At 43.7% G+C, this 71,203-nt stretch overlaps 2 protein-coding genes and 2 non-coding genes across 5 annotated transcripts in view; 3 read left to right on the forward strand and 1 right to left on the reverse strand.

Moving 5' to 3' along the window:
- Nucleotides 1-4,051, forward strand: part of ZBTB1 (zinc finger and BTB domain containing 1) — an 11,322-nt gene extending 7,271 nt beyond the window's left edge. For both annotated transcript variants that reach the window (XM_049770364.1, XM_049770366.1), the window contains exon 2: nucleotides 3,704-4,051. In XM_049770364.1, coding sequence (XP_049626321.1) covers nucleotides 3,704-3,709 — 6 coding nt within the window. In that variant the 3' untranslated portion in view covers nucleotides 3,710-4,051. The remainder of the gene's footprint in view (nucleotides 1-3,703) is intronic.
- A 2,061-nt stretch (nucleotides 4,052-6,112) lies between these two features.
- LOC126005345 (small nucleolar RNA SNORD2) lies at nucleotides 6,113-6,182 on the reverse strand. Its single transcript, XR_007494473.1, has one exon. It is a non-coding gene; the product is annotated as a small nucleolar RNA SNORD2 (small nucleolar RNA).
- A 7,510-nt stretch (nucleotides 6,183-13,692) lies between these two features.
- On the forward strand, nucleotides 13,693-42,520 carry PPP1R36 (protein phosphatase 1 regulatory subunit 36). Its single transcript, XM_049770269.1, has 14 exons — nucleotides 13,693-13,924; nucleotides 14,153-14,240; nucleotides 14,677-14,742; nucleotides 22,554-23,170; nucleotides 29,955-30,024; nucleotides 31,277-31,363; nucleotides 32,115-32,209; nucleotides 32,294-32,360; nucleotides 33,346-33,444; nucleotides 36,384-36,518; nucleotides 40,263-40,305; nucleotides 40,633-40,811; nucleotides 41,484-41,669; nucleotides 42,334-42,520. The coding sequence occupies exons 1-14, from the start codon at nucleotides 13,693-13,695 to the stop codon at nucleotides 42,518-42,520; spliced, it is 2,151 nt and encodes a 716-aa protein (XP_049626226.1).
- LOC126005546 (U6 spliceosomal RNA) lies at nucleotides 30,185-30,291 on the forward strand. Its single transcript, XR_007494596.1, has one exon. It is a non-coding gene; the product is annotated as a U6 spliceosomal RNA (small nuclear RNA).
- Nucleotides 42,521-71,203: the final 28,683 nt, after the last annotated feature.

Genomic DNA, 71,203 nt, shown 5'->3' on the forward strand with positions numbered 1-71,203 from the left:
TTTAGATTTTTGTTTTTGGGTTTGTTTGTTTGTTTGTATTGATGGGGTCATACCTGGTGGTACCTAAGTGCTACTTTGGCCCTTTGGTTGCTTGACGGTTATTCCTGGAAATGCTCCCAGGATTATCTGGCATGGGGATTGAACCCCAGCCTCCTGCATGCAAAGCATGTCACCTTTGAGCCATCTCTTTACTCTGCTCCAACTTAATTTGAATTTGTTTTAAATTTCCATCTCCATGATAATTTTTGTTCTTCCTTTTCTTTTTGACTTGTTCTTGTTTTAGTTTTTGACCTACCTGGTGGTGCTCGTGGACCACTCCTGGTTCAGTGCTCAAGGACTGAGCATAGAGTGTGAGGAACTGAATCCAAGCCTTCTGCATGAAATACATGTACTCTAGCCCAGTGAATAAGCTGACTCTTTGTTTTCCATTCTCATGATCTCCCACCAATTGCTTTTTATTTTTAACATTTATGAGACTATTCCCAAGAAAAGTGAGGACCCAAGAAAAATAAGTTGTTTGTTGTTGGGGGCTATACTTGCTGATTCTGGCTATTACTCCCTGCACTGCTCAGGGGGGCCATGTCATACTGGCCATGTCATACAACCCTTGAGCTATTTCTTGGGCCCCACATTTTCTTTTTGCCTTAACAGATGTAGGTAAGAAAAATTTATTTGAGCCAGAGAGATACCATAGTGGGTAAGACACTTGCCTTGTTGACTTGGGTAGGATCCCCAGAACCCCATATGGTTTGCAGAACTCTAGGATTGATCCCTGAGTGGAGAACCAGAAGTAAGCTCTAGACACAGCCAGATGTAGTAGAAAAAAGGGGAGGGAGGGATTTAATTTCCTCGACCAACAAAACAACAAAATTCCTAATTTCATAATATATTGTGGTTAACTTAAATTTAAACTTAAAAGTTACCCGAGTTTGCCAAAAAAACAAGTGATGGTTATTCTGACCATTTGTATTAATTTGCCAAAAATATATATGAATTTCTTGTTATAGAGGGTTTTAAAAATAAATGGGAGATACTTTTAGGGGAAAATGCATTTCTACACTTTCCTATCATCAGACTCCCAGTAGTGCTTGGGAATTGCTCTGGCACTCAACTGCTTGTGAAGCCCTAGAATGCTGGAGATTGAATCCGAGCCACCTGTATGTGAAGCATGCTTTCCAGGCACTCACACATTAAGCTGTTTCCCTGACCCCATCGCAACAAACTTAGAAAAAAATTATTTAATGGTTTAAGTTAAACAACCCACTTCTCAATGAAATCTGATCTTTTGTTTGTTTTTGGGCCATACCCGGCAGCGCTCAGGGGTTACTGCTCAGAAATAGCTCCTGGCAGGCATGGGGGACCATGTGGGACGCCGGGATTCGAACCAACCACCTTAGGTCCTAGATCGGCTGCTTGCAAGACAAGCTGCTGTGCTATCTCTCTGGTCCCTGAAATCTCATCTTAACTTTATACACCTATTGCCCAAGTTGTAAAACCCTCATGATAGGCTTTATAACTATGTTAAATTTACTGTGTAATGATTATTGTTTTCCAAATGTTATTTTTTGAATAAGAATAGAAGGATAGTGAAGTTTTGATGTATAATGGTCATCAGTAGTCAAGAGGTGGTCCACCTACATTGCCTTCTTTCAAACTCAAGGTTAGTTATAATAATGTAGGGCAACTTAAGTCTCATTATTGCTAGATGAAATTTAACAACTTGTAATTTTATATGCTGCCAAGAGGCAAAAAGCAACATTTAGAATGGCAATTGGTAAATATCAATATTAACTAAGTTACATATACTAATTTTGAACCAAGTTAATAGTGATTTCTGTACTAAAATGTTTAAATCTGGGGCCAGAGAGAGAGCACAGTGGTAAGGTGTTTGCCTTGCATGCAGAAGGACGTTGGTTTGAATCCCGGCATCCCATATGGTCCCCCGAGCCTGCTGGGGTCAATTTCTGAGCATAGAGCCAGGAGTAACCCCTGAGCGCTGCTGGGTGTGACCCAAAAACCAAAAAAAAAAGTTTAAATCCTATTTTAGATACTGTTATATTTCAGAAAAATCAAATCACTGAGGTTCATCCAAGTAGAATTGTTCATCTTGTCTATCAAAGATGAATACTTCACAGATAACTGAGGGCAGAAAGCCATTATAATTTCTCATCTTTGCTGTCAAAAACAATGGTATAAAGTGGCATGTGGCCAACCTGGGTTCAATCCCCAGCACTTGTATATGGTATCCCAAGAACCACCAGGAGTAGTTCCTGAGTGCAGAGTCAGGAGTAACCCTGAGAATTGTTGGGTGTGACAACCCCCCCCCCCCAAATCACAGGAAACTCGAGGGTTAAAGGACATGTAAAAGAGCTGGGAATCTTTCTCAGTGATAGAACATACACTGTGCGTGTCAGGTCCTAGTTCCATCCCTGATACTGGAGGTATTACCAAAGAAGAAGAAAAAAGTAAAATCCATGATTGCATTCAGAGTCAGGATATTCTTACTTGTTTTATTTTGCTTTGTTTTGGAGCACACCCAGCGGTGCTCAGGGATCACTCGGTGTTGGGGGATCATTTGGGCTGCCAGGAATATAATCCTGGTTGGTTGCATTCACGGCAAGCACCCTACTCACTGTACTATCCGTGCTGCAAGTTTAATACTAAAGGAAAATTATAAAACATTTGAGAAAAAAATAGGGGCAGGAGTGGTGGTGCAATCGGTAGGGCATTTGCCTTGCATGAACTAACTTAGTACAGACCACAGTTCGATCCTCCAGCGTCCCATTTGGTCCCCCAAGCCAGGAGTGATTTCTGAGCACATAGCCAGGAGTAACCCCTGAGCATCAGTGGGTGTGGCCCCCGCAAAAAAAAATTGAGAAAAAAATATAATGGGTAGGCACTCCATATCTAAATTACTATGTTTTTATTCTTATACCATTGTTCATGCCAGTCAGAATCAACAGATCTCATTTTTAAAATAATTCCAAGCATTCACATTTAAGTTATATTTTCTTCTAAATTCATGTGTTACCCCTCCCAAGGGGAAATATTTTAAAAAGTAAATATGGTAAACACTGGCTATAAAAATAAAATTGACTGGGGCTAGTTAGGAGAGTTATGAACTTAGAAATATGAAGGGGAATTCTTCGTCTGCATGAATATGTACTTTATTTCTATTGGCAGAGTATGCAACAGTTAGTGCCTAAATAAAACAATATTAGCTTAAGTGCTAACGGCATTCAAAGAGCCCATAATCAAAATTTTTTAGATGTTTTAGCTTTTTGCCATTAATTTTAAGATGTTGAAGTATACCGTGAGAGTCTCTTATTCGAAGGAAATACTTAACTGCTTCCTTCCTCCCTTCTTTCCTCTTCCCAAATGACCTATATATATTTTTTATTACATATTCCTATGCCTTCTCATTCTAGCTTAGATCATACAAGTTAAAAAAGGGGGGTATCCCAAAGGCTGAATAATTAACTTAGTAATGAGTATCTTATATTTGAAGAGCCCAATAAGTAGATGGGAAAACATTAGATTAATTTAAGCTCTAGGAACTGTGCCTTTGTTCCCATTCCGCATATTCTCATAACTGCAGGCCTAGTGCCAAAAGCCATGCTAACCTAAGATTTATGTTTGATCTTGTAGAACAGTCGTCTTATAATACTATTTTTCTTGAGCTTTGTTTTTTTCTGTGTGGCAGTGGTGAAATAGGGCCTTCTAAACCTCTGAAGAAGTGAGATCTGAATTTGGAGAGGACCAGGGGAAGAATCAACAACAGATTATCTTTAAGTCCAGACGCAGAAAAATCAGATCTGACGTGGCACCATCTTGTCTGTCTTCCTGACAAACCTCAGCAACCCCAAAGGTTCCAGTTACAAGGATCCAAGAAAACTCAGTAATGATCATTTTGGAATCACTTTGCGTGACAAAACTGATTTATGGTGACTCTTCTAATATTTATGGAAAATCAGCTAAAGAAAAGAAACTCAAATATTCAGATAACACCATAAGGTTTAAGCTACACTAAAGTAATACTGCATATGCTGATTATCTTTCAGTCCCTTCTAAAATAAAAGGACTTGCTAGACTACTAAAATATGAAGAAAGATAAGCTTATCTGTTTAAATACATATATAATTCTAAGTTTAAAACTACTGAATTTAGTTGACGTATTATTAAACGTAGTAAGACAAAAATAGATATGCCAAAATTTTATAGGTTAGAATATAAAATGAATACAAAGAAAAAAATCTTGAAAGCCGGTATCTTAACAAAAAGTAGTATTACTTACAAATATTTGTCCTTATTTTTTCATTGTGTTTGTGACACCAATCATAAGTTTACTTATTTATCAATGAACCTCCCTTTTAAATCTGTTCATTTGAAGGGTAAACAAAAGTTACGTTACTTCAGTAGTAGATATTTCATAAATCACAGGCAACCAAAAATAATGTGTATAAAATAGTTTTATTCTGAGCTTAGCAATATAACATATAAGATAGAATGAGTTTTTATTAAAAATTATTATTGGTATTAAATAAAATACCATGCTGCTTAGCTTTCAGATTTCAAGATAACAAAAGCCTAAGTATTGACTGAAAAATGGTTAACATGGTTAGCACGTTTTAAAAAAATATTTCATGGAGAAACGTTTGGTTGAATTTTAACTTGACTACAAATACTTTGTTTTGAAGATATATATGTACACACATACATAAATAAATATGCACATTTTTTACTATGTGACTCCTTCTAGGCGTATTTCCTGATTGTGAATATATATGCAGTTTTATTTTTAGTTAACTGTATGCAAGTCTTCATTATTGTATCTTGTGTAATATTAGATGTTCTATGTCTTCAGAAATGCTTATTTTGTTTTTATGCCTATTCATAACTATTGTAATAAAGTGTAGCACAGAATTTAACTTAGAACAAACATAATAGTATAGGAAGAAGTTATAACCTCTTGCTAAAATTAGGATGATAACTTGAATATTTATTCTAACAACTAGACTAACGAAAAATCAGAGACACTTCATTGCAGTGGAATAGTGGGTAGCTGGTAGAGAAAGGAGAAGAGACATTCATTAAAGATTTCATATGAATAGAACTGATTTAAGATAAGTGAAACAAATTTAGGAACATGTTGCCTAAAGTAACAAGGTAATCTTTTATTGGGAACAAGAGGAAATATATAGAACTCAGACTTTGATTAACAAATAGGGAAAAAGCATTATCAGTAATTTAAAGGTACTGTATCAATACAGTAGAGACTCAATGAGCAATTTTTCATTGGTGGAATTAGCTTTACAAAAGAAATATGCCTTAAATTTTGATTGTACAAAAACTACAAATGTAATGATTACAATAATTACAAATGAATGAATGCATTCTACAATGTGATTATTTTCTGTAAATTAGTAAAAGATGCAGTTAGTTTTTGGGTCACAGAATTTTTGTTATATTTTTTTAACCCATTGCTTTTATGTAATAAAATCTTCTCCTCTATGTTCAGAAGTAAACTGTCTGTATATTACTTCTATTTATACAGAATTTTTTCAACCCAGTTCTTTTAAGCAACTGTCTGAAAAGTAACAACTTCCATTTTCTATTACCAAAATAATAAAGTTTACATTACTAATACAACTAATTATGGCCTTCCTGAAAATTTTAAGAAGTACACAGAGCATTGACTAAAATTCTGATTGCCAAACCCTGGTTTTTCAATATAGAAAAGTACTATCTCATGGTAAGCATAAATGACAACAAATTAGATTGCCTCATATTAAAAAAAAATCCACTGACATAGAATTGAGCATTTTCAAGGAGTTATTTTTTCTCAAAGTTCAAATACAATTTATTTAAAGAAGTAACTTTTATGTTTTTCTCTTTGGGGGGAGGAGGGCCCGCACCTGAAGACGTTCAGTGGCTGCTTCTGGCTGAAAATTGCTAGTGCAATGGATCAGAACATGTAGTATTATGGCTTGAACCCAGACCTGTTGCATGTAAAGCAAGTGTTCCAGTCCTTAATTATCTCCTCAACCCCAAACAACTTTCTTACCAGTATAATTCATTTATTTTTAAGTTCAAAATTTAATATTCCCTTGCTGTGAGAATTAGCAGTGAGTATTCTTTTCATTTCAGGTTAGTACCAAAAGATGATTGCCCAAATTTCACACAATTTATTTAATATTATCAATAATGGTATATTGAGGTTGGTTTTTCTTTTTTTTTTTTTTGGTTTTTGGGCCACACCCGGCACTGCTCAGGGGTTACTCCTGGCTGTCTGCTCAGAAATAGCTCCTGGCAGGCACGGGGAACCATATGGGACACCGGGATTCGAACCAACCACCTTTGGTCCTGGATCAGCTGCTTGCAAGGCAAACACCGCTGTGCTATCTCTCCGGGCCCAAGGTTGGTTTTTCTTAAATAAGCCAAGAGATTCCCTTTTATATATTTCAGACTATTCCATTATCATCTAGTCTTGAAGTTAGCACACTAGAAAAACAAAAGTAGATACCATCTATCTCCTCTTATTACAGATTCAGTTTACTCTCCTGGAGAAGCCGCTCTTCTAGATCTCTGCCTCAGTTTCCTGGCAGTGGCTCAAAGTTTATTGAATGGCTTTATTTTGGTTCTGGGTCACATCTATGGTTTCTTAAGGTTTACTCCTGGCTCTCCACTTAGGAATCACTCCTGTTACACACGTGGGGGACCATGTGTAGTGCAAGGGATTGAACCCAGGTTAGGTCAGTTGTATTATCTATCTGCTGTACTATCTCTCAGGCCACAACATCAACTAGTTTGATCTTATACTTTCTCTTTTAAAGACAGTTTTTTTTAAGACTCAAAAAAAAATGATAAAATATTTTGGGATCAGTTACTTCCTATAAAATGGCAGTATATTTATAGAAATCTTTTTTTTTGGGGGGGGGGTCACACCCAGCCGTGCTGAGGGATTACTCCTGGCTCTGCGCTCAGAAGTCGCTCCTGGCAGGCACGGGGGACCATATAGGATGTCGAGATTCAAACCACTATCCATCCTGGATCTGCTGCATGCAAGGCAAATGCCCTACCGCTGTGCTATCTCTTGGGCCCTATATTTATAGATATCTTAAGTATAACAACAATTTGGTTCCAGTTTACTCATAGGTTCTCAAGTTTATTAACTGCTACTTAGTCCACTTCAATTTTTACATTTTGCTGGGCTTTGGCTTTGTGTCACACCTGGCTGTGCTAAGGGCTTATTCCTGGTCCTAAGCTCTGGGATCACTCTTAGCAATATTTAGGGGGCCATGTGTAGTGCCAGGAATCCACAAACCAGATTAGCCTTATTCAGGGCAAATATTTTCCCTGCTGTGCTATCTCTCTGGTCTCTTATTGCAGCTTCTTAGCAAGCCAGCAATACCTCCTAAAACCAATCCAAGACTTATGAAGGTTATGCCTACACTGGGACTTGAGATGGTTCCAGAAAATTCATAAATTTTGTTTTCTAGTAATTAAGGGAAAGATACTCTGGCTACTCATACATACAGGTTTTAAGTACATTTGTCTTTATATCCCTAATAAAAATATTTCAGATATGAATCAGATTTGGGTAGGTGCGATATTTTTTTAATATTGAAATATATGAGGTATGTGGAGAATCTTCTTATACAGAAAAATAAAGTAATTATTTCCAGTCTTTTGGTTTAATAATGTGCCTCAGGTCACTTACTAAACACTAAATTAGGAAATCATGACTATATGCCTGATATTTTTCCAGTGGTAGGGATTAGAGTGTTTGTTTGGGGGCCAGACTCTGTGATGTTCAGGGCACTGCTACTCAGGGAACTAACTATATGTAGGTGTTGGGGATTAAATCCTGGTCAACTGGCCACTTGCAAGCCACTGTTATATCTCCAACCCCTAAATCTCTCATTTTAATCAGCTGCAGTATAATCAGTACTGCTCTACCAATTTATATCAGCTTCCTGCTCTCTCTAGCTGACAGGGCAGTGAGATAGGAGAACCCAGACTTGCTAATTTCTTATGTAAAACGAGGCCCTTACTTACCCTTTGTACTGTCTCTCAAGATCCTAGAGTTTGGGGCCCGGAGAGATAGCACAGCAGCGTTTGCCTTGCAAGCAGCCGATCCAGGACCAAAGGTGGTTGGTTCGAATCCCGGTGTCCCATAGGGTCCCCCGTGCCTGCCAGGAGCTATTTCTGAGCAGACAGCCAGGAGTAACCCCTGAGCATCGCCGGGTGTGGCCCAAAAACCAAAAAAAAAAAAAAAAAAAGAGAGAGAGAAAAAAAAAAAGATCCTAGAGTTTGATTTTTAGTTTTCCAGACTATAGAACCAGTTGTTGATGTTCTTATTGTTGTTGTTAATTAAGCAAGGCAGTTTATTGAGACTTAGAAAGATGTGAGGGGAGGGAGACAGAGAAGTACATATTCAAGAGAATATTCTCCAGAGTGCAAATAAAGAAGCAAAGAAAATAGAGACAAGCAAATAAGATAGGTATTCTAGAGCATCCATAGGCCTGGAGAGCAAGCCCAAACTTTGCATTTAGAAACGGTTTTAGGGAGATGTTAAGAAAGACTGAACTAAGTATCCAAGCCACACAGCCAACAACAATGAAATCATGGGATCGAAACTTTAAAAGCCAAATTTAAAAAAGATGCTTGTTATGATGATGGCTGAGGCAGGACGTATGGGAATACTCTAGGAACACTGAAGGAGGGAAGTTGACACTAGTGGTGGGATTGGTACTAAAACACTAAAACACTATGGATAGCTTTGTAAATCACAATGCCTTAAATAAATGAGAAGAAATAGTTTTAGAGCTGGAGAGACTATCAAAAGTATGTAGCTGATACCATTAGAATAGCAGCACCACATATGGTTCCTTCAGCACCATCAGAATTAATGAGCACAGAGCCAGAAATTGTTCCTGAGATCTGCTAGGTATGACTCCAAAAGCAAATGTCAAAATGCAGGTTTTTATTTTTTTGTGGGGGGAGTGGGTCCTTTTGGCAGTGCTCAGGGATTATTCCTGACTCTGCATTCATTCAGGGTATTCCTGGAAGGGCTTGGAGAACCGTAATAGAATGCCAAGGATTAAACCTGGGTCAGAAACATGCAAACCAAATACTCTAGTCTACACGCTGTACTATCACTCTGCCTCCCCCAAAATAAATAGTTTTAAACACCCTCATTTATAAGTTCATTTCTTTTCACCAAGTGAAAATCAACACAAAATCTCAATGTAGGTAATCTAATCATCAAACTTTGTTTCAATTAAATGTTAATAATCAAATCTTAAAATTATAAGTTGTAAATTGTAAAATTATAAGGTGGCCAAAAAGGAACAATTCTACCATCTGATAAATTCTGGTATGTTTTTCATAAAATTATCCTGTATACAAAATTGTAAGATACAAAACTCTTGTATTTTTCCACTTGATTACTTTAATAGTATTTTCCTGTGTCATTAAAGACGGTAAATATTTTTGGACTACATAATGATCATCATATGATATACTATCCTTATTGTCTAGTTTTTATAAATTGTTTTTTTACTTTTTAAAAAATTCTACTTCCATACTATATATACATACATATATGTATAAAACCTTAGGATTAATCCCACAAAGAGATACTAAGTAAAGGGCCTGGTGAGATTTAAGATAAAAAATATTGTCATGGGCCCGGAGAGATAGCACAGCAGCGTTTGCCTTGCAAGCAGCCAATCCAGAACCAAAGGTGGTTGGTTCGAACCCCGGTGTCCCATAGGGTCCCCCGTGCCTGCCAGGAGCTATTTCTGAGCAGACAGCCAGGAGTAACCCCTGAGCACCGCCGGGTGTGGCCCAAAAACCAAAAAAAAAAAAATTGTCATGTGACTGGAGAGATGTACAATGGGTAGGATGCTTGCTTTGGATGCAGCCAACCTACATTCAATACTTTGTACCCCACGTGATTCCCCCTGAGCCCTTCAGGGATCATCATTCCCTGAGCACAGAGCCAGGAGTTAGCCCTAAACATACCTCAATGTGACCCCAAAACAAAAAACAATTTGCATCCCCATCAGCAGGGGATTTTGCTGCCTTATTATTGGTCTTAAGTAATTTAATTTCATCATGAAGTTCAAAAGAGTGCTAGGGATAGAGTCTGGGTCAGTAATATGTGACGCAAGCACCCTTCCTGCTGTACCCCTTCAGGATGTCTTTAGTTAGCTAGTTAGTTATAGTTAGTTGTTTGTTTGGGGGCCACATCCCACTTTTGCATTGGGGTAACTCCTGGCTCTGCCTCAGGATTCACTCCTGGCAAAAGTGAGAGACCATCTGGGAAGCCGGGGAGTGAACCTGGGTAGGCCACTTGCAAGGCTAACACACTACCAGCTGCACAATCACTCTGCCCTCCACCCCAGGATGTCTTTCAAAATATGGGACATAAACTTATTAGATGAAAAGTTTAGTCAGAAAAAGTATGGCTTCATGAAAAATAGAATTGATTCTATGGTTTTAGAAAGATGTCATGATTTGTTTGAGAGGGATAGGTTGAGGGCACTCTGGTGGAGAGTTCGGCATTGGAACATTGTATACATGAATTTCTATCTTTAATAGTGTGAATTCATCCCAGTGCCTAAAATGAAAAAAAATTCAAACATTAAAAGAGGAAGATTTGTTTTCAAAACTGTGCAAGGGATAGTATGGTACTAACACAAATGAACCTCTCCATTCCAAAGCTCTTTTGGGGGAGAGCATTGGGATGGTGCTCAGGTGCCATTCCTGGCTTGGTGTTGGGGAACCCTATGAGGTGTGAGGATCGAACCAGTTTGCTGCAGAGAAGGCAAGCCTTTACCTCTGAACTCTCTCCTTTACTGTGGAACTCTAATTTTAGTATTCATGTGTGAGAAAAGTCTTGCTTGCCGTTTTGCCATCTTTCTTTGCTTGAGGTGGGTAAGAGAGAACACAAGAGATCTAGTGGGTTCGGGTTTGTCAAGGTTTTGAGGCTCTCGTTGTAGCCGGGACACTAGAAATCACATTATCTTAAAAATGTTCTAAAGTATGTATTGCTTTCTAACCCACAAATTCCCTCCTTAAACAACCGAAACAAAGGAACTCTACAGGAATATTCAATAACCAAGAAGTGTGTACTCCCGTCGATAGAAGAAATGTTCTTTTTCTTTGTTTGCCTTAACATTTCTGTACATGGTTTTCCAATATAATTCCCCCCCCCCCTCTCATGGGAAAGGAGATAATTGTGGTTTAAAATGGTCCAGTAAATAAGGTTTTTAAAATGTGAAATTGCGGGCTGGAGAGATAGCATAGGTAAGGCGTTTGCCTTGTGTGCAGAAGGACGATGGTTCGAATCCTGGCATCCCAGATGGTCCCCGAGCCTGCCAGGAGCGATTTCTGAGCGGAGAGCCAGGAGGAACCCCAGAGCACTGCCGGGTGTGACCCCAAAAGCCAAAGAAAATAAAATGCGAAATTGCATTGAACTTGAAATAAAAGAAACTCCAGGATCCCTTGATTAACTATAGGGCACTGTCAACTTTCTTGGTCACAGATACTTTTGTCAACTCTTTCTCAAAAACTTTGCAACGTGGCTTTGAAATGATTAGTCCACATCAAAGGACCCCTTTTCTTCCATGCCCCTTCCCCTAGCTTCAGGGGAAAGGATCGGGGTACATCAGCTTTTATTTTTTATTATTTTAAAAGTGTGCTGTCTATCTGTCGAGATGAATTCCCTGCTTAGATCTCTTTCCCTTGGAGCCACACTATTCTGGATGCATCTTACTTTTGCCCAGATTGTTCTCATTCGCACCCAAGCTGCAGCCTTGTGCATGAAATTTCCTTTCCTCCCTCCTCAACAATCTAACAAGGCCATTTCATTTTGTTGGTAGTGATTGATTTTGGGGGGGCCCACCCAGAGAATGATGCTCAGGGAGTGACTCCTGGCGGTCCTGGGGGGCCATAATGGAGATTGAACCAGGGTCGGTTGCATGCAAGGCATGCAACTTTCTCCTCAGCAGCCCCCCCACCCCAATTCGTCCTTTTAATCTCTCCTAAAGGGACCCCCCCAAAGCTCCTCGAGCAAGAGTTGCAGTTCTGGGCCCGGAGAGATAGCACACCGGCGTTCGCCTTGCAAGCAGCCGATCCAGGACCAAAGGTGGTTGGTTCGAATCCCGGTGTCCCATATGGTCCCCCGTGCCTGCCAGGAGCTATTTCTGAGCAGACAGCCAGGAGTAACCCCTGAGCAACGCCGGGTGTGGCCCAAAAACCAAACACCAAAAAAAAAAAAAAAAAAAAAAAAAAGGAGTTGCAGTTCTAGTCACACATGAAGCCCAGTCCCAGGGCTGAGGCACCCATCCTGGCGTGGGGCCTCCCTTTCTTTTCCTCAGTTTGCACAGAGCAGACTCAGGGGAGCAAAAATAAATAAATAAATAAATAAATAAATAAATAAATAAATAAATAAATAAATAAATAAATAAATAAAACTCTCAACGGGTGTGGAGAGCTGCTTCTATTGCGCGCAGCCAAGCCCCAGCCTCTCCTCCCGCCCCTTCAGGGGAATTCGCGCAGCTTATTGGCTCTCGGCCTGCCAATCAAAAGTCCGGCAGCCAATCCTCCTTCAGAAAAGAAAAAAAAAGTTCGAGGGCGGATACACACAAACACATGCACTGACGCCGCCACCCCGCGGCTCTGAGGTTCCCGATGCTCCTCCTTGGCGGGAATTGGAGAAAGTTCATTTGCATAAAGACTGCCCACTCAGGGAAATTCGCACAGCTCATTGGCTTTCGACCTGCCAATCAAAATCCCGGGAGCCAATCCTCCTTCAAAAAAGAAAAAGCGTTGGAGAAGCGCGGCTACAGTATAAACCCACACACGTGGTCCACGTGGCTCGAAACTAGTGCCGCTCCGGATGCTCAGAGCGAGCCTCTGGAGGCGGGGCTTGGGCGGGGCCTTATTTGCATGACGACCTCCTCCAGCTCCTCCCCGAGGGAAGTCGCACAGCTCATTGGCTGTCGGCCTGCCAATCAAAATCCCAGGAGCCAATCCTCCTCCGGAAAAGAAAAGAACGTTCGAGAAGCACGGATATACACACAACCACACGCGCACACGCACACGGGGGTCCCGCGGCCTCAGAGAGACGTCCGAGCGCCTCTGGAGGCGGGGCTCCAGCGGGGCCTCATTTGCATAACAACCACCCGCAGCTCCTCCTAGACGGAATTCTTGCAGCTCATTGGCTCTCAACCTGCCAATCAAAATCCCAGGAGCCAATGCTCTTTTAGAAAAGGAGAAAACTTGATTGGCAGGTCGAAAGCCAATGAGCTGTGCAAATTCCCCTGAGTGGGCGGGAGGGGCGGTCTTTATGCAAATGAACCTTTTCCAAGACCCCTCCCAGGAATGGGCGGGGTCCTGCAGGTAAGGTCAAGTTACCTAGGGAGAATGGGGGGATGAGGCTTCAATAACCAATTAAGCATTCAGCCATTCTTAGCTAGCCCTGCGTCTTAACTCCTTTCAGCCATCTTCCCTCTGACCTCCATGCTGGCAGAAGACCAAAAGGCCTCATCCCCTCTGGTCAAAGCCTTATCTACCCTTTCCAAGACCCCTCCCAGGAAATGGGCGGGGTCTTGCAGGTAAGGTCAAGTTACCTGGGAAGAATGGGGGGGATGAGGCTTCACTGGCGGTGGCACCTTGGACATGTCGGTGCTCACCATCCAGGACAGCGCCTTGGAGGTGAAGGCCACAACCCGGCCGGTGCGCGTGCGGGTGCGGGTGTTCGAGGGCAAGCGCGTCCTGACGCGCCAACCGCCTGCTGGCGCGCCGCAGATCGAGGTCGAGGTCGCCTTCGACATGGACGCCTACGGCATCCTAGGCCTGGGCCGGAAGGACGTGGAGCGCATGGTGCGCAGGCGAGCGCTGCCACGGCCCCGTTCTTTCCTGCCCCTGCCCTCTTTGGCTGATTGTTTCTTGGGGTCGTGCCGGGTGGAGAGATGGACGGGATCACTAGTGGGATGGAGTACTGGGGAGTCGGAGGGGCTCTGGAAAGGAAAGGGGCCGCCACGACTTAGTTTCCTAAGAAGAGGTTAGTTCTAAACCGTTATTTGAGGTTTTCCTTGTTTTGCTGGTTGTGTCTGATGACTTCAGTCTTTCTGCTAAGGTGTGTGCACGGACATTCGAGGGTTGAGATTGGAGATGAGGGACCTTCGGTTGGCAGACCTGGCTGGGAGCCGGATGACCAACAATAGGTAGGACATGTAGAGACTTTGCGTGGCTTGGTTTCGCAGGGGTCCTCAAACTTTTTAAACAGGGGGCCAGTTCACTGTCCTTCAGACTGTTGGAGGGCCAGATTATAGTAAAAACAAAAATTATGAACACATTTCTATGCACACTGCATATATCTTATTTAGAAGTGAAGAAACAAAATGGGAATAAATACAATATGTGGCCCGCGGGCCGTAGTTTGAGGACCATTGGTTTACGGTATGTATTACTAGGAGGATGTTACGGGCAGGGCTGGTTTTGGCAAGCAAGCGCGAGTGCGTACCTTCAAAATTAAAGCTGAAATGGATCTCGAAGTTCCTCTTGGAGTCTTCAGTTTTCCTCTCTTTATTTATGTTGGTCTTTAAACAAGCTGTTAGTACCCTGAGCGGTTTCTCCGACTCGGTCTTGTCTGATTCTCAGACGGGGTTCCTGCTTTGAGTTCCCAGCAGCTTCAGGGAAGAAGATCTGGGTGAACTTCCCCAACCCGTAATACAGTACAGAAACTGAAAACCCAAATTCCAAGTGAAAATACACCTGAATATTCCACAAAATAGAGACTCTATTCTGGGTTAAGTAGAAAGTGGCATTTCTCTAAATGTGAAGAAATGCATACACACAGCACAGAAAACTGGGGTCAGAATTGACACACACACACACACACACACACACACACACACACACACGTCACAAAAAACTGGGATCGCAGTTGTCCCCTGAAAGTTTAAGGTATTATGGAACAGTCTGCTTTCTGTGTCAAGTCCCAGATACAATAGCCTGCAGGCAAATATTTAAGCCACTTAATATGCAGATTACAATAGTAAACTCCTTTTTTTTTTTCCTTTTTCTTTTTCTTTTCTTTTTTTTTTCTTTTAAATTTTCTTCTTTAAACACCAGCCCTTGGATTTATAGCAGATTCTTTCTCTAAAGGATGGCTCCAGCAATTCTAACCAGCTGGGAGGTAAAGATCAACTACACCTCCTTCCCTATTTGAGGATCAAAATACTTTTATGCCATTCCTGCTTTGTAACGACATTTATTTTTTTTAAATAATTTGCAAAATAGTCTTGTATTTTGCCAATACGTAGCTTTTTTATTTTCCCATTTATCTGATTTGGAATTGTAACAGGAATACTGTGACCCTTTTGGAATCCATTACCTTGGGTTTAAACTTTTAACCCACTTCTTTTTTGGGAGAAAGCTGCTTATTTTTAGTGGAATGATTGCTTTATTATAATTGCTTTAAGGAGATCTTAGAAGAAATTTAGTAACTGAAGTAACAATGGGAAATGCATACTTATTGCAAACAAATTTCTGTATCTTTTTCCAAGTGATACAAACTTGTTTGCAAGATAATAGTAAATTATAGAAAATACATTTTATTTACTAGTGGATCCTTCTGTATTTCTGTTACAGAAAGACTTTTTTTATTTTTTTTAATTTTTGGGTCACACCTGGCAGCACTCGGGTTACTTCTGGCAGGCTCGGGGGACCATATGGGATGCAGTGATTCAAACCACCGTTTTCTGCATGCAGGGTAAACACCTTATCTCCATGCTATCTCTCCGGCCCCACAGAGAGACTTTTGTTCTCCAAATACTCAGGGTTTACTCCTGGTGCTGGTGCTTAAGGGTCTGGGGTAAACTGGTGCTGGACCAGAGATTTGAAACAAGGTCTGCAACATGTCAGAAACTAATTTTTGAAATGAGTAATCTAAAAACTATTGCGCTAACAACTAAAAATTATTGAGCTAATGTGCCTGAAATTATTGGGCTTTAGGAATTAGTGACCTTCTCACACAAGAATTTGTTTAGATATATATAATTTTTCTTTTCTTTTCTTTTCTTTTTTTGTTTGTTTTTGGGCCACATCCGGTGACGCTCAGGAGTTACTCCTGGCTCTGCACTCAGAAATTGCTCCTGTCTTGGGGGGCAATATGGGACGCCAGGGAATGGAACCTCGGTCCATCCTAGGTCAGCCGCATGCAAGGCAAATGCCCTACCGATGTGCCACGACCCCTCACACATGTTATTTAAAAAAAAAATAATATGCATTACAAAGTTACAGAGTGATTCATGATTGGGTTTTGGGTGTACAATGTTTCACCACCAATCCCCTCACCATTGTTCACTTCCTTTCACTAATGTGCCCAACCTGTCTCTATGGCGGGCATTTTTTTCCTAATCATGCATTTTAAACTTTTTTGGTTTTTGGGTCACATCCGGCAGTGCTCACGGGTTACTCCTGGCTCTATGCTCAGAAATCGCTTCTGGCAGGTTTGTGGGACCATGTGGGATAACGGGATTCAAACCATCACCCTTCTGCATACAAGGCAAATACTACCTCCATGCTATCTCTCCAGCCGCTTAACTTTATTTTTTGGTCAAATCCAGGTTGGTGGCATACACCCTATGAGCTGTAGTATCTCTCTGCACTCATGCAATTTTTAAAAATGGGAACATTTCTATTTTTGGTTGTTTAAGGTTATTATTGTTTTCATCATCATCATCATCATCATCATCATCATTATTACTGGATTTTTGGGCCACACCCAGTGATGCTCAGGAGCTACTCCTGGCTATGCGCTCAAAATCACTCCTAGCTTTGGGGGGAACCATCTGGGATGCTGAGGGATCGAACTGCATTCTGTTCTGGATCAGCCGCATGCAAGGCAAACGCCCTCCTGCTGAGCTATTGCTCTGGCCCCTGTTTAAGGTTATTTTTAAGAACTTTATTTGGTGAAAATATAACCTAAGAAATAAGTGTGTCACTTAAATAATTATGTAGGGCCAGAGAGACAGTAAGGTGCTTGCTTTGCATGTGATCAACCTGGGTTCAATCCTCAGCCCTTATATGGTTCTTTGCGCACTGCCAGGGGGATCCCTGGGCACTGCTGGATCTGACCTAAAAACAAAACTCCCCCAAACTCTTCCCCCTTATATTGTTAGGGTGTATATCAGCAGTAGAAATGGGTCTGCTGGTAGTGGGGCAGGGGAAGAGTTACAGTATGGCAAATAGAGCTCTTGCCTTGCATGGGACCAATCTGGGTTTGATCCCTGGTACCCTTACGTTCCCGAAAGTCCTGCCAGAAGTAAGCCCGAGTACTGCTGGCTGTGGGCCCCAAACAAAACCAAACAAAAAAGGATCTTCTTGGGTCTGGCACAGAGTCAAACTGGGCTCTATCCCTGGCATCCCATAGGTGGTCTCCTGAGTGCTGTCAGGAGTAATTTCTGAGTGCAGAGTAATATAACTCAAATACCTTCTTCTCCCTACCCCCCAAAGAAGCCTTATTGATGGGGCCCAAGACATAGTCCATGGGCAGGGTGCTGGCCTTGCATGTGGCTGACCTGGATTTGATCCCTGGCAACCCATATGGTCCCTTGAGTACCACCAAAGTAATGATGAGGTGGCATAAAATATGTTTAGTATTTTGTTTTGTTGTTTTGGCTTTTGAACCATACTTGGCAGTAATGAAGGCTGGCTTCTAGCTCTGCTCAGGCGTTACTCCTGGTCAACTATTATTTCTGGTGGTTTTTTGTGAACCAGGGATCAAATCCAGGTCGGCTGCCAACCCACTGTACTCTATCTCCAGCCCCAGATCTTTGGTTTTCTATTAGCATTTCTTTAAAAATTAAGGTAATTTGAAGAGGCTGAAAGGTGGTTTCCTGGGAATTATTACGATGTGAAAAGATTCCATTTTTGGTCTTTCGCAGGCCTTTCTAGAGCTCTGGACATTTTTGTTCCCTGTCCTCACCACTTCAGGTTATATTGGTTTCTTGGTAAAAAGCTCTTGGTGTAATATGGATAGTTTTGTTATTTTTCTTTTTTCTTTTTTCTTTTTTTTTTTTTTTTTGGTTTTTGGGCCACACCCGATAATGCTCAGGGGTTACTCCTGGCTATGTGCTCAGAAGTTGCTCCTGGCTTGGGGGACCATATGGGACACCGGGGGATCGAACCGCGGTCCGTCCAAGGTTAGCGCAGGCAAGGCAGGCACCTTACCTTTAGCGCCACCGCCCGGCCCGTTTTGTTATTTTTCAAGCAAGTCATCTGTAAAATATCAGTTTAAGGCAATAGCCTCAAACCAACATTACCAAGTGTATAGGTATGGAATACCTATAGCTGAATTATAAAGCTTATTTATCAATGTACTTGTGGGGACCATGAATCTATATACATTATAACAGGATTGTTATTTTGAGTAGTTAAGAGTGGGAGGCTGGGGCCAGAGAGATAGCATGGAGGTAAGGCGTCTGCCTTTCATGCAGGAGGTCATCGGTTCGAATCCCGGCGCCCCATATGGTCCCCCGTGCCTGCTAGGAGCAATTTCTGAGCCTGGAGCCAGGAATAACCCCTGAGCACTGCCAGGTGTGACCCAAAAACCAAAAACCAAAAAAAAAAAAAAAAAAAAAAGAGTGGGAGGCTGGGGGCTGGAATGATAGTATAGAAGTAGGGCATTTGTCTACATGTGGCTGATCCAGGACCGACCCGGGTTTGATCCCCAGAACCCCATATGGTCCCCCGAGTCTGCCAGGAGCCATTTCTGAATGCAGAGCCAGGAGTAACTCCTGAATTCTGCAGTATGTGGCCCAAAAACAAAAATAAAAAGAGTCAGAGGGTGGGCAAATGTGAAGTAATGAATTCTCTGTTGCCACTTTTTTTTTTATTTTTGTGGCTCGAAAATAAAAAGATTTATTTATTTTCTTAAGAGAAAGATTGAGCAGAGCTCTGGAAACTTGCACCTTTGCTGTAGAAAGATGTATATTGGTAATGTGCGTACACACAAGAAGACTTCGGTTCCTGAATCCAGCATATATCAACTTCTTGGAAGTGAATCGGGTTCATCTGAGGAAGGTTACCACTTCTTTCCTCAGTTGATCTACTTGGACAGACTGATGCTGACTGCCCTTCCCTACATCCTTCAAGATCTCTGTCTTCCTTCTACCTCAGTGGTCATCTGCACCAATTGTTTGGTGTCCTGCAATCTCAGTTGGATTCACTGAGTGTACCTTCATGTAATTTTTCTAATATAGATGTCACATGTTGTCCCAGAGCTCTCAGCTCTCCCACATAACACGACTGAATCTGAGTGACAACAATTCATTCCAGGAAGGTAATTACCCATTCCGGATTCTGCTGCAGAGGGCCTCAAGAACTCTTGAAGCCAAAGTTTGTAGAATCATATATGCAATGTTCTATTGTTTAATAAAAGCATTCTTAAATAAAAAAAAAAAGTCAGAAGTCCCCAAACTTCCTTAGCTTACCACCGTTTGTTTATTTATTTATTTATTATTTTTGGGCCACACCGGTGACAGGCGTTACTCCTGGCTATGCATACTCAGAGCTCCTGGCTCGGGGAACCATATGGGATGCTGCGGATCGAACCCAGGTCTGTCCTGGGTCAGCCGTATGCAAGTCAAAAGCACCCTATTGCTGTGCTATCGCTCCAGCCCCATTACCACCACCCCCTTTTTTTGATTTTTGGGTCACACCCAGCAATGCTCAGGGGTTACTCCTGGCTCTGCATTCAGAACTTGCTCCTGGCAAGCAAGGGGGACCATATGGGATGCCGGGAATCGAACCACCATCCTTCCTGAATCGGCCACGTGCAAGGCAAATGCCCTATCATTGTGCTATCTCTCTGCCCACTCCCTCCATTACTATTCCTTTTTAGGACAAAAATTACTCAGTATCCCTTGGGATTATAAGATGTTACTCCACCCTGGATTTACGTGTAGCGACCTGAGACCCACCCATTTCTGGGAGGGGTCTTGGGAACCGGATATTAGGTGTGACCTTACCTGCAAGACCCGGCCCATTCCTGGGAGGGGTCTTGGAATAGGTAGATAAACCCGGAAGCCAGGGGATTAAGGGTCTTTGCCTTTTCGGCCCTGCTGAGCTCGCTGGCTTCAGGGTTTCTGTTTCTGGTCTTGGACCAGCATGGAGCCCAAAGGAAAGATGGCTGAAAGAGGTTTAGATGCAGGGCCAACAATAACTAGTGCTTAAAAGGTTATGAGATAGGCCACACACATGTGGTGAATAGGGCATGAATAAAGCTAATGGTTCCTGATGCCTGCCTGTGAGTGAGTCTTGATTACACCGATCACCTGGGCCTGGGACCCGCCAGCTGAATGGGGGATGAACCCACGTGGCTGGGGCCTAAGCACAAAGGCCTCCATCCTTCATCATCCAGCTCAATCCTTAATTATTTCATGCAACATAAGAGACTAGAAAATGCTGGAGTGGTGGTGCAAGCAGTAAGGTATCTGCTTTGCCCGAACTAGCCTAGAGCAGACGGCAGTTCGATCCCCCAGCGTCCCATATGGTCCCCTAAACCAGGAACAATTTCTGAGTGCATAGCCAGGAGCAACCCCTTAGTATCCCTGGGTGTGGCTCCAAAACAAAAATGTGTATTAGACACAAAATAGTGGCAAGGAATTATGTGGTGGTGAGGATTATATGGTGAAATATGGTAAATGTAAATACTGTTTGCTGGGAAGCAAGTACTCCAGGAAGGAAAGGCCTTGCTCTCAGATGATGGGGGTTGAACCCTTGTACTTCAGAATCCTGGTCCTGATCTCCAACCACTACAAGGAGTGATTCCTCACCATAGAGCCAGAAATTAGCTGAGTAATACAATGTATGGACCAACCCCCAAACCAAACAGAACAAACCAACTGAAGTTCTGTTGAATGCATCCTGGTAACCATAAAGCAAGTTTTTTGATCTCTGAGCAAAATACACTGACTGTGTATTTAGTAAGAGTGGTGTTATCTCTACACACACACACATCACACATATTCCCTTTCTCATCTCCTTCATACCCAATAAACTCTTAAAAATAGGAAAGCCCTGGATTTGTGTGTTTGCAAAAGCAAGATGAGTGTTGACAGAACTTTCACAGCTACTTACGCAGCAGAACCAAGTTTTATCTCTGTGATCCCCAACCTAGGGCAAAGCCAATGCTGAATTTTAACATTACCTAGTGAAATGCGTTGGAGCAAATCAACCATCCCCATGGACTCATGGAACTGAATGTAGGCATGAAAATTAAAACCCATAGATGAGTGAGACTATTCTGCATCTATCTCTCTCCCTCTGACTTATTTCACTCAGCATAATAGATTCCATGTACATCCATGTATAGGAAAATGTCATGACTTCATCTCTCCTGACGGCTGCATAGTATTCCATTGTGTATATGCACCACAGTTTCTTTAGCCATTCCTCTGTTGAAGTCTCATCTATGGGATTTAAGAAAAATAAAATACATTTTTACAATAATTCCCAGAGACAAAGGAGTTGAGGGCTGGAAGATCCAGCACATGACATGAAGCTCACCACAATGAGTAATGAGTGCAGTTAGAGAAATAACTACATTGAGAACCATCATAACAATGCGAATGAATGAGGGAAGTAGAAAGCCTGTCTAGAGTACAGGCGGGGTGGGGTGGGGAGGAGGGAGATTTGGGACATTGGTGATGGGAATGTTGCACTGGTAAAGGGGGGTGTTCTTTACATGACTGAAACCCAACTACAATCATAATTGTAATCAAGGTGTTTAAAAATATTTAAAAAACTTGAAAAAATTAAAACAAAAAGTGGACTCGGGGTTGAAGGAGTATATATGTAAATATATATGTATGATGCATATGTATACACAAATATCTATCCATCCATCCATCCATCCATCCATCCATCCATCCATCCATCCATCCTTCCTTCCTTCCTTCCTTCCATCCTTCCTTCCATCCTTCCTTCCATCCATCCATCCATCCATCCATCCATCCATCCATCCATCCATCCATCCTTCCTTCCTTCCTTCCATCCTTCCTTCCATCCTTCCTTCCTTCCATCCATCCATCCATCCATCCATCCATCCATCCATCCATCCATCCATCCTTCCTTCCTTCCTTACATCCTTCCTTCCATCCTTCCTTCCATCCATCCATCCATCCATCCATCCATCCATCCATCCATCCATCCATCCATCCATCCATCCATCCACCCACCCACCCACCCACCCATTCATCCATAGATCCACCGGTCCATCCAAAAAACCCGACCATTCAAGAATTAAACCCTGGGAAGGTTATAAGTAAACGTTTGTTTTGGGCTTCCCGACTAGTGGACCAAGATGGGGTGCCGGTGGGGGTGGCCAAGCTGACCACGAGTCGAGGATGCAAAGCTGCCAGAGCACCAGGTGCGGCGTCTCCAGACTCGGGTTTGTCGAGTGTCAGGTGCCCGGGACCCAGGAGCTGTCCCCCAGCCCCTCCCTGGGTCCATCTATGGGCGCCCCAAAGTGCTAAAAAGTGGCAGAAGGTGGGCTCGGGACCCTGGACCTGCTACCCGAAAGCCCGCCCCTGGGTCGGTCCCCCATTCCTGGCGGGTTTCCGTTGTGGGGCGGTTGCCTCGGGGATTGCCTACGTCGGTCGGGCCAGCCAAGTTTCGGGTCCCCGAGCTTTCCCCGGCGCCGAAGAGGGCACAGAGCATGCAGCCCCCCGTCTCCCGGTCGCCGTGAGTGCCGGCCGCGGGCGTCCCCACCCCTCTGGTCCCGGGGTCCCCTCTGGGGTCCCCCTGTGTGGTCCCCGCCGTCCAAGCCCCGGGAGCGAGCCGTCCCCGAGCAACGGGCTGACGGTCCCGGGCGGCCGCGCAGATGCTGAGGCCCGAGCCCAGCTCCGCGGCCCTCCGGCCGGCCGCCGGCGACGGGGGCCCCGGCCGCGGCCTCGCTCGGGTGGCGTCGCAGAGCCCGTCGGAGGCCGGGCGAGGCCGGGGCCGGACCAGGTCAGCCTGCCTGCTGCAGACGCGCTGCGACGCGCGGACCCAGCTCCAGGCCCAGGCCCAGGCCCAGGCCCAGGCCCAGGCGGCCGCCGGCTCCTGCGCCAAGACTCCGACCGTGGGGCCCAGGGTCAGTTCCGACGTAAGTCTTCACTCTTTACTTCTTTTGTCTTTCCGTTTCTTCTCCCCTCCACTCCGCTCTCCTCCCCTCCCTTCCCCTTCCCCTTCCGCTTCCCCTTCCCCTTCCCTTCCCTTCCCTTCCCTTCTTCCCTTCCCTTCTCCCTTCCCTTCCCTTTCCCCTTCCCTCCCCTTTTCCCTTCCCTTCCCTTTCCTTCCCTTCCCTTCTCTTTTCCCTTCCCCTTCCCTTCCCTTCTTCCCTTCCCTTCTCCCTTCCCTTCCCCTTTCCCTTCCCTTTTCTCTTCCCTTTCCCCTTCCCTCCCCCTTTCCCTTCCCTTTCCTTTCCTTCCCTTCCCTTCTCTTTTCCCTTCCCCTTCCCTTCCCTTCTTCCCTTCCCTTCTCCCTTCCCTTTCCTTCCCCTTTCCCTTCTCTTTTCTCTTCCCTTTCCCCTTCCCTCCCCTTTTCCCTTCCCTTTCCTTTCCTTCCCTTCCCTTCTCTTTTCCCTTCCCCTTCCCTTCCCTTCCCTTCTTCCCTTCCCTTCTCCCTTCCCTTCCCTTCCCTTCCCCTTTCCCTTCCCTTTTCTCTTCCCTTTCCCCTTCCCTCCCCTTTTCCCTTTCCTTTCCTTTCCTTCCCTTCCCTTCTCTTTTCCCTTCCCTTCTCCCTTCCCTTCCCTTCCCTTTTCCCTTCCCTTTCCCCTTCCCTCCCCTTTTCCCTTCCCTTTCCTTCCCTTCCCTTCCCTTCCCTTCCCTTCCCTTCCCTTCTCTTTTCCCTTCCCCTTCCCTTCCCTTCCCTTCTTCCCTTCCCTTCTCCCTTCCCTTCCCTTCCCTTTTCTCTTCCCTTTCCCCTTCCCTCCCCTTTTCCCTTCCCTTTCCTTTCCTTCCCTTCCCTTCTCTTTTCCCTTCCCTTCTCCCTTCCCTTCCCTTCCCTTTTCCCTTCCCTTTCCCCTTCCCTCCCCTTTTCCCTTCCCTTTCCTTTCCTTCCCTTCCCTTCCCTTCTCTTTTCCCTTCCCCTTCCCCTCCCTTCCCTTCTTCCCTTCCCTTCTCCCTTCCCTTCCCTTCCCCTTTCCCTTCCCTTTTCTCTTCCCTTTCCCCTTCCCTCCCCTTTTCCCTTCCCTTTCCTTTCCTTCCCTTCCCTTCTCTTTTCCCTTCCCTTCTCCCTTCCCTTCCCTTCCCTTTTCCCTTCCCTTTCCCCTTCCCTCCCCTTTTCCCTTCCCTTCCCTTTCCTTCCCTTCCCTTCTCTTTTCCCTTCCCCTTCCCTTCCCTTCCCTTCTTCCCTTCCCTTCTCCCTTCCCTTCCCTTTTCCCTTCCCTTTTCTCTTCCCTTTCCCCTTCCCTCCCCTTTTCCCTTCCCTTTCCTTTCCTTCCCTTCCCTTCTCTTTTCCCTTCCCCTTCCCTTCCCTTCTTCCCTTCCCTTCTCCCTTCCCTTCCCTTCCCCTTTCCCTTTCCTTTTCTCTTCCCTTTCCCCTTCCCTCCCCTTTTCCCTTCCCTTTCCTTTCCTTCCCTTCCCTTCTCTTTTCCCTTCCCTTCTCCCTTCCCTCCCCTTTTCCCTTCCCTTCCCTTCCCTTTCCTTCCCTTACCTTCTCTTTTCCCTTCCCTTCTCCCTTCCCTTCCCTTTTTTCTTCCCTTTCCTTCCCTTCCCTTTCCCTTTCCCTTTCATTTTCCCTTCCCTTCCCTTCCCTTCCCTTTTCCTTTCCCTTTCCCTTCCCTTTTCCATTCCCTTCCCTTCCCTTTTCCTTTCCCTTTCCCTTCCCTTTTCCCTTCCATTTCCTTCCCTTCCCTTCCCTTTTCCCTTCCCTTTTCCCTTCCCTTTCCTTTCCTTCCCTTCCCTTCTCTTTTCCCTTCCCTTCTCCCTTCCCTTCCCTTCCCTTTTTCCTTCCCTTTCCCCTTCCCTCTCCTTTTCCCTTCCCTTCCCTTTCCTTTCCTTTCCTTCCCTTCTCTTTTCCCTTCCCTTCTCCCTTCCCTTCCCTTTTTTCTTCCCTTTCCCTTTCCCTTCCCTTTTCCCTTCCCTTTCCTTCCCTTCCCTTCCCTTTTCCCTTCCCTTCTCCCTTCTCTTTCCTTCCCTTCCCTTTTCCCTTCCCTTCTCCCTTCCCTTCCCTTTTCCTTTCCCTTTCCCTTCCCTTTTCCCTTCCCTTCTTTTCCCTTCCCTTCCCTTTTCCTTTCCCTTCCCTTTTCCCTTCCATTTCCTTCCCTTCCCTTCCCTTTTCCCTTCCCTTCTCCCTTCCCTTTCCTTCCCTTCCCTTCCCTTTTTCTTTCCCTTTCCCTTTCCCTTCCCTTCCCTTCCCTTTTGCCTTCCCTTCTCCCTTCCCTTCCCTTCCCTTTTTCTTTCCCTTTCCCTTTCCCTTCCCTTCCCTTTTCCTTTCCCTTCCCTTTTCCCTTCCCTTCTCCCTTCCCTTCCCTTTCCTTTCCCTTTCCCTTCCCTTTTCCCTTCCCTTCCCTTCCCTTCCCATCCCTTTCCCTTTCCTTTTCCCTTCCCTCTCCCTTCCCTTCCCTTTTCCCTTCCCTCTCCCTTCCCTTCCCTTCCCTTTTCCTTTCCCTTTCCCTTCCCTTTTCCCTTCCCTTCCCTCTCCCTTCCCTTTTCCCTTTCCTCTCCCTTCCCTTCCCTTCCCTTTTCCTTTCCCTTTCCCTTCCCTTTTCCCTTCCCTTCCCTCCCCTTCCCTTTTCCTTTCCCTTTCCCTTCCCTTTTCCCTTCCATTTCCTTCCCTTCCCTTTTCCCTTCCCTTCTCCCTTCCCTTCCCTTTTCCCTTCCCTTCCCTTTTCCTTTCCCTTTCCCTTCCCTTTCCCTTCCATTTCCTTCCCTTTTCCCTTCCCTTCTCCCTTCCCTTCCCTTTTCCTTTCCCTTCCCTTTTCCCTTCCATTTCCTTCCCTTCCCTTTTCCTTTCCCTTTCCCATTCCCTTCCCTCCCCTTTTCCCTTCCCTTCTCCCTTCCCTTCCCTTTTCCTTTCCCTTTCCCTTCCCTTCCCTTTTCCTTTCCCTTCCCTTTTCCCTTCCCTTTCCTTCCCTTTTCCCTTCCCTTCTCCCTTCCCTTCCCTTTTCCTTTCCCTTTCCCTTCCCTTCCCTTTTCCTTTCCCTTCCCTTTTCCCTTCCCTTTCCTTCCCTTTTCCCTTCCCTTCTCCCTTCCCTTCCCTTTTCCTTTCCCTTTCCCTTCCCTTTTCCCTTCCATTTCCTTCCCTTCCCTTTTCCCTTCCCTTTCCTTCCCTTTTCCCTTCCCTTCTCCCTTCCCTTCCCTTTTCCTTTCCCTTTCCCTTCCCTTCCCTTTTCCTTTCCCTTCCCTTTTCCCTTCCCTTTCCTTTTCCCTTCCCTTCTCCCTTCCCTTCCCTTCCCTTTTCCTTTCCCTTTCCCTTACCTTTTCCCTTCCATTTCCTTCCCTTCCCTTTTCCCTTCCCTTTCCTTCCCTTCCCTTTTCCTTTCCCTTTCCCTTCCCTTTTCCCTTCCCTTTTCCCTTCCCTTCTCCCTTCCCTTCCCTTCCCTTTTCCTTTCCCTTTCCCTTCCCTTTTCCATTCCCTTCCCTTCCCTTTTCCTTTCCCTTTCCCTTCCCTTTTCCATTCCCTTCCCTTCCCTTTTCCTTTCTCTTTCCCTTCCCTTTTCCCTTCCCTTTCCTTCCCTTCCCATTTCCCTTCCCTTCTCCCTTCCCTTCCCTTTTCCTTTCCCTTTCCCTTCCCTTTTCCCTTCCCTTCCCTTTCCTTTTCCTTTCCCTTCCCTTTTCCCTTCTCTTTTCCTTTTCCTTTCCGTTCCCTTTTCCCTTCCCTTCCCTTTTCCTTTCCCTTTCCCTTCCCTTTTCCCTTCCCTTCCCTTCCCTTTTCCTTTCCCTTTCCCTTCCCTTTTCCCTTCCATTTCCTTCCCTTTTCCCTTCCCTTCTCCCTTCCCTTCCCTTTTCTTTTCCCTTTCCCTTCCCTTTTCCCTTCTATTTCCTTCCCTTCCCTTTTCCCTTCCCTTTTCCCTTCCCTTCTCCCTTCCCTTTCCTTCCCTTCCCTTTTCCTTTTCCTTTCCCTTCCCTTTTCCCTTCCATTTCCTTCCCTTCCCTTTTCCCTTCCCTTCTCCCTTCCCTTTCCTTCCCTTCTCTTTTCCCTTCCCTTCTCCCTTCCCTTCCCTTTTCCCTCCCCTTTTCCCTTCCCTTCCCTTTCCTTTCCTTCCCTTCCCTTCTCTTTTCCCTTCCCTTCTCCCTTCCCTTCCCTTCCCTTCCCTTTCCCTTTCCCTTCCCTTTTCCCTTCCCTTTTCCTTTCCCTTCCCTTTTCCCTTCCCTTTTCCTTTCCCTTTCCCTTCCCTTTTCCCTTCCCTTCCCTTTTCCTTTCCCTTCCCTTTTCCCTTCCCTTTTCCCTTCCCTTTCCTTTCCTTCCCTTCCCTTTTCCCTTCCCTTCTCCCTTCCCTTCCCTTCCCTTTCCCTTTCCCTTTCCCTTCTCTTTTCCCTTCCCTTCCCTTCCCTTCCTTTTTTCTTTCCCTTTCCCTTCCCTTTTCCCTTCCCTTCCCTTCCCTTTTCCTTTCCCTTTCCCTTTCCCTTTCCCTTCCCTTTTCCCTTCCCTTCCCTTCCCTTTTCCTTTCCCTGTCCCTTCCCTTTTCCCTTCCCTTCCCTTTCCTTCCCTTCCCTTCCCTTTTTCCTTCTCTTCTCCCTTCCCTTCCCCTTCCCTTTTTCCTTCCCTTTTCCCTTCCCTTTCCTTCCCTTCCCTTTCCCTTCCCTTTCCCTTCCCTTCCCCCTTCCCTTTTCCCTTCCCTTTTCCCTTTCCTTCCCTTCCCTTTTTCCTTCTCTTTCCCTTCCCTTTTCCCTTCCCTTTCCCTTCCTTTTTCCCTTCCCTTCCCTCCCCACCCCTTCCCCTCCCCTTCCCCTCCCCTTCCCTTCTCTTCCCTTTTCCCTTTTCCCTTCCCTTCTCTCCCCTTCTCTCCCCCCTCCCTTCCATTCCCTTCCTTCCTTCTGAAACTAAAACTAAAGACGAATAGAATCTTGATTTAGTGAAAGTGTAAGAGGAAAAGTATAAAGTATTTCATATTTATTTATTCGTTATTTTTATTGATTAGAAAAGAAAGTATAGAAATATTAAAAAATCTTTGCAACTTTATTGCAAAGAGTTCAAGCAACTAGGAGAAACTGTTACATGTTTGTGTGAAATGTGAAACTGCATGTCGAGCTTTTATTTTTTGCTGTCATTCGCAGCAGATGGGATTACGATTAGGGATGTGGTGCTGGAAAGATGACACCAAGACTCTTGAATACAGAAGGTAAATTTTAACAAAACTTGATTATAACTTCAAAATTATGTATAGTTGGTTAAAAAGCATACGTCACATGATACAGAATCATATTCTACCTGCTACAATGATGGCAAGTTTTACAAGGTCTAATTAAACTAGAAAAATAATCCCCTGGGGCCCAGAGAGATAGCACAGCGGCCTTTGCCTTGCAAGCAGCTGATCCAGGACCAAAGGTGGTTGGTTCGAATCCCGGTGTCCCATAGGGTCCCCCGTACCTGCCAGGAGCTATTTCTGAGCAGACAGCCAGGAGTAACCCCTGAGCACTGCCTGGTGTGGTCCAAAAACAAAACAAAAACAAAAACAAAAAAGAAAAAAGAAAAATAATCCCCTGGGGGCTGGAGCACAAAGGGTAGATCATTGCTCACAGCCTATAGAGGTTCAATCCTCAGAATCCCGTATGGTCCTCTGAGTGCCAGCAATGATTCCAGGAGCAACCATTGATCACCACTAGGTATGCCCACTTCCCCCCAAAAAGAAAAAGAACCCCCATACAGACTATTAAAAGTATATAGCTTGAGGGTCAGAGTGATAGAACAGTGGGGAGAGTGCTTGCTTTGCTCAAAGCCAATCTGGGTACAGTCCCCAGCACCCCATACACGAGTGAACCCCTCAGCACAGAGCCGGTATTAAGCCCTGAGCACCACTGGGTATGGCCCAAATATAAAAACAAACAAAAGTATACAGCTAAAGGGGTCAGACCTGGTGGCACTCGGATTACTCCTGGCTCTGCACTCAGAAATTGCTCCTGGCAGGCTCGGGGGACCATATGGGACGCTGGAACCACTGTTTGTACTGGATCTGCTGCATGCAAGGCAAACGCATTACAGCTCTCTGGCCCCTATTTTTTCTTTTTATTTAAGCACCATGGTTACAAAATTGTTTCTGGTTGAGTTTCAGTCAAACAATGTACGCCTCCCTTCATCAGTATATATTTACTATCATCACAGTCCCCAATATCCCCCCACCCATCCTGTCTGCCTCTGGTCAAACATTTCTCTGTCTGTCTCTCTTTCACTCTCTTCCCTTTCCCCCCTTTTTGACACTATAGTTTGCATTGTAGTTAATAAAGGGGTATCATATATATCACTTTATCCCCTTTAGCACCCTGTTTTTGTCCCGAATGATCAGTTCCAACTGTCGTCGTCAGAGTGGTCCCTTCTTTACTCTAACGGCACTGCTCCATTATTTGTGGTATGATCCCTGTCATGGACTGGTCCTCCTGGCCCTCATCATTCTATCTTTTATTTTTCTTATGTCCCACAAACGAGGGCTTATTCCCGGCTCTAGCCTCCGGTTTACTCATAGTGGTACTAGAGGGGGGCAGTACATATGATGGTGGGGATCCAACTCTTCTTGGCTTCATGCAAACTTCCTGCCTTTGAAAACTGATTTCAAGTCAAGAGTTGGAGGCCTGCTCCCCGCGAACAGCGCACACGTGAACACTGTTGAGTGATCCCGCTTGGTTCTCCAGCAGCACCAGGGACCCAGACAACCATAGCCCCAAAAAGCAGAGTCCCCTTCCCCTCAGGAGAGACATTCCAGACTGACAGGTGAACGATTATATTTCCAGATCATGCACACATTTTCATTGCAGCTCTGCATCTAGTAAGCAAGAGTAGGAGCAACGTAGGTGTCCAACAGTGAGCTGGAGAGAGTCTGAGGGTTACAACCAGGTGGTGAACAGTTTGGAGCGGAGCACTGTTTGAGTCCTGATATCACCAGGAGTTATATCTAAACACAGAACCAGGAGTAAGTCCTGAGTACCGATAGGTGTGACTCAAAACCAAAACCAAAAAAACTGTGCTTGCTTCGGCAGCACATATACTAAAATTGGAACGATACAGAGAAGATTAGCATGGCTCCTGCGCAAGGATGACACGCAAATTCGTGAAGCGTTCCATATTTTTTAAAAAAACGAAAACAAAAATAAAAACAAAAAAAAAAACTGCACTTCTGGGAGGAGGTGCAGAAGTGCAGTTCAGTTAGGGATCAAGTCCTGGTTTGGAGACATCGGCACAAATGTGTCCCCAAGGCCTTAACAAGGAGTCCTAAAATGTCACGTTGAGCTCTGCATCTGTATTGTGGCCTAGACACAAGTGAAAGGGAAGGAGAGAGAGAATCATTTCCCACTCACAAACACTGTCGCAGACCTAGGTTCCCAGCACCAGTGGCTCAAATAGCACTTGTGACAAAGTCTCCACTCACAGCAGCTAAAATCAGCACCCTCCAGCCAAGGGGGCTTTTCCAGACAAAATGAATCTCATATTTAGTGGGTTTTGGGTCACAGGCAGCAGTGTTGGGATTACTCCCAGTTTATTGTGCAAGAGTTGCTCCTGGCAGTGCTCCGGGGACCTGTGGTACTGGGGATGAAACACATACATACCACATACACAGCCAACTGAGGTTCGATACTCAGCATCCCATGTGGCTCCCTGAACACGGCCAAAAGCAGTTCCCTAATGCAGAACCGGTAGTAAGCCCTGAACATCACCTGGTGTGGCCCAAAAGCAAACTAACAAACAAAAAATTAAAATAAGGACTTGGGCCTGGAGAGGTAGTACAATGGAATCAAAAAATTCTTCTAAATCAAGAATTTTTTTCTAAAGTCATAATAATATTCTCAAATGTAATTGTTTTTGCAGTGGGTGATATTCTGAAGGCTACAGGAGCTAGAAGATTAAATATTGTCTTCTAAACATTGAAAACAATTTTAATCTTTTTCCTGATTATTATTCCTCATGTAACCAAATTAATTGAGTGTTTTGCACAGATTCTTTTAGATCTCCACTGGTAATAAATGTTAATCTAATATCTACATGAAGCACCTATCAGGTTATGATTTATATTCATAGGGAAGATTTTAGTTCCTATTTTTTTTTATTTCTTTTATAGTTTTGCGCCCTCCATGGAGTTCAAGGAAAAGGGAAAGAAAGGCAAAGCAGTTCACTTTACTGAGAGTGATGGCTCAGCCTCCGACAGGTAGCTTAACTTTCTTAACTCTGTAGTATTATGGCTGTTGCTATTTCTACAGTCACTTCAAAAAACACCTGGGACAAATGCAGATGTCCTACAAGGAAAGAACAAGCCCCATTTCCCAATTCTATTGGGAGTTAAAGTAGTCTCTTATAATGCATCCTTGTAATCATTTGACTAAGAGCAAATTCAGACTTTTTTATATAAGGTTTAAAACCTGAAAAATGGTAGCTACATTGAAATTAGATTTAAGGGATCTGTTTGGAGATGGGAGGAATTTCCATTTTATACCAGGCAATGTGCATTCCTCTGACCCTAACTGTAGTATAACATAAGGGGCTGGGGAGATAGCACAGCGATAGAGGGTTTGCCTTTCATGTGGCCGAACTGGTAGGGATCCAGTTGGATGCTGGGAATCCCAGCATATGGGAAACCATATGGTTCCCCAGCCTGCTAGGGGCGATTTCTGAGTGCATAGCCAGGAGTAAACCTGAGCACCACTGGTTGTGGCCCAACTATCAATCAATCAATCAAAGTTTAAAAAAGTAAATCTAATATTTAACAAAAATACATTCTGAGATGATCTAACACTAAATGGGATCCATATGTAATGATTATATTATATAATTATATATATATTATATAAATTATATCACTTTCCAGTAAAAGCATGGATGCCTCAGGATAGATTAGTGCCAGCCGATTCCATACAACCAAAACCAAATCCTACTTGATATATTTTTTACTCCCTAAACAGGCTTATTGATAAGAGATTCATTTTTCGAGATGATAAGTCGAAGATCTCAGAGAGGCGAAGTCAGCAAGGTGTCGTTACCCTCCATGATGTTAAATGTGAGTAAATGCCCCTCATCCTCCCTCTCGTGACTGGGGGCCATCCCCTCATCCCTCCTTCAGCACCATCTTGTCTCCTTTCAGTTGTTGCTTTGCTTTTCCTACAAGACACAGAAATGCAGCGGATTTGTTCTTTCACGACATTTATGAGGTACGGAAGGCCTGTAATTACGACATGTCACATCCTCTGCTGATATCATTCCATCTGGTAAATACGACAATGTGGAGACTAGGAGAAAGGGCAGGAGACTGACTCTATGGAGTTAGTCTCAAAGACCAAAGGGGAATCCAGATATTACAGCTCCCACTTCTGCCCCGGAAAGTCCCAGAACATGTGAAGTATGAAGAGTAGGTTGTCAGAGTTCCATAAAGAGTGCAGCACATTTAATTATATGAGAGGTAAGGAGATCCTACTTATTGAAGATAAGTTTTCTCACTAGATATGTTTAGCAGACCCAAATGTTAGAAGTTTTTTTTTTTTTTTAATTTATTTATTTAGGTTTTGGGGCCACACCTGGTGGTGCTCAGGGGGTACTCCTGGCTCTGCACTAAGAAATGGCTCCTGGCAGGCTCAGGGGACATGTGGGATGCCAATAATCAAACCCGGGTTTCTTTCAGGTCAGCCACGTGCAAGGCAAGCGTCCTACCGCTGTGCTATTGCTCTGGTCCCCTAGGAGTCTGCTTTTTGTTTTATTTGGTTTTGTTTCTTAGGATCCTTAGAATGGCTTGTGGTGTATGTAAATCAAACTCAGGTCTTTGCACATGCAGGGCAGGTGTTCTACCACTTGAACTATCTTCCCCAGTTCCATTATACTTTTTATGAAATGTCTCATCTTTATTTTTTATAATATCTTTATTTAAACACCGTGATTACAAACATGACTATAGTTGGATTTTAGTCCAAAAAGAACACCCCCCTTCTCTAGTGCAACATTTCCACCACCAATGCCCCCATCTCCCTACTCCCACAACCCCGCCTGTCTTTGAGACAGGCATTCTACTTCTCTCACTCATTAAGATTGTCATGATAGTTGTTAGTGTAGTTATTTCCCTAACTGAACCACTACTCTTTGTGGTGAAATGTCTCATATTTAAAATATATTCACCTTATTTCCTTCTTTTCATTCTTTCCATAGGAATAAATATCTCGACAATTTCCTCAGTGCATTGCTGAACTATTTATCTCACTTCTTGGAAAAAATCTCATTGGAAAAGAAACCCCAGAGCTATATGGTGTAAGTGCTTTAAGTTTTTTAAATTCACTTTACTGTTTTATCATTTCTACTTTATCATTTTAGCTTTATTAAAATGAACTCTGGGGACTGGAGCAGTGGTGCAGTGGTAGGGTGTTTGCCTTGCACATGGCTGACCTAGGACGGACCTGGGTTCAATCCCCCAGCGTCCCATATGGTCCCCCAAGCCAGGAGCAGTTTCTGAGTGCATGGCCAGAGTAACCCCAGAGCATCACCAGGTGTGACCCAAAAACCAAAATAAATAAATAATAAATAAATAAAATAAAAAGAATAAAATAACTGTGGTTATAAGTAGATAGCATAACTTTTTGAGTTATGCTAAAACATGCTACATGGAAATTCACCAGTTTTATTTATTTATTTATTTATTTTGGACCCTACTTTTCACTGGTGCTCAGGGGTCTTATTCTTGTACTGTGCTCAGGATTGGCCTCTGGGACTGAATGTGAGACCAGGGATTTGAAACAGGGTAAGTTGCATGCAAGGCAATTGCCTCACCTCTGTATTGATTGTCTGGCCCAGTTCACAAATTTCGAAAGCTCACTGAATAATTGAGATAGTATTCTGGGTGAAACCAACTTCTGGGTCCCAAGGTTCCTGCTTAATCTGTGACCTTCTATGATTCCCTTTGTAGACAACAATCTGACCACACTTTTTTTTTTTTTTTTGGTTTTTGGGTCATACCCGGTGGTGCTCAGGGGTTACTCCTGGCTGTCTGCTCAGAAATAGCTCCCGGCAGGCACGGGGGACCATATGGGACACCGGGATTCGAACCAACCGCCTTTGGTCCTGGATCGGCTGCTTGCAAGGCAAACATCGCTGTGCTATCTCTCTGGGCCCCAATCTGACCACACTTTGGGGGCTGATATCACTAGGGCTTTTGGGAAGCACCCTCTCCCCCTATCTTCTTACTTCTGGGAAGCCTGGCAGCTGTAACCACACCCTCAAATGCAGTCACCATGTTTGAACCAGGCCAGCTCCATAGACTTACTCTTTCTTCAAACAAGATGTAAACTGAATCCCCAAACTCAGGAGTGAACACCCAAAACAAAAGAGAATAAATGAGTCAGGCCCTGCTGCTCTGGTAGAACCATCATCATTTGCAGCATCCATGTTATTTCATTTCATAGCAGGGAAATATAAACAAAAATTATGGCAACACTGGACCAAGCACCAGAAAGCTAGCCATCTTGGGAGAATAGGGTGGACCAAGACCCATTCTGCCAGAGCCACACTTGTTCCTTCATCACCCAGAATCACTATTTCTCTGAGGTTATTTGAATTTAGACATATAAAGTTGGAATCAGCTTACTATATTCCAGAAATTTATTTTTACAGTGGTTCACAGACCTTATATCAGCACATGTAATGTTTTCTTTTTTTCTTTTTTTTTTTTTTGGGCCACACCCTGTGATGCTCAGGGGTTACTCCTGGCTATGCGCTCAGAAGTTGCTCCTGGCTTCTTGGGGGACCATATGGGACGCCGGGGGATAGAACCACGGTTCGTCCTAGGCTAGCGCAGGCAAGGCAGGCACCTTACCTCCAGCGCCACCACCCGGCCCACATGTAATGTTTTCTACTCTGAAGTATATATATCCTTAAATTCACCACCTATCTCCGTCATCAGTCTGTCACGAACATAGAAGAAGCACTCGCTTTTCCTTGTTGTTTAGAATATATTTCACTTGTTTAAAATAATGTGGTTTTGTTTTTTGGGACATATCCACCAGTGCTCAGAGATTATGCCTGGCACTGTGCTCAGGGATTACTCTTGGAGGGGCTGGGGGATCCCATATAGTGGCATCAACTGAATTCAGGTCACTATGTGCAAGACAAGTACCTTTCCTGGCTATTTGGCATGAGGGGATAAAAAAGAACAGTGATAACTTCATTTTTTAGTGATGGTACATTGAACTCAAAATCTGTCTAAAATCAGATTTCTGACATGCTGCAATCTTAGAACAGGTTGTCTGTTAGAGGGTTCATTTGCAATTCAGTAGAACTAAGGCCTTGTTTTCATAAGGAAGTAGGGTTATTATAAAGGATGCCAACTCTCCCAAAGTAGTAGTACACAGATACCTTCTTAGCAAACATAGAAAGAAGGTCAAGCAAACACCAAGTCACTGAAACTCTGGGTCCCCAGGCTTAGCATAACATAAAGGACTCAGGGGAAGCTAAGGAGGGTAAGAGTCGCCATTGTTGTTTTAGCTTAACAGCAGGGAAAATGGATTGGCAGCTACCTCAGAAATCAGTAGAAGTAATTGATTATTATAGCTGTACTGTATAATTAGGACTGTATATGGATAGTATTGAGGATATAAAGTATTGTGTATAGAGAATATTTTAAAAAAGAAAATAGAGGCAGAGAGATAGTATGATGGTTGAGGTCATTTTACCTTGCATGCAACTGACCCAGGTTTGATTCCCAGCATCTCATACAGTCCCCTGAGCACTGCCAGAGCTAGGAATAACTCCCTGATCCCTGCCAATGTGGTTCAAAAGCAAAAACTAACAAACAAAAATGGAAAATATTCTCTTTGACAATCTCACTCGTATAGATTAGTTTGCTAAATCCGAGACTTTAAGGACTTCCTTTGTCACAGCTTGAATAAAACAAAGAATAAGTAAGATTTGTTGATTCAGAGCTAGAGCAATAGTGTAGCAGGTAGGACTTTTGCCCTGCTTGCAGCTGACCTGGGTTCAATTCTGGCTTCTCATGATTCCCCAAGTCAGTCAGAAGTGATTTCACCTAGAATTGCTCAGTGTGGCCAAACAAGAACAACAACAAAATGTGTTGACTCAACTTCCCCAATTAATATAGACATTGGCCAAAATTAATCCAAATAATATTAATTAATATGATCCATAAATTAATAAATAATATTGATTAGTATAATTAACCCAAATCATATTCTTTCTAGGGGTCTGGTGGAGAAGAAAGAGATGGAATTGGTGATAAATAACTTAGAAGCAGCCCAGGTTTACCTGGCACAAAAGTACTGTACCCTTGTTCTGGGCTTAGGCATGCCTGATAAACATCATATGAACTGTGGCAAGTAAGTGCTCACTTAGGGTTTCATTAGAGATCTAAGCTTACATATTAATGTATATCTGCATAATATATTTATTAAATTTATTTTTGTAAAAATATACACACATCTATGTTACAAAAAATTTAAGGTTTCATCTGTGTAATAAAGTATGTGCTCTGCTACTGGAAACTGCAATCCTGGTCCTTGCAATGGAATTTTTCTACAGACAAATAGAGGAACCCATTGGGTTTAAATGTGTTTGCCTCAGTTTAATCCTAACTCATTTTTAGGAGAAGTTGATCATTTTATCAGTAGATGTAATAGCACCTGCTTTTCTAGTTGTTTGGAAGAAAAAGTTATATCTCACCACTTGCAGTATATTTTATAAATTTACTCACAGTAAATTTCATACAGTCAAAATGTTGAACAAGGATATCGAGGCAAATGGATCCCAGCATGTTTCTGCCAGCAAAATTCTTCCAGTAATTGACTGTGGGTGCTGATCACAATGTTAAATGGGATTTATATATTTTTTTGTTTGTTTGATTTTTTTTCTTAGTTATATCCAGTGGTGCTTAGGGCTTACTCTTGGCTCTTGGGCTCAGGTATCACTCTTGGGCTCAGACACAATATGTGGATCAAACTCAGGTTGGTCACAAGCAAGAAAAGTGCTTTACTCTCTGTACTCTGGTCATTTTTTTTTTTTTTTTTGGTTTTTGGGCCACACCCAGCGGTGCTCAGGGGTTACTCCTGGCTGTCTGCTCAGAAATAGCTCCTGGCAGGCACGGGGGACCATATGGGACACCGGGATTCGAACCAACCACCTTTGGTCCTGGATCGGCTGCTTGCACAGCGAACGCCGCTGTGCTATCTCTCCGGACCCTCTGGTCATTTTTTTCTATGAGAAAATGAGAACAAGTTTTTTGCCAGTTATGACTAAATAAGTGATTTAACATATTCCTTCTAAGTAGATAAACTAGTATATATTCCTCATAAGATGATTTTTGTATCTATTTTATGACTTCTTTAATATATGCTAGCTAGATAGCTAGACTAGAACATCTTATACTATTTATTGTTAGAATTAGATTTAAGTAAAACCAATTAAGGGACTGTTAATTTAGTGCCTCTATGCTTTTTGAGAAATAGGAAGGCACACATTTCTATTTTAAATACATTTATGAAATCTTGACATCATGAAAACTTTGGCAAACTTTTGGTGAACCTATTTGGTACAGGTTCTCTTTCTCTCTCTGTCACTCTCCCTTTTTTGATTTTTTAGGGCCATACCCAGTGGTGCTCAGACTTCTGGCTTTGCCTCAGGGATCACTCCTGGCAGGGCTTGGGGGGACCATAGGTAGTGCCAGAATCAAACCCTGTTGGTCATATGAAAGGCAAGCTCTTAACCCGCTGTACTAGATTGTTCTGGCCCACAAGTTCTCTTTTTTCCCAGGATAGGTAAGAAAAATACCTTTGTGGTACATACCAGAACACAGAATTAGACTTGCTCTTTGATTTTTGGCCATTTCTAGCCCCTCCCACCTACCTCTATACAGGACTCTCTCTCCTCCTCCTCTGCTCTGATGCAAAGAGCCAGATGGGCCCACCTAGATTGGCGGTAGGTAGGGAGGAACATGGGGAGAAGATCAAGTGCTCAGATCCTACAGAAGCTCCAGGCACATTATCAATACCTCTTTCCCTTCTCCCCAAAGTCATTCCTTTGAATTTTTTCTCCCCTGAGCAAAGCAAGCCTGTTCCACATTTAAACCTGATTTTACCTAAAGCATCAGGGCAGGAAGGAATAGAACTGATTTTCCCTTTCAGTCCAGAATCCTAGGAGTTAACCTAAGCTTTGTAGCTTTTCAATGAGCTATAGACTTTGTTTTGGGGGCCACGCCTGGTTTGGTTTGGGCCACACCTGGTGATGCTCAGGGGTTACTCCTGGCTGTGAACTCAGAAATTGCTCCTGGCTTGGGGGATCATATGGGATGCTGGTGGATTGAACCTCGATCTGTCCTGGGTCAGCAGCGTGCAAGGCAAACACCCTACAGCTGTGCCATTGCTCTGGTCCCAAGCTATAGATTACCTTGCTATGAATATACACACTAGATATATGAATTTAGTATAGTTTTTGTTTTGGGGAAGGAAATGAGGTTTGGGGCCATATCCAGTAGTACTCAATGGTCATTCCAGCCGTGCTTGATTGATTCCAGAAACTGAACCAGAGCAGGCTGCAGGCAAGATATATGCCTTAATCTCTGTGCTATCTCTCTGCCCTTACAGTCTAGGATATAGTCAGAAGCAATTTGAAAACATCATAACAGCAGCACAGACTGCTGACCTCTTTGGATTGACTGCCAGGCTGGTTTTCTGTTTCTTTTTTTTTTTTTTTGTGGTTTTTGGGTCACACCCGGCAGTGCTCAGGGGTTATTTCTGGCTCCAGGCTCAGAAATTGCTCCTGGCAGGCACAGAGGACCTTATGGGGCGCCGGGATTCGAACTGATGACCTCCTGCATGAAAGGCAAACGCCTTACCTCCATGCTATCTCTCCGGCCCCTGTTTCTTTTCTTTAATATGCCCTTCAGATTGAATTCACATTGGTTTCACTCACCAGCTTGACACTTTCCACATCCCATCTCACTCTCAGCGCTTGGCATGTGGCAGGTCATGTTGAAATATTTAGTGACTGGCATAAACTTGTGCCCATTGGGTCTCCAATTCTTTTTGCAGTCTGTGATAAAAACCATCGTTTAAATTTTCTTTTCGTCAGAGAGTAGAGTAAGTAGGCTGCTTGCCTTATACACAGCCAGCCCAGGTTTGAACCTATATTGTTCCATGAGCCCCTCCAGAACTGATCCCTGAGTGCAGAGCAAGTATTAAGTCCTGAGTACCAGTGAGGTGGTACTCAAACTATAACAAGAAAAACAACAGACCTAATTCTTTTTTGGAGTTGTATAAGCTAAAGAATTAATAGGGGTAGTTGTGAACTAATACATTTTGGAGCTTAAGTGACATAAATTCTATAAGTGAAAATTTAGAGTGAACATAATTAAGAAAATTTAAAGGGGAAAATCTGAATAGGTATATAAGGGTACAAAGTATGCTTTATTGTAAGAAAGTGAGTCTATTATCTTAGAAAATATTATAGATATTGTTAAAGTGTCTGCATTAGGTAAAAGATTATAACATAAATCTCTAATGGATGTTAGGAGTGATTTCTGAGCATAGTGCTAGGAGTAACCCCTGAGCGCTGCCGGGTATGACCCAAAAACCAAAAAAAAAAAAAAAAAAATTGACAAAAATTTCAGTCCATAAAAAAATTTTAAGGGCCCGGAGAGATAGCACAGCAGTGTTTGCCATGCAAGCAGCCTATCCAGGACCAAAGGTTGTTGGTTCGAATCCCGGTGTCCCATATGGTCCCCCGTGCCTGCCAGGAGCTATCTCTGAGCAGATAGCCAGGAGTAACCCCTGAGCACCGCCGGGTGTGGCCCCAAAATAAAAAAAAATTTTTTTAAGCATATATTTTTGACCAAGACTATCAGGTGACCTAAGAAGTTGGAGAAAAAGATATTTGGTCTTATTATTTATGTATTTTGATAGCATTTATGCACCTAGATTAGATTGTCTTGGGTCCAAAGACAAAAATTCTGTAAAATAGTCTTTTGATAGTTAGAGTTTGACTAATCTTCTAAATTAGGCAAATTTCTGCAGATCACTGTAAAACTGAACTTCCTCTTTCATTTAAAGATATGATTTATTATCTTGCAGGGAAAAAGTATCAGATACACAAAAAGATTGGAAATTTTTTGAGGTGAGTCACTACATTTTGTTTATTCCCCCCTTTGATTTGAAACATGAAGAACAGAAATAACTCAGCAGCACTTTGGGGGACATATACTTTTAATATAGAGCATTCTTCACTAAATGGAAGATTACAGCTCTATGGCCTCCCTTGTACTTTTGACCCGATTGCCTCCCCTGCAAAGGTGCATCATCTGCACTATAAACTTCCCCACTCTTTCTCAGGCATGTTGAGATATGGTTTGTCTGGGTTTGCTTCTCCTGAGCAATGGCACACATACGGGTGAGAGTTTGTCATCATTGCTTTGGCTTCTGGTTTTGTCTGTTTCTGTCACAGGCCTTTTTCACTTTCTGTACCTATGTCGCCTGGATTGTCTTCCGACGTAAGCACTTCACAGAGATTGAAGAGGAAATAGGAAGGCTTTTCCGTACTGACATGTTCAACATTCCCCGAAGGAAACGGGAAGATGACGAATCAGGAGGGCAGAAGAAAGGCATGACTTTTGTACAGTTCAGGTCTGACTTTTGACTTTTCTAGCGAAGACTCAAGGACCTCTCTAGAAAGTGGACTGATGTTGGTTGTTTTAATATAAATTAAAGAGTCCTAGAGTTGGTGTGGGAACGGTGAAGCCTTTCTGGGCTCGACCCGGCTCCTGCATCCCCTACTGCCTGGCAGGTCTGAAGGTTGCAGGGTGAGGGCGGAGAGATTCACAAAGCAGTCAGATGAAGTTCCAGGAGTCAGCCAGCATGATTTCATGGTCCTAACCTAACATATACATTTCTTTACATGGCTTCTATGCTAAGCCTTTTCTTGTTAGCTACTTCACTACTCCTGGCTCTCTCCGCCTCTGTCTTCCTTTCAGCTGTTTTCCAGGCTTCCTTGCTGACTAACCCCCTTTGCTGATGCTACTCCTGCTGCTTCTTTGCTGATGCTCAACTGCTGATGCTGAATCTGATGTGAATTTCCCTGTTGAATTTCGTTGCTGACTCTCGCTTCTGCCCCACTTCTCTCTCTAACTCTCCTTAATCCTCTCTCTCCCCGCCCCCCCCCCCCCCAGTCAGCCTCCTCTACCTGCCCATTCCAGGTGGGCAGTTCTGATCATTCAGGTGAGATAAATAAGAAATTGGGGGAGGGGATACCCACATGATGTGACCTAGACTTCTCCCTCCCACTTCTGTTTCCCACAGGAGAATGATGACAAGACGGCCAGCTATTAAAAAAGCCATTCACCTGCGCTCTCCTGTCATGTCTACATTGCTGCCATCCCTCCGACAAAAAGCTCAGAACGTGGAGAAAAATTATCAAGTAGGCACAAAGTACTCAGCAGCCCAGAGGAAGCAAGTGAATAGTCTAGACTTTGTGCCCCTGCAAGAGTGAGTAATCCAAGGGGGGAGGGAGGGAGAAAGGGAAGGAGGGAGGCAGAGAGAGAGAGAGAGAGAGAGAGAGAGAGAGAGAGAGAGAGAGAGAGAGAGAGAGAGAGAGAGAGAGAGAGAGCACGAGCGAGCTCTGGGGCACAGGAGGAGCAGGGTCTGGGGTTTCTGCTCCTGGCAGAAAAGCTAGTACCACTTGGAGGGAGGGAGGGAGGGAGAGAGAGACAGAGAGAGAGACAGAGAGAGAGAGAGAGAGAGAGAGAGAGAGAGAGAGAGAGAGAGAGAGAGAGAGAGAGAGCGCTCTGGGGCACAGAAGGAGCAGGGTCTGGGGTTCCTGCTCCTGGCAGAAAAGCCAGTACCACTTTTTGCTGAGCTTCTTCTCCTCTGCCACCATTTTTCATTCAGAACTACTCTTACTAGGGCCCTAGGGCCAGAAAGATAGCACAGCTGTAGGGCGTTTGCCTTGCACATGGCTGACCTGGGACAGACATGGGTTCTATCCCCAGCATCCCATGTGGTCCCCCAAGCCTGCCAGGAGCAATTTCTGAGCACAGAGCCAGGAGTAACCTGAGCACCGCTGGGGTTCAAACCAAAACATCAAAATACCATACATACAGCTTTGTCATTGGTGTCCCTGCTTCAGCTATATCAATGCTTATTTTCACAGCATTGGCATCTTGGGAGCACCCCGGAGACTGTTCAATCCCCACACCCTTCTCCCCCTTGAGCCTGAAGAAAGCATGAAACAATCTGGGAGAAATTATTACCTGATAGAGAGAAACAACCAAGAGGTTCAGGATACATTGGACTTAATCATGAAGACATGGTACCCGCAATCCTCACTTCCTAAATAATCTGGTACTTTCCATTTCTGCAATTCAGTCCTGGATTTGAAGTGAAACCATTATTTAATTGTCTTATGTAGGACTGATGTTTGCCATTATTACACTTTTTAAAATGGTTCCCAGTAAATAGTTCAAAAAAACTTTGAAAAGCTTATTTTTCTCTATCGAACTTATTTACTTCTTTGATATCTTATGTGACTACTGAGAAGGCTGTAGTAGAATGCTTAGTTCGTGTGTGCTGTTTATTTGTTTCTGCTTGTTTCTGTCTGTGGAAGAGTTTCTTGAACACATTTAAAACTGATAAAAAAGGAAATGAAAATGTTTAAGCACAAAACCATGAGGGTTATAGTAATGTTAGCATTGGGATAAAGACCTACAGATTCATCTAAAAGCCTTTTAACATATGCTTCATTCTTTCATGCATTTACTTTATAGTGAATACAATATTAAGCTTGGATTCTGTCTAGAGACCTGTGCTGTATTACACAAGGAAATGAAGCATGTTAAAGATGGACACTGTGTCCAGGTCTGGATAGTAGAGAAGAGAAGGAGAATTCATAGTACAGTTGAGACAAGTTAGCAATCTCAAGAGAGGGAAATACAAGTGCCCTGAGAGGAAAGGAAGTTGAGTATTCAGAGGGTTTCAGAGTATTTGTGTGTGTGTTTGTATGTGTGCACTCAGGGATCATTCCTAGACAACATAGGGGGCCATATGTTATGCTCTGAAATTGAACCAGGTCAGTCATAGTCAAGACATCTTTGGTCTCCTCTGTATCTCTTTTTGAATCTCTCTATCTTATGTGTTGCCAAAAAGTTTTTGAAAAATAAAAAATAAAGAAAGAGTTTTTGAAATTTTTAAAATTTTATTGATCTATTGACATTAAAATAAAATTAAAACAATTTAATTTAAGTTAAATTGTTATTTAATTAAATATTATTTCATAATTATTTAAATTTGGGGGGTGAGGTCACATCCTGTGATGTGATTCAGGAATTATTCCTGAATAATATATTCCTGGCTCTATATTCAGGAATTATTCCAAGGCTGGAGCCATTGTATAGTAGGTAGGGCATTTGCCTTGCAGGCACCAAACCTGGTTTGATCTCACCATTACATATGGTCTTCCTGAACCTGCCAGGAGGAAGCATTTACAGCACCTATTTCCTCACTCTATGCTAGGCACCACATTTGGTGAAGAGAATTCTGTGAGAAAAATTTAGTTTCTTGGCTTAAAAAAGTCTAAAGGTAAAAAGACAGAGAAAAAATATGCAAGTAGTCAGTTATTTGTGGTGGTGATAAGTGCTGCGCAGGAGAGGAGTACATCATGTGAGACTATAATCTGAGGCTTGCTGATGTGTGCATGGCTGTGGGGAGAGGACAAAGAAGTCCTCACTGAGGAAGTAGCATTTAATAATGAAATTTGGGGGACTGGAGAGATAGTACAGTGGGTAGGGTGCTTGCAACTGACCTGGGTTTGATCTCTGGCAGTCCATATGGTCCCCAAACCTGCCAGAGGTGATCCCAGAGTCAGGAGTAACCCATGAACATTTCAGTGGATATGGTCCAAAACCCAAATTAATCAGTATAAACTTGGGCCAAAGAGATCGTTCAACAGGCTGAGCATATATAAATCATGCTTTGCATTCAGGGAACTTAGGTTTGATTTCCAGCATTGTGTGATTCCTCCTCAGCACTGCTGGAAGCCACACCTGACACAGATTCAGGAATAGCCCCTGACCATCACCAAGTATAGCCCCAAACAAACAAACAAGCAAAAAATATATATATATATATATGTACATATATATGAAACTAGAAGACCCACAGCATGCACAAGGAAGGAAATATTCCTGACTATAGATTCACAGTTGACAGCTGTTTACCAAATTCTCACAGAACAGAGTTTTTGAAACAACAGCTTATTACCTCCCGGGTTTTGAGACTCAGTTATAATACAAGGGGTGTTTGTACTGTCAGATGTGTGAGGTATAAGATTATCATTGTGGTTTTATAAACCTTCCCACTCACCCTCATTTTAAAGGTACTCAATATTAGAGAGTTTAATACAATTCATATTAAACAACCAAAAGAAAACATACCTTTAAGAGAAAGAAAAATCACAAAAGGCAGTACATTTCCTCAATGTTCTGAAACTGAACATTATGTGTGTGTGTGTGTGTGTATTGGGCACAGTGGGTGGACTACATACTACCTGCTTGGGGGTTCGCTGAACCTCCTGACTCTGAATAACTGTTTTGGTTCCTACCCAAACACTTGAGCTTCACTTGGATTTAGTCGTCTCCTCCCCCGCACCACTCACTCACCTTTCGCTTCACACAAGTCCCTCACTGTGGCTTTATAATCATACCCTGAAACAGCCCGAGTGTTTGCTTGAGGATTCTAGACTCCAATTCTTTGTACATGATATAACGAGGAGGGATCTTGAGTGTTAAAGACTCACACTGGAGCACACACCCAGCAAAGAACAGTTGGGTGGATTTTTAGAACTAGATTTACCCCCATGCTACCTCTCACAGCAAACCCAGGAGAGTAGAGGGTATGGCTGTTATTTTCTTAAATCAGAACCCTGAAGTGCAGCAATTGGAAGAGGAAGCTTATCTTACTAAAATCGTTATTTTATTGATTCACAAATAGTTAACATGCGCATGTACTGGTAGGCCCTGGAAATGCCTGCAAGAAAGACTGACACAATATGGAAACCAGAGTAGTGGCACAGTGGTAGGGCATTAGCCTTGCATGTGGCTGACCTAAGAGGGACAGTGGTTTGATCTCCTGGCGTCACATATGGTCCCCCAAACCAGGAGCTATTTCTGAGCGCATAGCCAGGAGGAACCCCTGAGTGTCACTGGATGTGGCCCCAAAACAAAACAAAACAAAGACTGGCACAATAAATGCCCTTGCATTGATTGAAGAGAACAATTGAGAGGAAGAGTGCTCAGATGATTATGGCAAAATTTAAGAATTTGCTGGGCCCGGAGAGATAGCACAGTGGTGTTTGCCTTGCAAGCAGCCGATCCAGGACCAAAGGTGATTGGTTCGAATCCCGGTGTCCCATAGGGTCCCCCGTGCCTGCCAGGAGCTATTTCTGAGCAGACAGCCAGGAGTAACCCCTGAGCATCGCCGGGTGTGGCCCAAAAACCAAAAAAAAAAAAAAAAAAAAGAATTTGGGGGCCAGAGAGATAGCATGGAGGTAAGGCATTTGCCTTGCATGCAGAAGGACAGTGGTTCGAATCCCAGCATCCCATATGGTCCCCTGAGTCTGCCAGTCTGATTTCTGAGCATAGAGCCAGGAGTGACCCCTGAGCACTGCCGGGAGTGACCCCAAAACCAAAATAATAATAATAATTTATTATTATTTATTTATTTTATTATTATTTATGAAATTTCAAATTTAAGATTTAAAAAGTGACATGATTCAGTGGTTTAAGACAGTGATCTCCAACCATGAGTCCCTGGATGGGTAAAGGTTCACATGTGCAAAATGATTGATTGAAAATTACACATCTACTGCCTTGGTTCTAACTGCTGCTCTGTGGAACTGATATGCAGGACTTTGCAGGTGAAAAGAGGTTGAAGAATGTTGGGATTATTCTGCGACAAATGAGCCAGGGGTAAAGATAAGAGATGAAGGTATAGAATAGGAGATTCAGTTAGAAGTTACAGAGACCGCCCAGGAGAGGGAGATAGTAACCTGGACTAGAGAAAGAGCAGTTGATGATGACTTGGCTGTCAGATGAGCAAAAAGAAAGCCAGGAACCTCTAAAAACTAGTTAACTGAGCGGTGGATTGTTTTATGGGTGAGGAATAGATTGAGGAGGAAAATCTTGTATTATTTTTGTAAAGTTTTTTTTTTTATACCCTTCTCTTTGGTTGTGGCTCTTGGATCATAAGTGGTCTCCCATTTCAGTTTTGCTGCTCACACACAGTTGCCTGCAAAAGGCTGGAGTTCACACACCTTGCTGTGGTATGGGGGTCCCAAACCATAATGTTGTTGGGATCAAACTCTAGCAGGTTGGGTTGGTATCTGAGATTGAACTCAGGACCACGTGAAGGTGTTCTCTGCAGTGCCAGCTCTAGACCCTTGAGTTTCACTTGGATAGTTAAGAAGTTAATTAGCCATCTAGAGAGAAATTGAACTTTGGATTTGGTGTTCCGGGGAAAGAAGGCTAAAAATACCCATGTAGAAGCATCTGACTGTAAATAATTGACTGTGTGGATAAGATTACAAAGGGTCAAGGGTTTAACTCAAAAGGGACAACTTCAGGAAACTCAGTCAGGGCAGAGGAGAAGCGAATAAATTCTATCAACCCCTTCACATGTCAAAAACTCAACTCAACTTCCACATGTTGCATCAGCTCGTGAAGTCAGAGAAAAACCAAGAGAGTGAGAAGCTATAGGAAATAAGACAAGACTTGAGACTGGGAACAAGAAGAGGACAGCTGAGTAGGAATGGTGACAAGAAGAAGATGACCACAGAGAGGCCATCACAGAACTGGAAGATCAGTTGTATTGTATCCAAGATACAGAGCTCCATGGAAGCCAAGGCTGAGACTATGGGGGTGAGGGATGAAATAAACAGTAGAATGGTTAGGAGGAGATGAAGAGAAAGGGTAAATTTTATTATTTGGTTCTTTGGGGATTTGTCTTTATTTTTGTTTGTTTGTTTTGTTTTGTTTGGGAGCCATACCCGATATTGCTCAGGACTTAGTTCTAGCTCTGCACTAAGAGATCATTCTTAGTGGGCTCAGGAGACTATACGAGGTTCTGGGGATCAAGCCCAGGTTGACTGGGTGCAAGCAAAAGTGCCCACCTGATATACTATTTCCCTGCCCGGGGGGCTTGTTATTTTTGAGAGAGGAGACTTCTGAACACACTTTTAGCAGATACAGATGAGTCAGTAGAGGGAAAGGAGGTGTGTTAGGAGAGACAGGAAATATTGGTAAGAGCTGGAACAGGTTGGAAGATGTCTTTAGTATTCTGAGGAGAGAAAAGGTGTGACAGTTTCCTCTAAGTTGAGTCTCAGATGCCTAAGGATCCTCTATGAGCATCAATTTAGCAAAGCCAGTCTGAGTTTTCAATGGAAGATTCCAGACTGTAAAATTTCTTCTTTGAAGAAAGGCAGGCATTCATGGTGGTGGGATTTCTAACTGTACAGGAAAAATATAGCGGTGCTAAAAAATGTCTTTTTAGTTCCCCCAATCTCACTTTTGTGGCGATCATTTGCTCCTGTTTATATATAAAGTTAAGTTGTGAGAGTTGTATCACTTTTCCCTTAAGGGTTTTCTTAGCTAAGTTATGGCTCATCAAGCATAAAAACCAATAGTGCTCTAGGGTTTAGAGAGCTAGAACTGCAAGGAAGGTGCTTGCTTTGCACACAGCCTACCTGGGTTCAATCCCTGGCATCCTATAGGGTTCCCTGCGCACTGCCAAGAATGATTCCTGAGCATAGAGCCAGGAGTAAACCTTGGTCACTGCCAGATATGCTCCCCAAAACAATGATGCCCCAGTTTTGTGCCTGCATTACCCTGTAGACTTGATTTCATGTCCTGTGAGTTATATCTTAAAACAAAGTTTATTTCTCTTTCGTAAATGAATACCAAAGGCAAGATTAGCTCTCCTAAAATGTTCTTGGGATTACTTTCAACCAAGAACAAAAATATATTACCTATCATATCATCCTCTTTTTCTTTTCACCGCAAAGAAGCACAGAAATGAGTTTAACGAATAATCAAAGGGTTTAAAGTTTTAGTCTCAGAGAGCTCTCTTTGTTATTGTTGCTTGTTTGCTTTGGGGACACGCCCAGCAATGCTCAGGGTTTGCTCCTGGCTCTGAACACAGGAATTACTGCTGATAGTTCCTGGGGGACCATATGGGATGCCAGAGATCCAATCCAGGTTGGCCACGTGCAAAGCAAACTATACTATGGCCCTGTCATTTCTTCTGTCTTTATAACATTGCATTACTAATACCTTTTATTTTCTATTGAAATGCTTATGTTGAAATAAAGGCAGATTCATACGCCACGTGTAAGAAATAACACAGGAACTTGGAGAATCTTTTACCAAGTTTCACCCACCTATAACCTCTTGCAAAATTAAGGCGCAATTTCATAGCCAGGATATTGGCATTGTCAATATCAGGCAGTAAACAGAACGTTCTATCTTTCTTTTTTAATGTCTTCTACACTAACAACTACCATGACAATGTTAATGAGTAGAAGAAGTAGAATGTCTGTTTCTGTCTTTCTTTCTTTCTTTCTTTTTTTGGTTTTTGGGCCACACCCAGCAGTGCTCAGGGGTTACTCCTGGCTGTCTGCTCAGAAATTGCCCCTGGCAGGCACGGAGGACCATATGGGACACCAGGATTCGAACCAACCACCTTTGGTCTGGATTGGCTGCTTGGAAGGCAAACGCTGCTGTGCTATCTCTCCAGGCCCCTATCTATCTATCTATCTTTCTTTCTTTCTTTCTTTCTTTCTTTCTTTCTTTCTTTCTTTCTTTCTTTCTTTCTTTCTTTCTTTCTTTCTTTCTTTCTTTCTTTCTTTCTTTCTTTCTTTCTTCCTTCCTTCCTTCCTTCCTTCCTTCCTTCCTTCCTTCCTTCCTTCCTTCCTTCCTTCCTTCCTTCCTTCCTTCCTTCCTTCCTTCTTTCTCTCTCTCTCTCTCTCTCTCTCTTTCTTTCTTTCCTTCCTTCTTTCCTTCCTTCCTTCCTTCCTTCCTTCCTTCCTTCCTTCCTTCCTTCCTTTCCTTTCCTTTCCTTTCCTTTCCTTTCCTTTCCTTTCCCTTTCTTTCTTTCTTTCTTTCTTTCTTTCTTTCTTTCTTTCTTTCTTTCTTTCTTTCTTTCTTTCTTTCTTTCTTTCTTTCTTTCTTTCTTTCTTTCTTTCTTTCTTTCTTTCTTTCTTTCTTTCTTTTTATCGTTTTACTTTTTGGTGTTTGGGTCACACCCAGCAGTGCTCTGGGGTTACTCCTGACTCTGCACTCAGAAATCATTCCTGGCCTGCTCAGGGGGCCATATGGGATGCTGGAAATTGAACCGAGGTCTGTCCTGTGTTGGCCACGTGCAAGGCAAATGCCCTATCACTGTGCTATCTCTCTGCCCCATATTCTATCTTTCTATTCCTTCTCACTTCCCTCCTGTTGCATCTCCAGCAACTACTAATCTGTTGTCCTTCTTTTTTTTTAAGCAATTATTTTTCCTTTGGGATGTCAGGGATCAAGTCTGGGTTGGCTGTATGCAAGGTAAAATGCCCTATCCATTGTCCTATCACTCTGGCCCACATGTAAGCATATTTATTTATGTGTATCCATATATTCACAAGGAATTCACATAGTGTGAATTTATAATACATTCCTATGGCTAATATGAGGACTTAGATTTACTTCCCTTTTCAAATGGTTCTTTGGTGCTCTCTTAGGTAGGTTTAATCACAAATGCTTTAATAAATTTGCAGAAGCTTTAAAAAACAGAGCTTACCTAGTATCATGTGTCATCACCAATAATATATTCAGGAGTGGGATTGTTCTCCCTTGAGAGAATTTTCTAAATTTCACAGCCAGGTTTGAGACTCATTGGCATAAGCAATGCATCAGATTGCCCTACAAATATAAAAGCAAACATAAGTCATAAAACTTTCCTTTTTAAGAAAGTCTGTATTATATCTCCTTGCCAATAAAAGATACAAAATAAATAAAATTAAGACCTATGTTTGCAGACTTTTGAGACTTCAGTTTGCAGTTGTCCTGGCTTGCTACCAGATTATATATATATATATTTTTTTTTCTCAGTTTAGAAATAACTAAAAAGAATGCCAGTCTTGAAACAAAATGAGGGTGGAGGCCTCTCAGGAAGTTCCAGATAACCAAGCCAGGCTTTGGCTCCCAATGAATATTGCTGTGCCTCTTGTATTTAGAACAATTTCAACCTCGGTTGTTCTCCAGTAACTGAGTGGTAGCCAAAAAATCAGAACTTATTCAGATTTGGAAATGAAGCTTGATTGTTTCTTTGTAAGTTGGCACGAAGCTCAGATAATCAACTACAGTTCTTGGAAAAGATTAAAATGTGAACTTAACCACCCAGGCTATCTGGAAATTAAAAATGTATATTTATGACAAAAAGACATTTATATAAATATTTTCTTCAGGGGCCAGCATGATAATGCACAGGTAGGGCATTTATTTGCCTTGCACTTGGCTGACCTAGGACAGACCTGGGTTCAATCTCCGATGTCCCATATGGTCCTCCAAGCCAGGAGAGATTTCTGAGCGCAGAGCCAGGAGTAATACCTGTTTTTGGGTGTGACCCAAAAACAAACAAAAAATTTTTTTTCTTTAGTAGCCCACATAATAAAGTTGAAAATAAGAAGCTATGCTTTGTAGATACCAAATTAGGTGAAATGGTAACATCCCAAACAATAAAAACTAAATTGAATCCAATTCTCTTAGATGGCCCTTGGAAAATTAAAAATATATCTATACCACAAATACAAAATGAGAAGACTTAGGAGAACTAAAAATCGGTCATTAATAAAAAAAAATCTATTGGGAAATTAGAAGAATCTGATTCTGGAATATTAGTGAGAAAAAAACAAGATAAACTCTTTGTACATTCCTCCTCCTGCTCTGGGTCATATCATACCTGGATAGCACTTCACCCAGTTTGTGCCTTTATAACTGAGAAAGTCTATCAAAAATAAAAATACAAGAATCTCTCTAAGAAGTGTGAGTCACTTATGAGAGAGGGGGAAATCTCTGGGCGAAACTTTACACTAACATGAAATGCTTTGAACTGTACATAGTAAACACAAGTAAATTAAATGCTGTGTGGGGGCTAGAGAGATAGCACAGAGCCTTGCCTTGCATGACCTGCTCCCATTACCTGGAGCACTTCTAGGGAAGGTGCTTTAAAAGTCAACTTAAGGGGCCGGAGAAATAGCATGGGAGGTAAGGCGTTTGCCTTTCATGCAGGAGGTCATCGGTTCGAATCCCGGCGTCCCATATGGTCCCCCGTGCCTGCCAGGAACAATTTCTGAGCCTGGAGCCAGGAATAATCCCTGAGCACTGCCAGGTGTGACCCAAAAACCACCAAAAAAAAAAAAAAGTCAACTTAAAAATTAGGGGGAGGAGGGAAAAATTATCTTCACGGAGCCGGAGAGATAGCATGGAGGTATGGTGTTTGCCTTCCATGCAGAAGGAGGGTGGTTCGAATCCCGGCATCCCATATGGTTCCCTGAGCCTGCCAGGAGCGATTTATGAGCATAGAGCCAGGAGTAACCCTTGAGCAAAGTCGGGTGTGACCCAAAAAACAAAAAGTTTTCTTCACGCCGGTGGTTCGAATCCTGGCATCACATATGGTCCGCCGAGCCTGCTAGGAGCTATTTCTGAGCATGGAGCCAGAAGGAACCCCTGAGTGCTGCTGGGTGTGACCCAAAAACCAAAAAACAAAAAAAATTTTTTTCTTCAAGGGGCCAGCGCGGTAGAGCAAGCCATAGGTGTCTCTGCCTTGCACGCACTAGCCTAGGACAGATCGAGGTTCAGTCCCCCAAGCCAGGGGCGATTTCTGAGCTCAGAGCCAAGAGTAATCCCTGAGCGTCACTGGGTGTGGCCAAAAAAAAAACAAAACAAAAAAAATTTTTTTTCTGCAGGGGTCAAAGTGGTTACATAGTGGTAGGGCATTTACCTAGCATGTGACTGACCCAGGATGGACCTGGGTTCAATCCCCAGCATCCCAAATGCCCCCTAGGCCAGGAGCAATTTCTGAGCACACAGCACACAGCCAGGAGTAACTCCTAAATGCTGCTGGGTGTGGCCCCCCAAAAAAATTGTCTTCAAAAACTAATGGTATGATTATGAAACATTGCTCTATTTTTCTCACATCTGCAGAGAATATCATAGGAAATCTAGGGGTTTTTATGCTGCAATTCAAATGAACCACGTGTCTGCTGGAGGAATTGTTCATGGGATAGGTGAGTTAGTGTGTGGTTCCTGAAGCGTAGATGTGCTCCCTGCAGAGCCATGCTGCCTAGGTTCATAATAGCCTCTAAGTGCCAACGGGGCCTGGCAGATTACTTACATGTGTCCTGCCTCAGTTTCCATCTGAGAAGAGGGAAGTCAGTGCTGTCTGCCTCATAAGGTTGAGGTGAGGATGAGAGGATGATATAAATGAAGATGGTTATCAGTTATTGTCTGAGCACTAAGGTAAAACTAGAATCAGCTCCTGGAGATGATCCTGGAGTCTGTAGCTACATGAGTGTGTCATGAGGACAGTGGTGAAGGCTGTCTGGTACTCTAGTGAATGTAACGATATGGTAGCTTACAGCAAAACCATAAGTGCTAATACTCGAATAAACCATTCTACTTAAGCTATATCAATCAAGAATTTAGGGCTGGAGAGTTAGCACAGCTATAGGGTGTTTGCCTTGTATGCAGCCAATCCAGGACGAATAGTGGTTCGAAATCGCAGCATCCCATATGGTCCCCTGTGCCTGCCAGGAGTGATTTTTGAGCACAGAGCCAGGAATAAACCCTGAGTGTCACCGGGTGTGACCCAAAAACCAAAAAAAAAAAAAAAAAAAAAGAATTTTAAAGAAGGAGCTGGAGTGATAGAATAATGGGTTGAATACTTGGACGTTAACGACCTGGGTTCAAACCTGAGCATGGTCTCTGGAGCCCCACCGAATGTGAACCCTGGGCAACACTAGGTTTGGCTCCAAAACAACAACAAAAATTTTTTGGAAGAAGAAAAGACTCTCACACTTTTGGCTAAATTTGTAGTTCTGCTTCCAGTCAACTCTGCCAACACCACATGGTGTCTACAGAAAACAGCTCATAATAGTTCAGTCATAATTTCAAAATTGCTTCATTCTATCTCATTCTAGAACTATACATGCTCTGCTTCAAGCTGGGCTGTGATCCACACAATACCCAGAATGGTCATATGGATTATAAGACTGGGCGTATTTCAGGAGAATATTTATTCCTTTGATGTCTTAATATTGAACAATTGGCAAACAATCTTTGTGACATGCCATGGCTCTCTTTCTGGCAGAATTTTGCATTAATAAGTCCACTCAAGTCATTTCAAAGAAGTTCCAGTCTCTTCCACAACAATTATCCTACAGAGAAGTATATTCTTCTGTCTTTAAGTTACTGTCTTGATGGGGCCGGCGAGGTGGCGCTAGAGGTAAGGTGTCTGCCTTGCAATCGCTAGCCAAGGAAACAGCGCGACCGAGGTTCAATTCCTAGGCGTCCCATATGGTCCCCCCAAGCCAAGGGCAATTTCTGAGCGCTTAGCCAGGAGTAATCCCTGAGCATCAAACGGGTGTGGCTCAAAAAAAAAAAAAAGTTACTGTCTTGAACCAGAGAAAATAGAACAGCAGTTAAGGTGTTTGCCAACCCAAGTTTGATGGTCCCTTTTCATGGTTCTCTAGAATTCCCATATAGTCATCTGAGCCATGCTAGGATTAATTTCTAAGCCAGGAATAAGCCCTGCTGCACGCTATTAGTGTGTCCCCAAACAAATCAAAACAACAACATACATTCAAAAACTCAAAATCATCTTTCTACCTAACAAGAAAAGAAACAGGGGCCGGTGAGGTGGCGCTCGAGGTAAGGTGTCTGCCTTGCAAGCACTAGCCAAGGAAGGATTGCGGTTAGATCCCCCAGCGTCCCATATGGTCCCCACAAGCCAGGGGCGATTTCTGAGTGCTTGGCCAGGAGTAACCCCTGAGCATCAAACGGGTGTGGCCCGAAAAACCAAAAAAAAAAAAAAAAGAAAAGAAACAAAACCAGTTCATCGTAATATCATGTGATAGAGGGCATATTTCAAATATAAACTGACATAGTAGAACAGGGCTCTGCTGAAGAAATTTGCCTGGGAATCAGCAACGACTCACAGAAACACAGGGACTTCCAAGAGCCTTGAAGAAGGGCTTCTGAGGGGTCCAGTGTGGGTCCTCTGTATGGTCGTGAAGATCAATCTGGTGCAGGGAAGAAGAGGAATCCTGAGTGGTTATAAATTCTGAGCAGTAGTGACACCTCCTGGCTCTGCTTCATTTCCATTAGAAAGCCATCATGAGCATGGATTCAACTTCCCATGCTCCCTCCTGAGCTGTGGATGGGAAAGCTATATGGGTAAGTTACAGAGAATACATCTGTTGTGTTTTTTTTTTGTTTTTGTTTTTTTGTTTTTGGGGCCACACCTGTTTGATGCTCAGGGGTTACTCCTGGCTAAGTGCTCAGAAATTGCCCCTGGCTTGGCGGGAACATATGGGATGCCAGGGGATCAAACCATGGTCCTTCCTTGGCTAGCGCTTGCAAGGCAGACACCTTACCTCTAGTGCCACCTCACCGGCCCCATGCTGTTTTTAATTATAAAATATAAAGTCTAAGGTGCTAGTATCTTGGGATGAGGCCTTTCTCAGCACAGCGCCTTTACCCCTTCTGCTGGCAAATCTGGAGAAGGGTAATAGCAGTGAAATAATTTCACAGACAGTCAGATGAAGTTCCAGGAGCCAGCTTTATTTCATGACCCATTCTGCCATGTGCATTTCCTCACATGGCTTCTACACTAAGCCTTTTCCAAGCAGCCATTTTTCTGCTTCTTCTCTAACTCTCTCTCTCTCTCTGCCTCTGTCTCCCTTTCAGCTGCTCCCCATGCTTCCTTGTTGCCTTTCTTTCTCCCTAGGCAACACCTTTTATTCTTTACTCCAAACCACAGACCCCAGGTGTCTCCCAGGTATGGGTGGGTCTGACCACCCAGGTGATATCAACATTTCAATAGAAAGTTTAGGGCATTGGGGGAAGGGGTACCTCACATCCATCTTTCTGATAGAGGAGGAAACCCCACATTTTCTGACTGTTAGGGGACTTAGAACACACTCTCCAGCAGGAAGCTCAGTGTCATCTTGGTTTTGGAGTCAGGTTGTAGGCCTGTGTTCCAAGGCCAGCTTTGTCCAGAGAGTAGCCTGAACAGGCTGCTCTTTGGCAGTCAGATTTTCAGAACAAGGGCTCAATGGGTCAGTTGCTGAGCAACCTGGTGAGGATAAGGTAAGAAACAGCATGAGAAGCGGTGGGCATAAAGTTTCATTGGTGTGTTTGCCGTGAGGGCTGTTTGCTGTTGTTGCCATGACAGTGTTGCCTTGGCAGTGTTGGCCAGAGTTCTTACATGAAGAGACACACGTGGGCATTTCTTGTTTCAGGAAATGAGAACAACACAGGATGGAGCTGGAAATTAAGCGGTGTCATGTGTTAAAATAATTAAAAATTTAAGACCTCTGACAACTCAGTGAGAACATTGGTGTGTGTGTGTGTGTGTGTGTGTGTGTGAGAGAGAGAGAGAGAGAGAGAGAGAGAGAGAGAGAGAGAGAGAGAGAGAGAGAGAGAGAGAAGAGAGTTTATTGGGGGGCACATCCAGAGGTGCTTAGGGTTTATTCCTGGCTCTTTGTTCACAGATCATTCCTGGTAGGGCTCAAGAAACCATATGGGACACTGGGATTGAACCTGGATCAGTAATGTGCAAGGCTTGTGTTCTTCCCATGGTACTCTCTTTTCTGTCCCATGTGTTTATTTTAAACCTTTTTATTTGACAGCACTTAAGGGCTACTCCTGGCTCTGTGCTTGAAGAAAAGGGGATATAGGAGATGTCATTCTGGCATTGCTCTGAGGACCATGCCGTGCTGTATGGCTGCATGTACTCAGCCAACTGAGCTATCTTTCAAGCCCAACGCCCTTTTAAAAAATAGGAGCCACATACAAGGGTGCTGAGGTTCCAAGGATCACACCTGGCAAAGCTCAGCCAATGATGTGAGCCTAACTATTCAGTGCTTGAGTCTGGCAGGGTTTGGGAAGGGAAGAAAGACCCACTAGGGTTACAACCCATGATGCTGGAGTGGCGGTGGTGGCAGTGAAGGGTGAAATTCAGAGCCTCACACATGCTAGGCCTGTGTTCTGCTACTTGAGTCATCTCGCCAGCCCTATTTCAAGCCATTCTTACACGATTTGCACCAACAAAGGTTCTGTTTTTCCTTTTTATGGGGTGGAGGAGACCTCTCAAATGATGCTTAAGAGGTAAAGGCATCCCTCCTAGCTATTCTGAGCCAACCCCAGTTGCTGTCTCAGTGCAGCCAAGGATATAATGCTGCTCAGGACTTGAAATGTCAGGGATCTCCTGTAGCCCCCCAGCAGTGCTCAGGAATATAACTGGTGATGTGAGGGGGTCATGAGATGCCAAGGACCAAACCTGGTTGACCACATGCAAAGCACACACCTATCCTAATCTACTATCTTTCCAGCCCTCCACATAATTTTCTAGGTTGAAAACAATTACGTGCCAATGTCCAGTGTCCTGAGGGTGACAGGCGGAGTAGATAGAATTGTTTCTTGAACTTGATTTCTCAGGGTTCAAGTGATTTCCATCCCATCCAATGCGCAGAAGTCTTTTAGTAGTATGCATTCCACTGATTTCTAGATTCCAAATTGGTAAAGGTCTAGGACTCTTCAACAAATGTGGAGAAATTCAAGAAATCCTAGTCCCTGGAGGGGTGGTTAGACTGCTAACCATCCAAAGAAACAGCAGGGACATGGGCTAGGAAGTGAGGAGGAGGATGGAGTTTCTGCCCCAAAGAACTGCCTCCAGCTTTCATTAGTCCATCTTGTTCTCTTACTGCTTGTCTTCCTGAGTCATAAGCAGCAAGCCCTGCTCTAAAGCAACAACTCCTGGAAGATAAGGGGGTACGGGGTAGTGGTGGGCATGCCAATCTTGCACAACAAACTCAGGATGTCACAGATATAAAGCCTGATTCATGTGCCCAGGAACTGACAAGTCTGAAAATGGCACCCCCTTCACCCCCATGTCGCCTGGCTCTGTATTAAGGGATGCTTTCTCTCCTAAGCTAAGTTGGGAAGAGACAGCTGATAAAAAAAAAGGTGCAGCCTGCTGTCCTAGGGTACAAGGCCAAAGTGCCTCTCAAAACAAGCAACAAATCTTCCTTTGTCCATTATAGCTAAGAGACACCAAGCCCCAGGGGGAAAGCTGTGCCCACTGCAAGGTGCCACACCCCGTCACATGCCCGTGTCTGGCGCTCAGATGACACCCGAGGTCCTGCCCTGACCTCCAGCCACTCTACTTTTACACTCTTTCTTCTGGGGTGTCCAGTTTCAGGGGTACCCAGTGAAAGCCTCATTGGTGACTAAGCATCTGAGCAGGAGAGAATGGTGTTGTCCTTTGCAATAACTTTAAAAAAGAGTTTGCTAAGGGCCAAAGCAGTAGTGAAGCTGTAGGGCATTTGCCTTGCACGAGGCTAACACAGGACGAACCTGGTTCGATCCCTGGCATCCCATACGGTCTCCCAAGCCAGTAGTGATTTCTGAGCACATAGCCAGGAGTAATCCCTGAGCGTCACCAGGTGTGGTTCCCTCCCAAAAAAAGAGTTTGTTATACAAATGAACAAGATGAAAAGGTGTTGGAGGTTGAGGGAATTTAGCATGAGCGCGCGCGCGCGCGCACACACACACACACACACACACACACACACACACACACACACACACACACACACGTGGCAGGAGAGAGAGTTCAATGGTTTGCACACAGACCAGGCACACAGGAGTTCAGTGCACCATATAATCCCACTGAGCATTGAGCTGAGGAGAGTTTCCACATATGCAGCCAAGTTGTGCATGTACAAGCACACTAATTCCATCCCTGGCATCACATGACCTCCTGCCTCCCGGCACTGCCAGGTGTGGCACTGGGTGGCCCCAGAACCACTGGGCCCAAGAAGCCTTGTAGTGCCAGGCCTGAGTACTGAACTACAAGGTCTTGCTAGACAAATATGCCCAAGAGTATCCCCAGGTTCTCTGACTATTTCTTGGGACTCCCCACCCAAAAGAAAGTAAATAACCCTTTTTTATTTCAGCTTGCTTATTGGAGTTCTATCATTTGCATCTAAGAAAATATTGAAAGTATGTGTGATTTCCCCCAACATCTGGAACATTCCTTTTTTTTTTTTGGCCACACACAGTGATGCTCACGAGTTATTCCTGGCTATGCGCTCAGAAATCGCCCCGGGCTTGGGGAACCATATGGAATGCTGGAGGATTGAACCCCAGTCTGTCCTAGGTCAGCCACGTGCAAGGCAAACACCCTACTGCTTCACCAGCCAAGAGTGACCCCTAAGCACAAAGTCATGTGTACGCAGACAACTCTGGTGTGACCCAAAAAGAACCATCAAAAAACCAAAACAGAAGATTTCAATGGCTAATTTAACTTTGTGCATTTATGAGATAAAAAAAACTATTTAAAAAATTTTAGTTTTTTCCAGATTTTCTCTCATGAACAAATAGTGTAAATAATAGAAAAAAAGCCTGAGGCCAGAGCAATAGTACAATGATTAGTGTGTTTGCCTTGTACACAGCCAACCCAGGTTCAGTTCTCAGCTTCTAATTTGGTTCCTGGAGCATCATCTGGAACAGTTCCTGAATTTTTAAAATTTGGCGGCCATATCTGGCAGTGCACTGGAGTTACTCCTGGCTCTGAGCTCAGCGGTTCCTCCTGGCAGGTTCAGGAAGACCATATGTAATGGTGAGATCAAACCAGGTTTGGTGCCTGCAAGGCAAATGCCCTACCTACTATACAATGGCTCCAGCCTTGGAATAATTCCTGAATATAGAGCCAGGAATATATTATTCAGGAATAATTCCTGAATTCTGAGCATCACAGGATGTGACCTCACCCCCCAAATTTAAATAATTATGAAATAATATTTAATTAAATAACAATTTAACTTAAATTAAATTGTTTTAATTTTATTTTAATGTCAATAGATCAATAAAATTTTAAAAATTTCAAAAACTCTTTCTTTATTTTTTATTTTTCAAAAACTCTTTGGCAACACGTAAGATAGAGAGATTCAAAAAGAGATACAGAGGAGACCAAAGATGTCTTGACTATGACTGACCTGGTTCAATTTCAGAGCATAACATATGGCCCCCTATGTTGTCTAGGAATGATCCCTGAGTGCAGATCCAGGAGTAAGCCCTGAATACAATACACCTCCAAAAGTATGTGGAGAGAGAGGGGGGGGAGGGAGGGAGGGAGAGAGGGAGAGAGGGGGGGGAGAAACAGAGAGAAGAGGAGAAAGAGACAGAGACAGAGAGAAGAAGAGAAGGAGAAAAAGAGTGAGAGAGAGAGAGAAGGAGAGAGAGAGAGAGAGAGAGAGAGAGAGAGAGAGAGAGAGAGAGAGAGAGAGAGAGAGAGAGAGAGAGAGAGAGAGAGAGAGAGAGAGAGAGAGAGAGAAAGAGAGCCTGAAATGCTCAGGGGTTATTCCTGGTTGTCCTCAAGGGACTATCTACAGTGTTGAGGATCAAATCCAGGTTGACATGTTAGGCAAGACATGTACTGACTGTATCTCTCTAACCCGCTTTCACCCCAGTCTTTTCCTCCAGATGCCCTGTTTTCTGATGATGGTTTTGCCTCCTGAATATGTTTGTGGTTTGGCCTCTTTTCCTGAGGAACCAACCATTCTGGTTGAAACTGGGTCCCTCTTGTGCAAATCCTCAACAGGGACTGTCTTTTCAAACTGTTTTTGGTCTATTCCCTCCACAAGGAACAAAGAACTGAGAAAACCTGGAACCACAGTGTCATGTGGACCAGCCACCCAGCATGAGAAATGGATGTGGCACTGGGAAGCCAGGCTGGCCTTGCCCACAGCTCGTAATTGCTGGGTTCAATATTTGACGGTTCGGCCCGAGCCAGTGCTAGGGCTCTTGTACTTGGAGGAGCTGGGACGTAATCCCCCCCTCCTTTCTTCCAAAACAAACCAAAACAAGCCTTCCTACTCTGTGCTGGTTTCCTTTGATGAGGTTTTCAGGGCCTGATGGGTGACTCTGTTCCCTCACCTTGGCCTCTAATTACTGCCCACACAGCCTCCATCTGTTGTGGTTTTGGGCATAGGAAAGGCAGTTTCGCTGGATGTTTCATCATTGCTTTGGAATGGGCCTTAAAAAAGGTATGACATTTTCTGTAATTTCCACTCTAGATTCCCATTCAGCCGAGGGTTTTGCTGAACTAGCACATGAGGCCAAGAGTAGCCACAGTGTAGTTCCCTCCCCAGAGGTCCTTCCCTTCTAGTCACATGAGAAGTGAAATCAAGTGTCTGGCTCATGCTTCCATCACTCACAAGCTATTAGGCAAAAAGGGCAGCACACCTACCACTATACCATTAAGTTGCCATAGTCTTGGAAGAGGTCCGAAGAGGCAAAGGCATCATGTTCTGTGTTTTCACAGAGTTTTCCACAGAGGCTCTTCACACAGCAGATCCGTGTGGCTATTAGCCAATAAATCAGGTCTTAGCCCAGAAGATACAAGTGAGTGGGTCCATTGCTTCTATAGTAATCAAGTTCTACACTCAGAGCATCCGAGATTGCTGTGGACCAGGATTCTGGAGATGTGATGTACAAAGTGAGCTATTTAAATGAATCTTAGACATTAAGCAAGAGTTATGTGGACAGAAAGGAAGGACTAAAAATCACTTATCTGGGCCCAGAGAGATAGCACAGCAGCGTTTGCCTTGCAAGCAGCCGATCCAGGACCAAAGCTGGTTGGTTCGAATCCCAGTGTCCCATATGGTCCCCTGTGCCTGCCAGGAGCTATTTCTGAGCAGACAGCCAGGAGTAACTCCTGAGCACCGCTGCGTGTGACCCAGAAACCAAAACCCAAAAACCAAAAAAAAAAAAAAAAATCACTTATCTGTTCTGGCTGAGTTAAACTTATCGACTTTCTCCATTGCTGATTTCATGCCAAACTGTTTTTTTGGAAAAAAGTGGGGTTCAACCATTATGTGAAATTTTCCTTGAAAAAATGTTGTTGTTAGGGGCCGGAGAGATAGCATGGAGGTAAGGCATTTGCCTTTCATGCAGGAGGTCATCAGTTCGAATCCCGGCGTCCCATATGGTCCCCCGTGCCTGCCAGGAGCAATTTCTGAGCATGGAGCCAGGAATAACCTCTGAGCAGTGCCGTGTGTGACCCAAAAAAGCCAAAAAAAAAAAAAAAAAAAAAAAAGAAAAAATGTTGTTGGGGGGAATTCTGTTGATTTATCTTTAGTTTATAAGACCCTAGACTTTCAGAACACAGCCTAACTACTTCCTCTCTGTGTGTATGAACCTCAATATCCTCCAGCAAGGTTCAAGACCATCTCTCCATCATATTATCCCTCTTCATATTCTCCCTTTTAAAAATGATGGTTCCAGGCACCCCATGTTGTCCCATATGAGCAAAGAGCAGTCAATAGCCCCTGAGCATGGCTGGGTATAGCCCTTCATCCCTCTCAAAAATTCTAAATTATTGTTCTCTCCTATCTGGAATATAAAGAAACACAGTAAAGGAATAAGAAATGCCCCAAGGCAACAGAACCAGTGAACTGGTCTTTAGTAAGAAGTTTACTATGAAGGGGGTTTGGGGGTGGGGGTAAGAACATCAGGGGGGAGGTTTGTCTATAACATCACCTGGAAGCAATCCTCTACCACAGAAGACCCTACCACTGCTCAGATATCATCCTGCTGAAAAGAGACTTCCGTTAACAATAAGACTTAACAATGACCTGCTTACAGGACAGGGCTTCCTGCATTGCCCTTTCTTGGTGAGGTGAAATGAGAAGACACTCCACATCATGACTTCTATGTAGGATATGCAGATTCCAGAATCTTTAATACAGAAACATGATACCAACAACAGAGACTGTGTGAAAAGTGTGTTGGCACTACGGACAATGTCTTGGATTGGACGATAACTTGCCTGAAGCCTAGAGTTGGTCTTATGCCAGGAAACTTCAGGGGTAGGATCTCTTTGTATTTAGGCCAAGGTTATTCCTTTCCATGCCTCTCATATTTTGGTGGGCCTATGCAAACAACAATTGCCACTCTAACACCGTTTTTACTGTGCTCCTTTGACTCTAATCCTTAAAATGCACCCACTTAAAATTTGAGGTTAACTTAAGCTAATATGCATGTACATGGAAATGTAAAAAATACTATGCCTCTAATGTTTAAGGAGTTATATAAGTTTTATGGCTTTAGATTGCCTTGTGTGCTGTTAAGAAATATTATAATGTGCTACAATCTGGGGACTTGAGGGACAAAGTAATTGTACATGGATTCTGTTTTATTTATCTTAACGTTCTTTGGCTGAAAGTTCAAAGTTAAGATATCAGCAAGGGGACTTCTTCTGAGAATTATGTTATGGGTGATTGTCCTTCCACTGTAACTTTACCTTGTCCTCTTTCTTTGCATCTTTTGTTCTCATAATTCAAAACAAAAGAAAAAGATATATATAACAATGTAAAACATTCCAGGACATTGAGACTAAAGGCATCTTGAAGGAGGAAACTGTACTCTCCAAGCAAGTAAAAGCAGAGATTAACAGATGGGAATATATTAAACTGAGAAGCTTTTGCACCTCAAAAGAAATAGCGCCCAGGATACAAGAGTCCTCCACTGAGTGGGAGAAACTATTCACCCAATACCCATCAGATAAGGGGCTAATCTCCAAAATATACAAGACACTGACAAATTTTTACAAGAAAAAAACATCTAATCCCATCAAAAAATGGGGAGAAGAAATGGACAGACACTTTGACAAAGAAGAAATATATATGGCCAAAAGACACATGAAAAAATGCTCCACAGCACTAATCATCAGAGAGATGCAAATCAAAACAACTATGAGGTACCTCCTCACACCCCAGGGATTGGCACACATCATAAAGAATGAGAACAAGCAGTGTTGGTGGGGATGTGGAGAGAAAGGAACTCTTATCCACTGCTGGTGGGAATGCCATCTAGTTCAACCTTTATGGAAAGCAATATGGAGATTCCTCCAAAAACTGGAAATCGAACTCCCATATGACCCAGCTATACCACTCCTAGGAATATACCCTAGGAACACAAAAATACAATACAAAAATCCCTTCCTTACACCTATATTCATTGCAGCACTATTTACCATAGCAAGACTCTGGAAACAGCCAAGATACCGTTCAACAGATGAATGGCTAAAGAAACTTTGGTACTTGTACACAATGGAATATTATGCAGCTGTCAGGAAAGATGAAGTCATGAAATTTTCCTATACATGGACGTACATGGAATCTACTATGCTGAGTGAAATAAGTCAGAGAGAGAGAAAGACGCAAAATGGTCTCACTTATCTATGGGTTTTAAGAAAAATGAAAGACATTCTTGCAATAATAACTTTCAGACACAAAAGAGAAAAGAGCTGGAATTTACAGCTCACCTCATGAAGCTCACCACAAACAGGGATGAGTTTAGTTAGAGAAATAACGACATTTTGAACTATCCTAATAAAGAGAATGTATGAGGGAAATAGAAAGCCTGTCTAGAGTACAGGCGGGGGTTGTGTGGGGAGGAGGGAGATTTGGGACATTGGTGATGGGAATATTGCACTGGTGATGGGTGGTGTTCTCTACATGACTGAAACCCAAACACAATCAAGTATGTAATAAGGTTGGTTAAAAAAAATCAATCAATCAATATATATGTGGATAAAAGTAAAAAAAAAAAAAAAAAAGAACATCAGGGGGACACCACCATGGACACTGAGACATGGTGGAGGGAAGTGGGAAACCTGGTGGAGGGTGTGATGCAGGAATGTTTTGTTTTAACCCTACCGTTAACAGAATTGTAAATGAAGGTGCGTACAATAAAAAAATTAAACAAACAGAAAAACAAGCACAGGTGACAAATAGTGGACAACATTGTCAATAATCATTATAAGAACAGGAGGGAAACTTCTGGGGAGCTGAAAACTATTATTTTTCTTTTTCTTTTTTGAAAACTATTTTTTATTTAGATTATGTCACATGATCAACCATGTATAAAAAATTTATTGCACTATTTTTTTTTGGTTTTTTGAGCCACACCCATTTGATGCTCAGGGGTTACTCCTGCTAAGCACTCAGAAATTGCCCCTGGCTTGGGGGGACCATATGGGACGCTGGGGAATCGAACCATGGTCCTTCCTTGGCTAGCACTTGCAAGGCAGACACCTTACCTCTAGCACCACCTCGCCTGCCCCTTATTGCACTTTTTTATAAAAATATTTATAGCTTTTCTATTATACAAAAAAATAAAATTCAAAAAACACTTGTTCCAGTATTACTTACAAATAGAGTACAAATCCACCAGGAAGATCCCTGAGTACAGAGCCAGGAGAACAGCCAAGTGTGGCCTCCGAAATCAAAACATGGTGAGAAATCCTGTTGGACTGTTGGCTACTTCCAAACCAACATAGTACTGATAGGCATGCTACTGACCGGAATTTAATTCCTGGTAACAAATGGTGCAGTCCTGAATGTTGCAAAACAGTCCTTAGGATAGACTTGGATGGTGGATGGAGGCCTTTGTCCTTTTTTCATGTCCCTGTTCAGGCGCCAGATGTTGCAAAACAGTCCTTAGGATGGACTTGGATGGTAGATGGAGGCCTTTGTCCTTTTTTCATGTCCCTGTTTGGGTGCCAGATGTTGCAAAACAGTCCTGAGGATGGACTTGGATGGTGGATGAAGGCCCTTTGTCCTTAGGACCCAGCCACGTGGCTCCATCCCCATTAACCGGAGGGTCTGGGTCCAGGAAAGCGACGGGTATTGAACTCACTCACAGGCAGGCTTCCAGAGAGATAACATCTTTATTCAGCCCTAGCCAACAGATATGGCTACTAACCATGTACGCATGCTGTTCTTAGCTAGCCCTGCATCTTCCTTCTTTCATCCATGTCACCTCCAACCTCCATCCTGGCAAAAGACCAAAAGGCCTAATCCTCTCTGGTCAAAGCCTTATCTAATCTTTCCAAGACTCCTCCCAGGAATGGGCGGGGTCTTGCAGGTAAGATCAAGTTACCTGGTTAGAATGGGGGGTGGGGCCACACTGGAGACCTGAAACACCACAGTGTGACTCTGAAGGCTGTGACCCTGGGGACCAATGCTATGGTGTCCCAGATTCCCAGTACATCAGGATAAAAAAAAACACCATGTCTTCCAGTCCTTTCATTGAATGCTGGCCCAGTTAAACGGAAAGGGTCCCAGTTAAACTAAAAATTGCAAGGGGAGGCCCCCTGGCTTTCTGACCACCACTTTGGGAAGCTCAAAAATTAATTAATCGGGGCCCGGAGAGATAGCACAGCGGCGTTTGCCTTGCAAGCAGCCGATCCAGGACCAAAGGTGGTTGGTTCGAATCCTAGTGTCCCATATGGTCCCCCATGCCTGCCAGGAGCTATTTCTGAGCAGACAGCCAGGAGTAACCCCTGAGCACTGCCCGGTGTGGTCCCAAAACAAACAAAAAAAATAATTAATCAGAGGCTGGAGATATGGCACAGCATATAAAGCGTATGTCTTGCACACAGCTGACATAGGACGAATTGCGGTTCGATACCCTGGCATTCCATATGGACCCCCAAGCCAGGAGCGATTTCTGAGTGCAGAACCAGGAGTAACCCCTGATGTCACCAGGTGTGGCCCCCAAAAACAAACAAACAAAAAATTAATCAGTCAGCTCACACCTGGGGCCTTGAATTCAAAGCTAGGAAATTGCACTCAGAACCTACACATTTCACCCCTGGATCAGGACCCACTTCTTTCTCCCCCAAGTGTGCCATGCAGTTCTTCACTTCATCTCACAGAGAAGATACACCCACATTCTAACTCTTGTCACCTATGTGCTCAACAACACACAAAAAAATCACCTATGGGGGTGCTATAGTCACAATAGGAAAGCAATGTAGAACCCCATTGCTGAAGGAAGATGGTAGCCTTGAAGACTCAGCTGGTGATGGCCAGCTAGATGACTTAACTGATAAGGACTTGAGAGAGTAAATGCTGAGGAAATCAGAAGGCAAAGAGGAATTCTGCTTTGACTGAGCCTCTGGGTTGTGTTTGGAGAACCTCAAAATTTCTCAACCTAAGAGCAGGGCTGCTTGCTCCTTCCCACCTCTATAGGGACAGAGATTGGGGTCAAATTGGTGCAGAGTTAAACACAAAGAAGGACCCAGAGTAACTGTAACCATGGCTCCTGGGTCTACCCTAAGCCTCTGCAGTATTTTTCTGCCCATGACTCTGCATCCCAGCAACTTCTGGGTCTGTGCTTCAGACACCCCCTTCTCCTCTCCTAGCACTTCTGTCTTCTGGTGCCAGTACAGAATAGCAGGGCCTGGGGCAGAACCAAAAGTAGGGAGGAGAGGAGGGAAGATAGGGGAAAAGGGAGGGGTAAGAGAGAGGTAGAGGAGAAGGAAGAGGTTCTGCTTTTCCCTGAAATCCTTGTGTAGTTCACAACATTAGGGCCCATCTGAGTGTCTGAACTGACTCTAGAATGCGTTTCTCTCCAAGTCCCCAAGTACAAAAGACACATACAGTTAATTGGATGTGACCTCACATCACTGTGACTTTTCAGTCAGCAGAAGAAGGAGCAAAAGACCACCAGTCAGCTTTGGTGCAGGCTTCCTTCTGAGCTCTACTCCTCCACCAATTCTTAACCCTCTTAAACTTCAGTGTGGCAGGCGCTATGATTTGGTCAGCCTTTCCCTTTGTTTATTTGTTTTTATTTGGTGGCCATACTCTGGTGTTCAGGGCTGACTCCTGGCTCTGTGCTCAGGGATCATCCCTGTCAGCGGTCAAGGGACCACTTGCAGGGCTGGATATCTAGATGGTTCTGCCAGCACTTTCTCCTTATACTAACTCTCTGGCTCCTTCAAATGGAGGCGATGGAGGAATGACTCAGAGAGGTTGAATAATTTGCAGAGGTCACCCAGCCCGGAAATGGTGGAGGTAGGCTTCAGAGCCAGTCATCAAAGCTGCCATTCTACACCGAAGCACAGGAAGTGCTTAAGGGTCACAGTCTCAGTGTTTATTAAGATGTGAAAACCGCCTCATTTGCTGTGCCAGCCATATTGGAGGCCTAGCACAGCTAGAGCTTTTCAGTTTTGGGGCCTGAAGACCCTGAACATCTGAGCTCTGTCTAGACACTCTTCCACATGAAAACGTCTAGCAAGTAGCCACATAAACACAGGGTTGTGTATGCAATTCTGGGGTTTTGTGGGTCCCCCAAGGCCTACCCCAAATCCCATCACAGGCCTGTGAATTTAAGGTTAATGACTTCAGTTTTCCAATTGGGCCTGGAGGTGGGGCTAAGGGTGGGAGAGGGGTTTGCTGGACATGAGCCAGCCGGAGGTGGGAGCTGAGGTGGGAAACAGCTCACTGGGGTAGGGAGGGGCTGCCCTGCTCCATGCTTCAGAGATGAGGCAGCCCTAAAATTCTGAATCATCCATTGCTATTTCTCACATACTTTTGCAAGAAATGGCTTTATTTGGAAGAATTCGCCAACATACCATAAATCAAATAGCATGCAAAGCAGAATTAAAGGAGTTACAGAGACCCAGGAGCTATGAAAACAAGCTTTTTCCAATGTTCTCATAACAAGCCACGTTTCAACTTTAGAGGGAAAAAATAAACAGGACATTAACCAGCTCTTCATTCAAAAAACTAAAAATCCTAATATCATGTAGAGCTATTTTATTTAATTTATTTTTTTTGGTTTTTCAGACCATACCTGTTTGATGCTCAGGAGTTACTCCTGGCTAAGCGCTCAGAAATTGCCCCTGGCTTGGGGGGACCATATGAGACGCCTGGGGATCTAACCGTGGTTGCGATCTTTCCTTGGCTAGCGCTTGCAAGGCAGACACCTTACATCTAGTGCCACCTCGCTGGCCCCAGCTATTTTGTTTTTAAAGATTAGGTTAAAACTCTGGAGAGATAACTTGATGAATTGAGCACAGGTTTTGCATGCAAGAAACCAAATTCCATCCCTGGCATGACCTTGCTCCTTGCTCAGGAGCAATTCCTGAGCATAGAGCGGGGAGTAGCTCTGAATGAGAGAGAGAAAAAGAGAGACAGAGAGATAGAGACAGAGAGAGACAGAAAGACAGACAGAGAGACAGAGTCAGACAGACAGAAAGAGAATGCCAATAAAGTTAAACGTAAGGGGCCTGACCGGTGGCACTAGAGGTAAGGTGTTGCAAGTCAGCCCCTAAAGAGGTTGACTGATGGAGGGATGGAGGATGAGGTCTTTCTCCTCCAGCTCAGAGCATGTGTCTGCCACCCCGTCCAGCCGATGTTTCTGAGGTGAAACAGTGGGTAAACAGCTCACAGACAGTCAGGCTTGTGGAAATATTAGCTTTATTCGGTGGACAAGACTGAAGTCCAAAGTCTCAGCCTCAGTTCCAGCAAAAAGCCTCTCCCTTCCACAGACCCTTGTTTTTATCCCCCAGAATCAGGTACCACCCAATGGTGGAAGCAGAATCAGGTACCATCCTAGGGTGGGGGCAGAACGCCAGGTCACACCCTAGGGTAGGGCACAATCACCAATCAGGGTAGGGTCAGTAACATAATAATCCCCTAAAATATTTACATACACAATAGTAAGGCATCTGCCTTGCAAGCCTAGCCTAGGACGGACTGCAGTCCCCCGGCATTCCATATTGTCCCCCAAGCCATGAGCGACTTCTGAGCACAAAGCCAGGAGTAACCCTTGAGGGTCACTGGGTGTGGCCCAAAAGAAAAACCAAAACAACAACAACAACAACAAAAACAACAAAAAATTAAAAGTAAAATAATAGGGGCCGAAGAGATGGCATGGAGGTAAGGAGTTTGCCGTTCATGCAGACGGTCGGTGGTTCAAATCCCAGCATCCCATATGGTCCCCTGAGCCTGCCAGGAGTAACCCCTGAGCGCTGCTGGGTGTGACCCAAAAACCAAAAAAAACAAAACAAAAAAAAAACCAAAAAACAAAAAACAATTATAATAGGAAAATCTAGCAATGAAAAGCAATAATTGCAACTTTTCAGGACTTGAATTCCAAACATATATATATAATATATAATATATATATAATATATATAATATATATATAATATATATATAATATATATATTAGAAATTGCTCCTGGCAGTCTCAGGGGACCATATGGGATGCTGGGATTTGAATTACTGTCCTGCATGCAAGGCAAATGCCCTACCACTGTACTCGCTGTACTATCTCTTCGGCCCCAGGGGCTATATAAGTTTTTTAGCTCTAAATAATATGTTCAAGTTCTGGTTACTCATAGATAAGAAGTTAGATTAGTCACCGCTCATTCCTACATTGCATGGGTCAACGTTATATCATTATTAATATTGTAATATGCATTTAAATCTCTCATTCAGCTTTTGCAATCTGTCTTATTTTTCACCTCTTGTTGGAATCACCTGCTCTTTCCCAGCTCATTACTGTGCAGAGAGTATTTCCCCAAGTCTCAGCTGTGTTGGTTACCTAAGTGGTGTATTGACTCGCTGAGGAGGCTGCTCAGAGAGCGATGGCAGAGGGGGTATCTGGGTGTCTGGGGCTTTTGATCTCCTATGCTCTTTTTGTGTGGGGGAGAAGATGATTGGAGTTAGTCCAGGATGTTCAGAGCAACAGGGATGGTTAGGTAGAAGCATGCTCAGAGACACCTTCCCCAGCTCAGTAGCAAAGAGAATCAGTCACTATCCTAAGTCCGAGAAGACAAAGGTGGTCCCAGAGGTCCCTTTGTGTCTTCTCCCCCATGGAACTATGGAAGACTGAACTTGTGCCTTGATGCTATGAATCTGTGGGTACACCTGATGGTAGTTGTTTCTTTTTTTTTTTTTTTTGGTTTTTGGGTCACACCCGGCTGTGCTCAGGGGTTACTCCTGGCTGTCTGCTCAGAAATAGCTCCTGGCAGGCACAGGGGACCCTATGGGACACCGGAATTCGAACCAATCACCTTTGGTCCTGGATCGGCTGCTTGCAAGGCAGACGCCACTGTGCTATCTCTCCGGGCCCGGTAGTTGTTTCTTTAGCTTTTACCAGGGGCACTTATATTAAACACAGCAGGCAGTGCTTCATCAAACTAAAGGGCTCAAGAGTACAGCATGCAATGAAGTCCTGATCAACCCTAACAACTGTCATTCTTTGGGTGGGATGGTGGGCCGCACTGCCTGTTTCTGCTGTGTAAATACTCCACAGAATTAAATTGACTTTGATAGTTTACTCATTTATTTATTTATTTAGGTTTTGGGGCCATGCCTGACAGTGCTCAGCTCTTATTCTTGGCAGATCTGCACTCAGGAATCATTCCTGACAGTCTTGGTGGACCATATGGGATGCTGGTGTTGAACTCTGGTTTGCTGCTTGCAAGGCAAGCATCCTACCCACTAAGCTATCGCTCTGGCCCTGACTATAGTCATTTAAACAAGAGGAATTTTTTTTGTCTCTTGTGTGTTGTGCAGGTCAGATTCCCATGCCAAGAGCCAGAGAGTTGGTACAGGATTTAAGAAGCTTGCCTGGCATCCTGCTGCCCCTGGCTCTCCATTCCCAGCAACAAGTACTCGGAGTACCACTAGAGGTCAGTCCTTCAAAGGACAGAAAATAGAATCCTAGAGTGAGATAAGTAGAAAGTCATGAGTTTTGAACATTTGTTACCTTTTTGCTTTTCAGTTTTGATAATTTAATTTTTTTTTTTTGGTTTTTGGGCCACACCCGTTTGACGCTCAGGGGTTACTCCTGGCTATGTGCTCAGAAATCGCCCCTGGCTTGGGGGGACCATATGGGACGCCGGGGGAT

This window comes from Suncus etruscus, chromosome 3 (assembly GCF_024139225.1).
Source record: "Suncus etruscus isolate mSunEtr1 chromosome 3, mSunEtr1.pri.cur, whole genome shotgun sequence".
Classification (NCBI taxonomy): domain Eukaryota; kingdom Metazoa; phylum Chordata; class Mammalia; order Eulipotyphla; family Soricidae; genus Suncus; species Suncus etruscus.

Excerpts from the sequence above, each read along its gene's own strand:
- PPP1R36 (XM_049770269.1), top strand. The coding sequence starts at position 13,693 with ATGTCGGTGCTCACCATCCAGGACAGCGCCTTGGAGGTGAAGGCCACA. Across the intron at positions 23,171-29,954 it reads GGCCCAGGGTCAGTTCCGAC|ATCATGCACACATTTTCATT; the intron begins GTAAGTCTTCAC and ends TTATATTTCCAG. Across the intron at positions 40,306-40,632 it reads AAGATTGGAAATTTTTTGAG|GCCTTTTTCACTTTCTGTAC; the intron begins GTGAGTCACTAC and ends TTTCTGTCACAG.